Source organism: Ailuropoda melanoleuca, chromosome 16 (genome assembly GCF_002007445.2).
Source record: "Ailuropoda melanoleuca isolate Jingjing chromosome 16, ASM200744v2, whole genome shotgun sequence".
NCBI lineage: Eukaryota > Metazoa > Chordata > Mammalia > Carnivora > Ursidae > Ailuropoda > Ailuropoda melanoleuca.
This window is the reverse complement of record NC_048233.1, coordinates 8,377,394-8,449,102: the sequence shown is the minus strand read 5'-3', so window position 1 is coordinate 8,449,102 and position 71,709 is coordinate 8,377,394. Positions and strand designations below refer to the sequence as shown.

The window sequence follows — 71,709 nt, the reverse complement described above, 5'->3', positions numbered from 1 at the left end:
AAGTCATCGATGAAACAAGAGTGGCCATGAATAAATTATTTGAATTGGATGACAAATACATTAGGAGAGTTTAGCGTATTGACCAATATGTTAGTGTGGAGTTTTTTATATAAGTTTCTTTTAGGGGAAGAAAAGCATGGTTTTGCTTTTATAGCTGTAACAGGCAAAGCGAGTGGAGAATACACTTTTGTAATTCCATTCGTAATCCCTATGCAGCAGCTTTGATGGTTGTGTGGTTCATCTTGATACGGCAGGTAAACTGAGGGTAATCTATCTCCCAGAGGGGCCAGAAAGATTAAAAGGGACTCTTGTAGGAGAGCTTCAGGCTCACTGAATTTGGTTTAGTGGACTTGAGGCAAAGAGCATTGTTGCTTTTTAAAGATTATTTTGTATAGTACATTGAAATGCAATTTAATATTCAAATGTAAGGAAATGGCTCCTACCCTCTATTTGTTTACAAGGTCCTAGGCCTCATTTAAACTGTTCCTTCATCAACAAATAATGATCAAATATCTACTATCTTCCTAGTGTCTTTCTAGACAGTAGTTCTTAAAGGTGTGCTAAACAATCACCTAGAGAACTTTTTTCTTTTTTTTAAGATTTTATTTATTTATTTACTGGGGGGGGGAGGGTAGAAACAGAGGGAGAGGGACAAACAGACTCCACACTCAGTGCGGAGCCAGAACAGGCTCAATCCCACTACCCTGAGATCCTGACCTAGAGCCCACATCAAGAGTCGGACACTCAGCAGACTGAGCCACTCAGGTGCCCCACCTGGAGGACTTTTTAAACAGATCCCCAGTCACCTCCACCGGAAGTTCCTATTCGGTAGATCTGTGGTAAAGGCCACCCATTTGTATCCCAATCAAGCTCACAGGTGATGCTGATCATGGCAGCCTATGGACCACACTCTTCTAGGGCTAGGGACACTACACTGAACAAAATTGGCAAAAATTTAAAAAATTGCCTTCACATAGCGCATATATATATATATATATATATAAAGGTGTTTTTTTTTAAGTTTTTATTATTTAAGTAATCTCTATACCCAACATGGGGCTTGAACTCACAACCACGAGGTCAAGAATCACATGCTCCAATGACTGAGCCATCACATTGCTTATATTTTAACAATTTTTTTAAGTTTATTTATTTATTTTAGTAATCTCTACACCCAACATGGGGCTTGAATCCACAACCCTGAGATCAAGAGTCACACATGCTTCCCACTGAGCCAGCCAGGCACCCGTTAGCTTATATTTTAGTTGTAGGGAAATAGAGGATGATAGATGATAGAAGAGATAGATAGATGATAGATGATAGATAGATAGATAGATAGATAGATAGATAACATATACAAGATGGTGACAAAGTTATGAAGAAAAATCAAGAGGAAAATGATAGGGAGTGGGAGACATTATTAAGAAGGTAGTATTAGAGATGGAAAAGAGGGCGCCTGGGTGGCTCAGTCAGTTAAGTGGCTGCCTTCCGCTCAGGTCATGATCTCAGGGTCCTGGGATCGAGTACCACATCAGGCTCCTTGCTCAGTGGAGAGCCTGCTTCTCCCTCTCCCTCTGCCCCCCCGCCCCCGCCATGCGCTCACGCACTCGCGCTCTCTCTCTCACCCGCTCTCTTTCTCTCTCAAATAAATAAATGAAATCTTAAAAAATAATAAAAATAAAGATGGAAAGGAGGTGAGAGATCAACCTGGATAGATTTCTGGGGAAGGAACAGATCCGCGAGGGACAGGAGTGAGAGCAAAAGCCCTGATTCGGTGGGGCGCCTGGGTGGCACAGCGGTTAAGCGTCTGCCTTCGGCTCAGGGCGTGATCCCGGCGTTATGGGATCGAGCCCCAAATCAGGCTCCTCTGCTATGAGCCTGCTTCTTCCTCTCCCACTCCCCCTGCTTGCGTTCCCTCTCTCGCTGGCTGTCTCTATCTCTGTCAAATAAATTAAAAAAAAAAAAAAAAAAAAAAAAAAAAAAAAAAAGCCCTGATGCGGGAGAGATTTTCTGGCTGGTTCCAGGATTAGCAAGGAGGTTAAGTCCAAGGCCACAAGAGAGTTCAGGTAATCCAGGACTTCACCTTGTTACTCTAGAGATGAGAACACCGAAAGAGGATTTTGAGCAAAGGAATAGCTTGATAGGACGTGTCTTCAGAAAAATTCATGATGGCCAGTATGTTGAGACTAGACTATAGGAAGGCTAGGGTGCAAACAGGGAGACCAGCTGGGAGGCTACTGGAATAATCCAAGAGATAGAAGGTGGTGTGGAGAGAGTGGTAGTCTTGGAGATGTCAGAAAAGGCCCAGTGCAGATCAGGTTGGCACACTTGCCAGAGGTCACAGGTAATTTCAAGCCCCCAGCTCTCCTGTGACGCAGGCAATAACAAAATACATAAATGTTCTTTAAAAGAAATAACCATTTCTTGCTACTCTGTTGGTTCTCCAAGTCCTAGTCCATGGGATCAAAACTCACTCCAAGAACTAAAAAAAGAAACACTGGAGGACACAAAAGATTAAAAGAAAGAAGCAGTTGGGTTCTAGACGTATTTTGAAGGCACAGTCAACCAAAATGGCGCTAAAGTTTTGGCCTGAGCAACTACAAAGATGGAATTGTCATACACGGAGATGGAGAAGACTGCAGGAGGCACCCATCTAATATTTCAACATTAATTTGAAATACTAATCTTGGGCAGCCTTTTAGAAATCCAAATGGGGATGTTAGGTAGGCAGTTGAATATATGAGATTGAGTTTGGGGAATAGGTCTGGGATAAAGACGTAACATTTAAAATTCAAAAGCATATTGTTGGGGGGGGACACCTGGGTGGCTCAGTCAGTTAAGCGCATGAGTTAAGCTCAGGTCATGACCTCAGGGTCCTGTGATCCAGCTGGGGTCAAGTCAGGTCATCAGGTCAGTCTCCACCCCCAGCAGGGAGTCTGCTTCTCCCTCTTCCTCTGTCCCATCCCCCCACTTGTGCTCACTCTGCCTTTCAAATCAATAAATAAAATCTTAAAAAAAAAAAGCATATAGATGGTATTGAAAGTCACAAGAGAGGGTAAAATCACCGATTTAGTGAGTATGGATAGAAAAGAGGTTTGAGGGGTGCCTGGGTGGCTCAGTTGGTTAAGTGTTTGCCTTGGGGATCTCGGGGGTCCTGGGATCCAACCCTGTGTCAGGCTCCCTGCTCAGCGGGGAGTCTACTTCTCCCTCTCCCTCTGCCCCTCCCTCCACTTGCGCACTTTCTAAAATCTTGAAAGGAAAGAAGACAGAAAGAAAAGAAAGAAAAAAAAAGAAAAGGAAGGAAAGAAGGAAGGAAGAAGAAAGAAAGAAGGAAAGAAAGAAAAGAAAAGAAAGAAGAAAGGAAAGGAAAGGAAAAGAAAAGAAAAGAAAAAAGAAAAGAAAGAAAAGAAAAGAAAAGAAACGAAACGAAACGAAACGAAAAGAAAAGAAAAGAAAAGAAAAGAAAAGAAAAGAAAAGAAAAGAAAAGGTTTGAGAACTAAGCTCTGGTACACTCTAACTTTTAGATGTCGGGGATGAGAAGACCAGCAAGGAGACAGAGAGGGAACCATCAGGATAGCAGTTAGAACACTTACAGAGTGTAAACTAAGGAAAGGAGATTTAATTCAAGACGGGCAGGGTTTTTTTTTGTTTTTTGTTTTACTATTTGCGGTCACTTCATACCTTTCAAGTCTCTTGACCCTATTTTCCAATGACCCATTATTTTCTCTAAGAAATTGCCACCGCTTTTCCTAAAAGCATTCATTTTCTGGAATTCGCTTCCCTATACTCTCAAACATTTTTTCCCTCTCGGCTCAGTAGAAGAAAATCCTCCAAGAAGGCTCTCTGATTCCCCTCCCTGGCCACACCTTCCCTTGTTTGTTCTCCCTTAGCATCTACGGCATACCTCGTTTTTTACTTTTTATGTTCAGTACTCATCACACAACATTATTTCTGTCTTTTTGGTCTATTTTGATCTACTCTACTAAACTGCCGGCTCCTCAAAAGTGGAGATGTTGTTGAATTTCTTTTCTCTCCGGCACATGATAGACTGTCATGGGCTGTTAGTCGAATAAGCAATAAACAAATAAATAGTTCCTGGCCAATAAATGTTAAAAACAACTAAGCGTATCTAAAAACACACATATGTTTGTACATACAGGGACAAGAAACAGTTATTTATAGACTGGGTTTACTAGGTAGAGTGAAACAATGTAAAGAGAGAATCAGGAGCAGAAACTTAGAGGAGAAGTAAGTGAAAACAGGTGAAGGCCTCCCAGTTTGGATACACTCAGGTAAACTCAAATGGACAATGGGCGAAGGGTAAAAACAATGGTAAATCAATAATCAACCCGATGATCCTACCAGTGATAAATTAATAATAAATTTGATAATTCCACACTTGATTTGTACACTATGCCTGAAAATTGAGGGGCAGTGACGTCTATATTAATACTCGATGACTGTCGCTTCCTCTTTATCCTGACAGGTTGGCAAAATCTGATGCAAAGTTGGGACACCTGTGATCTGAAAAGATATTTTTCATTTTTATTATTTAGCTCTTTTTTCTTCTCCCTTCTGGAGGATGCTCCCAGGAAAACAAAATCTAAAATCACTTTTGCATTTGCAGCCCTGGACGCTAAGCACCTTGTAACACACCCCTCCTCCACCCACACAGCCCACCCCAACAAATCCAAGGTCTCCACACCTTCCTGAGCATTCTCAACCTTATTCAAATCGCTTTCCTGGGCAAAGAATGTAGTAAGTTTGCCTTCTAGCTACCAGCCCCCTTCCCTTTGGTCTTTCACTCCAGAGGCTCTGACCCTAGATGCAATGAGACGCGGGTGGGGGATGGGGGTGAATTCGGCCCAGCTTTCAGGCAAAGACCCCCGTCAGCAAAGAACAACACTTCTGGTATGGGCAGTTTAGAGAGCTGTGGTCAAACCAAGGCGTTTGGTGGCCTTGACTGCACTCATTTATCAACTGTGCTAATTGAAAGCCAGGAAGTCAAGTTTTCTGCTTTTTTATTTACTTTTTCCCAGTTGTATTGAGACTGCAACCCAATGGATTGATGTTGCAAAAGGATTACCACATTAAGTTTAGTTCATGCCATCCATCACTTGAGTTCCCCCCTTTAAAAGAAATCATACTCTCTCTGTAATGAGACAGAGACTGTCTCTCTGAGCGCAATGTATTCCACCCACCCCTTCCTTGACACTCCTGTTTCTTTTTCCCTTTCAGAATGATGGTCTGAGAAGACAAAGAAAAGGCTACATAGAATCGATCTCCATGCTTTGGTCCCGGCAATCCTCCTGTGCTCACGATTTAGCATCCATGAGTTAAGAACAAAAATCTCTTTCCGTGGGGACCCAAGGAGCAGAGTACATGCGAGCATTAGTCAGGCTTACATCTCCAAAAAATCTCTCATTGGAATTTGCTAAGGCTTTACTTTGAGGAGTGGGAGATTGGAAAAGAGGAGGGAATCTTAGGTTTCTCAAATATTGAATTCGAGAGCAAGGAGGAAAACTGAAAGCTGCAGACTGTTACCTTTGTCTATAAATACGTTCGTGCTGAAACCCAGCCATAAAAACTGGTCCTTTGGAAAACATACCGAAAAAACAACAAAAACAAAAATAAAATTGAGAGTGGGGATGCAGTGGGGTTGCAGGACATGACAGAAATGCCAGGCCAGAGAAAGAAAGGTTAATGTAAAAAAGAGCCAGAGGGGGAAAAGAAAGGCCAGAAGATGTTTGCTTAGGAAGAAGAGAGAGGAGGGCCCAACACAGATTCTAGAAAGAAACTTGTCGCAAATGCTTTGGCAAGACCATTTACGGAGTTATCACTGGCTTAGGGGAGGTTCTTCTTGACCTCCCTCTTTTCAACTGGGTTGGTTGGTCAAGATATTTCATTCTTTTACATCAAGGAATGTCCCAGATAAAATGAGAAGGGGGTGCTCTCAATCTATCATGGTATTCACTGGATTAAAATAATAATCACCCCAAAAAGGTAATTTCAAACTTGGACATTGTGAGTGTGAGATAGAGATAGAATTTCTCGTAACAGCCCCCGTTTGTAGATCACTCGTGTGTCAACTGTTACAAGGATTTAGCTCTTTATTTTCTTTACTTTTTGCAGCAACGCAGAAAGAGGTACCGATGAGGAAACTGAGCCAAGAGTCTATTCTGCAATGTGTATATAAAAACTACTTACAAATTTCCTATGCTGATGGCATATGCATAATTACCTGCAGGGCACAAAGTCAGCAGCAGGTCAGCAGGCCGCAGCTCCTTTCCTCTGGCTTTTGTTAAAAAGGAGACAACAGTCCTGGGGGAAAGACTTGCTTGTCTCCCTGAAAGTTAAAAAACAATAAGAGGGCCTTGAAAACAAATACTATTTTTAATATCAACTGACACCTTAGCAACATACAATATGTGTTTTATTGTGACCTTAGGGGGACTCGAAGAGGAAAACAGAGCTACCTGGTTGAAGTTTCCGCCAGCACCAGCTCGATTTTGAGACCCTAAGGGTCTTAAATCAAAGTAACTGCTCTAGTGGAAGGTTCGATCACCTGAGGAAGCCTCAGGTGCTTCTTTGATTTGAAAAGATGGAAACGTGGTGAACCCAGAAATATTTAGTTGTTGGGTTTACTTTTTCTCGAGGTTCTGTGGCCCCCGTTTTCCCGTTCCCCACCCAGTCTGGACTACCCGGCAGCTACCTTTTACATTACAATGGCCTTGGTGAGACTGGCAGACAGGATTAACTGAGAATTCGCAAGGGTGTGTGTGGGCGTGGGGCTGCCTGGAGGGGCGGGTCTAAGGATGGTCGAGCCTTCCTTATAAATCTAGAGCCTGCAAAATTTTCACCCTTGGCCTCATTGGGCTGGTTGACTCTTCGTATATCCGTGGTGACCCACTTCATCCTGTCTTGCTCATACACCACGTCTGGATATCTTCCTTTTTCTCTCAATTCTTTCACTTAGATCCATAAGCCTGGGCCTTTCTTACCGTCTCGCTCTTCTTTATTTTTCCCTCTACCGTCGACTCAAAAAGATGAGTGTGGATCCGGCTCCGCCCCAATGCCCACCTGGCCCTGAAGCACCCAGTTCTAGGGACTCTAATCCAATGCCTGAGATTTATGGGCCTGAAGAAAATTACGCGTCCCTGCAAATGTCACCTGCTGAGACACTTCACACGGAGACAGGTAAGGGAAAAGTAATCCTCGAAAAGCTGATTTCCTTAAGGGAAGGTGAAAGGAGAGGAGGTTAAGGGTCCTTCGTTTCCTCGTGATCAATTATAGTCCATTAATGAAGCAGGTGTCCTCAGTTAATCCTCTCGGCACCTGTCTCACTTGTAACTTGGTGGCGGGTGCCCTTTCACCTGTTCCAGGTGTCAGTCAAGAGACGAGGGCCCCAGGACTCCGGCATTTCAACTGTTCACTGGATATTTGAGAGCTTACTGCATAGGCACAGTGGAAACGTAAATGTGTTGTGATAAATGAGCTGATGTCTAAATCGTAACGCAGTGCTGAGCACGCAGTAACGGTGTTACTGCTAAGCCAGAAATCCTAGCGTCACTGCGGGAGGTGGGGGATACGGCGAGCATCCCCTTTTTGATTCGTCTTTCACGGAGTGCCAGAAATGGCATGGCTAATTACGAATCTCACGTCAATGAAATGTTTTGCCCTTGTACAAGAGTAGTAATCGGTTTTTCTCCCACTCCTTGGCTCTGTGGGTGGTAACTGGGGCAGTTCTGAGGTTCTGGGAGCCTGCTATGCCCAAGTCTCCTACATCCCAGGGGAAATGTTCATCCCATTTTTAATGGTAGATAATTCCAGAAGGTTTAATCTACTGACAAAGTGGCTAGAGCCCAAATTTGAAACCCAGTTGGGCTTCTAAATGGTTAACCACAGCCGGGGTGGTGGTGGGGGGTGCTCAGGACACTGTAAAGGCAGTACTTTCTTTTAAATCAATTGAGCAGTTGTTAAAAATGAAAATGTAAACTTTTACCATTTTTTAAGATTTGTGGTAAAAATAACATTTTTAAAAAAGATTTATGGTAAAGATAATGACTTTAAAAAAATTACTTACGGTGATGATTACCCCTAAAACTAAGCTGTGGGGCAGGAGTAAGCAAGCAACTGCTAAGTTGGAATGTTAGATTTTAATGTTTCCCTGTTTTCCTAAACTTCATACTGATGTCCTTTCATAATTTCAAATGTTGGAAATATAGCTCTGGGTCATGGAGAAATAGCTTGGGTAGGAGTGGGTAGGAATAAGCAAGTGGGCACGCCCTCCTTAGCAAGCCAAGTGCAGGTTTGTAGAGAGAATTTTTAGGAGATGCCCCACTGTAGTCTTTGGTTCAGCCCCGCTTTCTTTCCTCCTAGGCCTACTTAACAAGAAGCATAAGATAGTGAATTTTTGCCCCGTAAAGGCTGTCTCCTTACTCCCCGACTTAGGAGAGAGCTGAAATTAAGCATGGGAAATAAACACCTCAGTGCGATTAAGAGTTTTAAGTGGCTACCAAATGTAGGCAATGTAGGAAATTAATTTTTAGGTAGAAAGCCAGTATACAGCAGGGGCCTGTGCTAGACTACTCTCTCTGTTACTTCGCTTTCATCAGCGAAGGAACTCGGTGAGGGAGAGAAATGAGTTTGGAAATGCAGTCCCCAGAGCTAGTAAAGAGTGTAGTGAAACAGAAGCCTATCAGAATTCCCAGTTCCTGCCAGTCCTGGTATTTGGAGCTGCACAGTAGTAAACTGTGGATTTTAAACAGTCCCCAGAATCTGATGTAGGTGATGATTAATTTTACAAAAGGGGGTCCAGTGCTCCTTCCCACCTTTCTGAGCAGCCGCAGTGTGGGCTCTTAAGCACCAATTTGCAGTAAAAAGCTTTTGTCAGAGAGGTTCGAGGGGCGCCTGGCCGGCTCAGTCGGTGGAACATGTGACTCTTGATCTCAGTTCTTTTAAGTTCAAGCCCCATGTTGGTTTACTTATAATAAAATCCTTTAAAAAAAAAAAAAAAAGGTTTGCGTCCTACTCTCCTTCCCAGCAGGTAAGCTATTGGCCATATCCTTCGGATGTGAAATGGTGACACTTAGTGGATTGGCGTCGTATATAAAGATTAGCAGAATGTTCAGGGTCACGTGAGAGTTTTTACTTACTACCTAATTCTGAGGTTGTGAGGACTTTAAAAATGCTTTGAAACAATACATTTGCGAATATGATTTAGTATTTGCAAAGTTTGAGGTAAAAGTGTTGTTTTATTCCCAACAGTTTCCCCTCCTCCTTCCTCCATGGATCTGCTTGTTCAGGACAGCCCCGATTCCTCCACCAGCCCCCGGGGAAAACTGCCCCCCACTTCCGTAGAAGAGAGAACCGTGAGGAAGGAAGACACCACCCAGGGCAAGAAACAGAAGATCAGGACCGTGTTCTCTCAGACGCAGCTCTATGTCCTCAATGATCGATTTCAGAGACAGAAATACCTCAGTCTCCAGCAGATGCAAGAACTTTCCAACATTCTGAATCTTAGCTATAAGCAGGTAGGGTGTGTTTTGTTGTCTTGCAGTGAGAAATAAAAAGGCTCATTTGCAGAAGAGCATTAACTAACATCTGTGTGTTCTGTGTGTACCCCTACAAATGATTTTAATATGCAAGTGGGATCTTTGTAACATTTCATGACCATCTTTTTTTTTTTTTTTTATGATTTTTATTTATTTGTCAGGGAGAGGGAGAAGCAGGCTCGATCCCAGGCCCCTGAGATCATGACCTGAGCCGAAGGCAGACACTTGACCAGCTGAGCCACCCACGCGCCCCCACATGACCATCTTTAAATGTTCTCTTTAATATGCCATCATTTATTTAACCTCTACAAAATTATAAAAAATATTCCAGATTTCTCCTTGATAAAGGAGTTCTGTATATTCCCATCTTCCAGGTTATTAGAGTCCTTAACCAGCATTGTTTTTCATTAAGATAAAAAATGGAATCTTTGCTTGTCTGTGTGCATTTGATTAGTAATGAGGTTAATCAGTTTTCATATTCTTGCCCATTACTCAGTTATTTTATGGTTTTCTATTACTGGTGCCGTACTTGGAGAAAGCCCTCCATTTATGGGTGTGTACACCTGTACGTACATACTTCTGGTCCTCCTTAATCTATTTTCTAATTATAATTTATAAGTCGTCAGGAAATTGATGTTTATTGTGTGCTGTTATATAACTTGATAATTTCTAAATAGTTGTTCTAGTGCTATTACCACCATTATCCTAGTAAATGGAAGTTTGTTTATGGGGGGAGGGTTTTTACTGCCAAGTACCTTTTTAACTGACTAGCGGCATGGCTCAACTATGAAAAGGGGGATGGGTAGACATCTGGATGTGAACTTTTCTGGTGAGTAGATATGTAGTGTGTTTTCTGTAACTGGTTAGCTTTATTCAAGCAGCCAGCTGACTTGAGGGGCTTTGACATTAGAAAATAGAACATTGTTTCCAGATTGCAGAAAGGACTCCAGAAGTTTCCACTTTGTCCCTGAGCTTCAGATAGTTGTACTTGTCAGGGGGAAAAAAACGTTTAATATTCTTTGATCCCTAGTATATCTACATTACTGGTATTTTATGTTTTCCTGTCACTTTTTTCGTGTAGGTTAAGACTTGGTTCCAGAACCAGAGAATGAAATGTAAGAGGTGGCAGAAAAACCATTGGCCAAAGGAGAGCAAGAGTGTGACTCAGGTGAAGGGAAGCTTTTATTCTTCTTTCTTTTCACTGACGTCTTCATTTTTTCATGGCTAAACCATACAACCCTAACCACAGACAATTCCGGTCTTCCTCTGAGCTTTTCCGTTAATCTGCCATTTCCTTTCAGAACAGCGCAGCAACCGTGGAATACCCAGGCTTCTATTCCTACCACCAGGGGTACCTGATGAACACTTCCGGAAACCTTCCAATATGGAGCAACCAGACCTGGAACAGCCAGTCTTGGAGCAACCATTCCTGGAACGGCCAGGCTTGGAGCAACCATTCCTGGACCAGTCAGACCTGGTGCCCCCAAGCCTGGAATAGCCAACCCTGTAACAGCCAGCTCCACAGCTGTGGAGAGGAATCCCTGCAGCCCCAGATCCAGTTCCAGCAAAATTCTGTCAGCGATTTGGAGTCCATCTTAGAAACTTCTGGGGAAAGCCATAGTGTAATACAGCAATCGGCTAAGTATTTTAGTACCCAGCAAATAATGGATTTATTCCCAAATTACTCTGTGAACATACAGCCTGAAGATGTGTAACGATGAGTATGTTATTTGATCTCAGTTTGGGCGGTGGCTATGATTTCTCATAGGCTTTGTCTTTTAGGGATCTGTGACTCTGCCTCGATATTGTTTCCCATTATCCTTACTATATCTATTGAGGGGGGGTACAAGGGGATACGATTGGAGTCAGAGGTTTCAGTAGCATTGGCTGCTATGGACAACATGATAGAAGGGGTTTCTGGCTATAGATAACTAGATACAATACTAATTTGGATTTTTTCAGGCTCTAGAACCTAAGCTCAAGAATAGGAAGTAAAGATACAAAGATGTGTGATGAAGGATAATTTGTATTTTCTGAGATTGTGAGGCTTTGCTTGTGAATAACCTCAATTGTTAACGGTGAAGGGTTAAGCTATAACATGCTTCATTGATTTCCTCTGCCCCATGTGATGTTTTCCTAGAACTGTTAATTTGTTCATTATTCTAGTATTTGTAGAAAGATGTTTTGTATTTTAATGTGTCATAATAGTACCAGTTTGGCTGGTTGGTTTATAGGTTTAAGTACAAATAAATACCCACTTTACCCTTTGTTGTCTCTATGCTGATTTCACCAGTAGTTCAGGGCTCAGTGATTCCAGGGGCACCTGGTTGGCACAGCGGTTAAGCATCTGCCTTCGGGCTCAGGGCGTGATCCCGGCGTTATGGGATCGAGCCCCACATCAGGCTCCTCCGCTATGAGCCTGCTTCTTCCTCCCACTCCCCCTGCTTGTGTTCCCTCTCGCTGGCTGTCTCTATCTCTGTCGAATAAATAAAAAATCTTAAAAAAAAAAAAAAAGCTGGACTCAACATGGGTTTTCATAGCCTTCTGGTGTGTGGGGGGGAGACAATAAACTGAAATTTCTTCAGGCATTGGGGAGGCTGCTATCTTAGAAATGAGTAAAGGAAAGGTAACCAAGTATACAATGCTAGGTGACTGATCAAATAAATCTGAATTTATTTCTCTAACGTGTGTAAGAGTATAGAAACAATAAAATTTGCAGTTATTTGCAGTTAAAGGAGAATTGGAGTGATAAATCTCTTACGTTTGTGAGAGTCTTTAATGTAGGGAAGCCAGGGAAGAGGCAAATAAGGGAAGGCAGAGGGAGCTACAGGAGTAGGGAAAAGGTCAGCTAATAATAGCTCACACAGGGAAGGTTATGCATCCACCCTTCTGTACTATTATCTTCTGCCAGAAAGAACTATGTTGAAATAAGCTTATTTTAAGATATTTTTATTTCTAAGGCCTTTTGTAAATGCCAGCTTTCATTTAAAAAAAAGGACCTCGTTAAATTTACAGACCAAAGCACAATTTAATGTGTTCTAAAGCATAAATCTATTAATATATTAATGTTAACACAAACTGGGTCAGAAAATATGTAAGTTCTGAGGCAAGTTTGAAATAGGCTTTTTTGTTCAGGTAAATGATATTCTCACCTTAGAATGGGCTAGGCAGGCATCTGGGAATGATTCTAATACTTTTTTTTTTTTACTGTCTTTTTCCCATCATGGCCCACCCCCAGATGGGTCTGGTTGAGCCACTTCCAGTCAGTGCTGCCTGCCTCCTCCCCAGGAGCCTCCGTTTTCTGAAGCAGCAGAGAGTAACCAACGAGTCAGTTTTCCTGGTCTTTTCCCTCCTGGTTTCCCAATTTTCCAATATTGCGAAACCTTACCCAATCAAATTATCTAGACATCTGACAGAAATCAGGGATGGGATAATTTCTGCCCAGACCTAAGGACAACACAAAATCCTTTTCTACTGTCATATTTTGAGTTTTGTGTCAGGCACTATATTACAAACGGAATAGATAATAAAGCATTGATCCAACAATGAAATGACTTCTAAATCCCCATTTTAATTTTATAATTCAACCAGACTTGAGTATGACATTTTAAAAATGTAGCATGTCACTGTCTGCCACCTGGCTTTTTCATTATGTTTTAAATGTATTGAGTGACAGCAAAATTCTTTTAAGAGATTAGAGGGTTTTTTTTTTTTTTTAATCGTATGTCCCAGGGGTGCTTGGCTACCTCAGTCGGTGGAGCCCTGACCCTTGACTCAAAGAGTTGTAAGTTCACATCCCACATTGGGCTTAGTGCTTGCTTGTAAAAAATTTTTAAAAAGTATGTCACATTTTCACAAAATTCTTTGCACGTAATGAATTGCCAACACATCTGAGGAAATATAAACGATGACCCTGAGCCTAGAAACGGGAAAATAGCTATTATAAAGTGTTAATCTTAGGGAAACTTCAAAGTTAGCTCTCCAATACTGAACCTTCCTGGTAACGGATGTTTTTACACCCTTGATTGCTGCTTGTTTCTGTTTTGGATTAAGTTCAGCTGTAAAACATTGGGAATAAGGAAACGGCTAAGAATTAAAGATTTAGAGCGGCAAAAAAAGAAACCTATTTTTTTTTTTAAAGGCTTTATTTCTTTGAGAGACAGCAAGAGAGCACAAGCTGGGGGAGGGGCAGAGGGAGAGGGAGAAGCAGACTCCCCGTTGAGCAGGGAGCCCAACTCAGGGGCTCCATCCTGGGACTCCAGGATCATAACCTGAGCCAAAGGCAGATGCTTAACTAACTAAGCCACCCAGGTGCCCCAACACCTATTTCAAAACATGCTCGATACTGGAAAGGAAAAGAAGGGAAAAAGATTGAAAGGAAAGAAGATAAAAGGAGAAAGATGATTTCTGGTGGTCTGCCGCCTTTTTCAGAGATAAGCCATTCTGGAATTGCCATTTACGGCCTCTTTTTCCCAACAGGTGAATGTTGGGTAAAGACAAAACCCCAAAGGCAGAGGGCAGTGAAACCCACGATCATCAGGGAACCAGAGAGAGTCTGGATTTATCTTTCCAAAAGATAGGACCTCCTGGGACACCTGTGTGGCTCAGTGGGTTAAACGTCTGTCTTCCACTCAGGTCAGGATCTCAGGGTCATGAGATCAAGCTCCAATATCAGGCTCCCTGCCCAGCGGAGAGCCTGCTTCTCCCTCTGCCTGCTGCTCTACAACCGCCCCCCCCCCCGCACACTCTCTCTCTCATAAATAAATAAAAAATTATAAATAAATAAATAGGGGTGCCTAGGTGGTTCAGTTGGTTAAGCATCTGCCTTCGGTTCAGGTCAGGATCTCAGGGTCCTGGGATGGAGCCCCCATAGGGCTCCCTGCTCAGCCGGGAGCCTGCTACTCCTCCTCCCTTTGCCTCTCCCCTCCCCCTAACTTGTGCTCTCTCTCAAATAAATAAATAAAATCTTTTAAAAATATAAAAAAAGATTGGACCTTTTTTTTCCCTCTGAACCCTCCCCACGCACCATGCAAAAAAGTGTTTTTATGAAATCATGGGGACAGCCCACAGGCAGAAGATGCCTGGACTTCTCTGACTGCAAAATTAAAACTTGCAACTGAGAACAAATTTAAGCAATAGAGAAATGAATCATAAAGTGAATTTAGTAAGCACAGTTTATTTAATTTCTACAGATATTGTATATATAATATGGGTGGTTTCATGTGAATTTTTAGGAATATTGTAATAGGATTATACCATACATTCTCTTCTAAAAGTTTGTTATGTATTTTTTCCACTTAGCATTGTATCTTCGACGTCTTTGTAAATCAGAATTTAGAGGTGTATATCTATTTGAAGAATCTTAAAAATTGATAATTACTTTTTTTTTAGGTTTATTTATTTATTTAGTACATAATCTCTACACCCAACGTGAGGCCAGAACACACAACCCCAAAATCAAGAGTCACATGCTCTTCTGATTAAGCCAGGCAGGCACCCTGATAATAATGTTTTTTAAAAAGATTTCTTATTTTTCTAAGTGTACAGCCAAGGTTGAGACAGTTTCTTTCTTGAATATTCTCTATAAAACATTTTTTTATTTTAATTTTTTTTTATTATATTATGTTAGTCACCATACAGTACATCCCTGTCTATAAAACATTTCTGATATGAAGAATATAAAGGTGAAGTTGAGATAGTTGAACTAAGGGAAAGATTAGGTTTTGGGACTCTTCCTCAGATCTCAGTGTGACTTTGTCATTCCCTTAAAAAAAAAACTACTTGTACAATATTAAAACAAGATTATTACATAAAGTTAAATTTTTTTTTGAAGATTTTATTTATTTATTTATTTGAGAGAGAGACGGAGATAGCAAGAGAGCACAAGTCGGGGAGGAGGGGGAGAAGCAGGTTCCCTGCTGAGCAAGAGAGCCAGACATGGGGGCTCGGTCCTGGGTCATGACCTGAGCCACCCAGGTGCCCCTAAAGTTAACTTTTTTAACATCACTGTTAATTTTGAAATTATCTTCCCAGACATTTCCACGTGTACACATGACACACAACAGAATTTTAACACATTTTTCCTATTGAAATATGGAATTCCATCACGCATTTTGTTCTGCAACCTGCTTTTCTACTAAAGAATATATCAGAAAAAAAATACCTATATGTCATGGGGGGTGCCCAGCTGGCTCAGTCAGGAGAGCATGTGATTCTCGATTTCCGGGGTTGTGAGTTCGAGCCCCATGTAGGGCGCAGGGCTTACTTAAAAATAAACAAGATCAAATGGACGCTGCGCATGAACACAGAAACATGAGTGGGTTTTGTTTTTTGTTGTTGTTGTTGTTTTTTGTTTTTTGGGTTGGTTTGTTTTTTGGGGTTTTTTGTGTGTTTTTTTTAGTAATCTCTACACCCAACGTGGGGCTCAAACCCATTGACCCAGAGATCAAGAATAGCAAGCTCTTCCTACTGAGCCAGCCCGGTGACCGAAAAAATGAGTGTTGTTGTTTTTTTTAATAATATATCATAGAGATCTTCCCACATCAGTAAATTAAGATCTGACTCAACTGTTGTATAATATTAGATATTACAGATGCACTACAATTTATTTAAAATTGCTTCTGTTTTGGTTATTTGCCACTATATGTTGCTATTAACATTTATACATATACACATATATATGTGTATATATGTGTAAAACAAAAATATATATAATATAAACATATTTAAATATATATAAATATATAGAATATATATATAAACAAAAATATATATTAAAAACATATATGTATATGTAATACCTAGGTAGGCATAAGATTGCCGTTTGAGAATAAAGTTAATAAAAGCAAATTCCCTATCTTCATAAGTAAGCCATATAAAAGCTTGAAAAAGTTGCCAGGAAGAATTAGGAGAGGTACAAACTCAATTTAAAGCTGTTCACTGATCCTTTTGGTCACAGACTCACCAAGAATATATACTAGTAAAATAGAGATAAGGCAGAAGGAGAATTAATTATAAATTCACCTGCCAAGCCCTCCATCTTTTCACATCCCTCTCTCTTGAAAATCTTGCTCTCTCCATCTTCCAAGGGGAGGTAGTTGTTGCTTCCGGTACCGTATTTTAGTTACTTTATCATATTTTAGTTTTTAAAACTCACGTTTTCTTCATGTTCGGCTTGCATTTCCCTCTCAGTTTGTACCTGAAAGGAAGACGCACACTGGGTCGATTTGCCTGGCTTTTCTGAATTTCACAGTCTGGATTCAAAGCTCTCAAGTGGGAGGATTAGAAGCCTTGCTTACTGAATTTCAAGCACCCGGTTCTCGGAGTAAAGGACACGTCTCATTCTGTTCTGAATAATCCTACTATTCAGAAAACTTGGTGTCTATAGGGGAAAAACAGGCCACGACTGCAAACCTCAAGCTAAGGGCAGACAACCGCCAGACAGGGGCAGGAAAGTGGGGGAGGAACTTCAGTAAATATTGCAGCCTCCTGGGGCCAAGTGAGCTTTGCCTCAAGCGGGAGATAAAGGGAATTTGTTAAATAAAGAAGCCAGTTGGGGCAGACAAAAGCTTAAGGCACAGGAAGTTAGTTCGACTAAGGCTGCTGAAAGGTGGACATTTGAATAGGTTCCTCTGTGTGAGGTTGGAGTGAAACCCGATTGAAAAGACGAAGCAGCTGGTGGCCAGTCTCTTCTTAAAGGATTCCTGGCTGCTGGACGGTTGGTGGACGACTCTGTGGTCCTAGAATAAAGTGTTCTTGAGGAGTTTAAAAGGTTACGCTAAGAAATGTCTTGAATGCAACGGTAGCCCCACCTCCACGCGCACTCCCAAGCGAGCTCTCAGAAAAGCTCGCGGATCAAATCAAGATGCTAGAATCGTATTACACGCGTCTCACCAAACTCTCACGGCACCAAGTATGGGGAACGAGATGGGTCACGCTCTTGTACTTAGCGCAGGGTGCAAGGGAAGTTCCTATGGTACGTCTCTGGTGCATGACGCGGTTGCGAGGATGGAGGACGCGAACTTGGGAGTGAAGGGCCGGGGTTCTGCAGAAGGAAGGTACCTGGACACAATCCCACAGGCTTGCTCTCGGCAGACACCGCGGCAAGTACTCGGGCCGCGAGAGCAGCTCTCCTTAGCTTGAGGAGCCGCTGTGGAATCTATTTTCACCACCTGAGCGGAATGCAGGTGGGGTTGGAATGGGTGTCAATGATGGCGGCCATGTTAAGTTCAGAGTTCCAGACTGAGTGCTTCAGCGATGTAAGGTTATCTAGTGTTAGGCTAAAGAAGGGTATCACGTGCCTCTCGCTCTTTCCGTTCCTTTCTGTGCTCTCTGCACGTGTACCCTGCCTATCTAAATCTAATATGTCTTACTGGTTGCTAATTTATAATTTTTTTTAAAGATTTTTTTAAGTCATCTCCATACCCAATGCGGGGATCGAACTCACAACCCCGAGATCAAGGGTCACATGCTCCACTGACTGAGCCAGGGAGGCGCCGCTGACTTACCTATAATTAATGTGCCTTCTGTGTTACATAAATTCCAATTGTTTTCCACAGCTGAAGTGAATATTCTCAGACAATATCATAAGTGTGCATTAAACTGGATTAGCCACACGGTTCCTGTCCTTTTTGCAACCCTAGATCTTCCTTGATTCTCAGCCTCCTCTGGATCCCAGATCTCATTTCTTAAATCTCAAATCCTTCCTCAGCTACTTAATCCTATAATCATACTTAACATTCCCGAAACTGTGTAGGCTTTGCAGGTCCCGTGGGTGCTGCCCGATGAACCATTCAGCACGAATATTGCTAATTTCCACTGGTTTCCTGATCAATTCTTATTCATTAGGTCAAGAAAAAAGGGTTCTTTTTATCTATTGAGACTCTGCACTCTGCAGTCTTCATCAGGATGAGAAATATGATCATTATTCTTGACTCCATCAATGGCTCTTAACTGTATCTTTCCTTATGCCACTGCATTTTCCAAAAGAATAGTGAAAGATAAGCCAGTTTTGGGCACCTGGGTGGCTCAGTCAGTTAAGCATCTACCTTCAGCTCAGGTCATGATCACAGGGTCCTGGTATCCAGCCCCCACATCAGGGCTCCCTTCTCCCCTTCCCTCTGCCACTCCCCCTGCTTGTGCTCTGTCTTTCAAGTAAATAAATAAAATCTTAAAAAAGAGAAAGAAGCCAGTTTCAACTTGGAGGAAAATAACTATGAGTACATTTATATAACACTCCTTCTTACATGGGAAAATATTTATAAATTTTATTTCACATGATCCTTAAGCTTCACTCTGAGGTTAACTATCATTTATATGTAAAGAAACTAAAATTCTGGAAATTTAAATTACCCATCCAAAGGTGTATTGCCTTCTCTTCACAGTTTGAGTTGATTATAACCTCTCTCTCTACTGAGAAACTGCCCTATCCCTCTTCAATCCATTATAATTAGGGGCACCTGGGTGGCTCAGTCGGTTAAGCCATACATTTATTTCCATTTCAGAATGCTGGTATCTGGGAGCAAGAATTCTGTTCCCTTCAAGGGTCCTTCTAGCTGGACTAAGAATCAAATTGACATAAGACAGATTAACAGGAGAAAACCAAATTTAATAGCATTTATATGGGGAATCCACCCCAACATGGAAACTCCAGAGGCACTCAAGCAAAATGAGGTTTATATGTCAAACTGAACTAAGGAGCTGGTGATAGGGGACTTTGAAGCTAAGGAATGCAATTCATAGGGCAATAACAGGAGCAGAAGTTTAATAATTAGATGTTTGCCCTGCTGTACAGATAGGGCAATAAAAATAAAATTTATCTCTGCTAATAACCCTTATTCTGGGAAAGACCTCCAATTTAGATTCCTCTGTGTAGGTAAGGGATGGGCAAAATTTTCTCTTGAGCCCACAGGGTTTTCACTGCCTTCTGCTCAGGATAATCTTCGTGCCAAAATGACCCACCTTGGGGCAGTCTGCCCTCAGCGCCTACATTGACAACACCTACACTTTTAGTTCAGATTAATTTCTTTTTTTTTAAGGTTTTTTTTTTTTTTTTTTAAGGATTTTATTTATTTATTTGACAGAGAGCCAGCCAGCGAGAGAGGGAACACAAGCAGGGGGAGTGGCTTTCCGCTGAGTAGGGAGCCCGATGTGGGGCTCTATCCTGGACCGCTGGGATCACGCCCTGAGCCGAAGGCAGACGCTTAACGACTGAGCCGCCCAGGCGCCCCAGTACAGATTAATTTCCAATGGCACTACACCTTTAAAAACAAAACAAAACAATTCTCTATTCTTCAGGCATGTGAATGCCTCTACCACCCGTATTGCCTTGCAGACTTATTATGGGCTGCTCCTCCTCTCCTCACTAAGATATTCCGCAGATTCTGCCACCAGATCTGTTCTATTCTCAGTCCTCATGCTGTAGCCCTGTCTTTTTCACTGCACCTCGGCGCCTCAAGGCTACCTGCGCTCACACCTAGATCTTCAGTTTAAGAGTCCGCAGTACCCAGACCTCGGTATCTGCCCAGTTGGTATCTCCATTTAGACGAACCTAATTCGGACACTCCGTTTCCTCCTCTGTAAAATAAATTGAAGTCATCATTTTCTTACTTTGTGGGGAGGATTGGTGCTCATGTGTGCAAAACCTCCCAGATAGGCACTCAGTAATCACACTTCTCAGGGAAATTTTACAAATCTAATATGTCCAACATCAAATCCATTATCTTTTTCCCACACGCCTCTTTCGGGATTTTCTGTGCTGGTTCATGGCAATATAATCCACCCTGTCAGAGCCAGAAGCCTGGCAGTTATCCTAGGATATTTACTTTCCTACACCTACTATATCCAAATAGTTACGAGTCAAGTCTACCCTTTTACTATATCCCAAACCAACGAACAGGTTCCCGTATTAGCTACTAGTAATGAGCAGCAAGTGCTTAGTAAGCTTTTTAAATACTCTGTTGAATATTCATTTAAAGGAGATATTGTTATTATAACCATTTTTGTTTTATTCTAATAATAATTTTTAATTAATTAATTTTCAAAGATTTTATTTTTAACTGATCTCTACATCCGACATGGGGCTCGAACTCACAGCCCTGAGATCACAAAGTTGTGTGCTCTACCTCAGGACTGAGCCAGCCAGGCACCCCAGTACTATTTTTATATAAGGAAAGAGAAGTCACAGACTTAAACAACGTTGAGCGATACTGACTGTATGCACAAAAATCTATATTCAGCCCGTTAATTGCCTGACCCCCAAAGCCCCAGATATTCTGCTGTTTTCCAGTGGATTCCGATCTAGGCCCATATTGGTAGATCTAATCATTAAAATCTCTATTTCTGGTCTTGCCCACTTCCAGTTCCCTCCCCATAATACAGGGAGAATAATCTAAAATGCAAAACTGTTACTCCTCAAAATCTCTTAATGGCTCACACATGCCTATTCTATTGTGTTTTTTTAGTATTCCATCCTAATTGAAAGGATCTTTGGAGTTTTTTAAAAATGCAGATTCTGGGAAATCACCACAAAAGTACAGAATCAGAATCTATGGGTTCAAGACCCCAAAATATGCATTTTTATTTTTTGTTATTTTTTAAAAGATTAATTTGCTTATTTGTCAGAGAGAGAGAGCACAAGTGGGGGGAGTGGCAGGCAGAGGGAGAAGCGGTCTCCCCACCAAGCAGGAAGCCTGACATGGGGCTCCATCCTAGGACCCTGGGATCATGACCCGAGCGGAAGGCAGACGCTTAACTGCCTGAGCCACCCAGGCGCCCCCCCAATAGTATTTTTTAAAAGGCCATGTCTTGGGGCGCCTGGGTGGCACAGCGGTCAAGCGTCTGCCTTTGGCTCAGGGCGTGATCCTGGCGTTATGGGATCGAGCCCCACATCAGGCTCCTCTGCTATGAGCCTGCTTCTTCCTCTCCCATTCCCCCTGCTTGTGTTCCCTCTCTCGCTGGCTCTATCTCTGTCGAATAAATAAATAAAATCTTTTAAAAAAAGAAAAAAAAATCTTTTAAAAAATTTATGTGATTAAAAAAAGAAGGGGGGCCATTAAAAAAAGAGACAGAGACTGAAGAGAGAATAATTTGGTATGGCCTTCTGAAATGCAGTCAGATAATAGGGCCCAAAGCAGGTTCTCTGAGTTCGAAAACACCCAAATTAAAATCCCAGCCCTACCATTTGTGACCTTGGCAAGTTACTTTGTAATCTTTTGCGTTTCAATCTTCTTGTATGTAATGCTTGAAGCTTTTTCAAAAGGTTCCTGTGAGGATTTAATGTGATTTATTTAGCTCCTAGAATATATGCAATAAATAATGTCAGTTATAGACATGGAAATATAAAATATGAATACCCTTTGATCCACTACTAGGAATTTATGCTAAGTCATTATTCAGCCAACTACACAAAGATACTCATTGCGGTATTATTGGGAACAGCCAAAAAACAAAAAACAAAAAAAGTCTAAATGTCCATCAATAGGACTTTGCTCAAATATGCCCTGATACATCCATATGTTGGAGTATTTATGCAGCCATGGAAAGCAAAAAGAGGCACCTGGCTGGTTCAGTCAGAAGAGCATGCAACTCCTGATCTCAGGGTCTTGAGTTCAAGCCCCATGTTGGGTGTAGAGATTACTTAAATAAATAAAGCTTAAAAAAATATTCTGATATTGGTAAATTATATTTTCTCCCTTTGTTTCTTGGTCTCCCTTTGTTATTGATTAATCAATCATATTAATCTTCAAAGAACTAATTTTTGACATGATTAATTTCTTTCTCTAGCCTTTCTATTACACTGATTTCCACTGTTTTCATTATTATTTTCTTTCTTCTACTAACTTTGGGTTTCTTTTTTTAGCTTTATAAGGAGAAAATGATATTTTGATTTAAAATATTTTTTAAAATAACCATTTATTTACAGGGGCGCCCGGGTGGCTCAGTCGTTAAATGTCTGCCTTCGGCTCAGGGCATGATCCCGGAGTTCTGGGGTCAAGCCCCACATCAGGCTCCTCTGCTGGGAGCCTGCTTCTTCCTCTCCCACTCCCCCTGCTTATGCTCCCTTTCTCTCTGGTTGTCTCTCTCTCTGTCATAGAAATAAATAAAATCTTTAAAAATATATATATAACCATTTACAGCTATAAATTTTTCTCGAAGCACTGATTTAGCTGCATCCCCCCCCTTTTTTTTTTAATTTGAGAAAGCGAGAGGAGGGGGGAAGGAAGGGGAGAGGGAAAAACCTGACATGGGGCTTGATCCCAGGACCTTGGGATCATGACCTGAGCTGAAGGCAGAGGCTTAACTGACTGAGCCACCCACGTGTCCCCCACAAATTTTGATATATTGCACTTTATAATTTACTGAAAAATATTTGCCAATTATCCTTGTGATTTATTTTTTGACTTATGGATTACTTACAAGTTTGCTTTTAATTTCCAAGTATTTTGTGATTTTGTGGTTTTCTAGTCATAATGTTATTGATTTCTTTTGTTTTTCTTTAAGATTTTATTTATTTATTTCACAGAGAGAGAGAGCACAAGCAAGGGAGCAACAGAGGGAGAGTGAGAAGCAGGCTCCTCACTGAGCAGGGAACCCAATGTGGGGCTTGATTCCAGGACCCTGGGATCATGATCTGAGCTGAAGGCAGATGCCCAACGGACTGAGACACCCAGGAGCACCCCCTCTTTTTTTTTTAAGGTTTTTATTTATGTATTTGAGAGAGAGTGCAAGAGTGAGAGAGAGACAGAGAGAGCAAGAGCAGGGTGAAGGGTAGAGGGAGCAGCAGACTCCTCGCTGAGTGGGGAACCTGATGTGGGGCTCTTTTTTTAAATTAGGCTCCACACCCAACATGGGGCTCGAATTCACAACCCTGAGATCAAGAGTCACATACTCCACTGACTGAGCCAGCCAAGTGCCCCTCCAATACTTTTTGTGTACTTCTGTCTTTAGTTCTGTCCATTTTTACTTCATGTGTTCTTAAATAATTTTCGATCCAAGTACATTTGATCCAAGACTAAGGTATTAGGCCTTTCTAATATGTTGATTTATTTTGTTTCTTAAAAATCACTTTATCATCCTATTTTTCTTTTTTTTTAAGATTTTATTTATTTATTTGAGAGAGAGAGAGAGAACGAGAAGTGGGGAAGGGCAGAGGGAGAGTGAGAGAAAAACAGACTCTCTGCTGAGCAGGATGCCTGACATAGGACTTGCTCACCAAGACCCAGAGATCATGACCTGAGCCAAAGGCAGCCAGCTGCTCAACCGACTGAGCCACCAAGGTGCCCCTCTATTATTCTCTTTTAATACTCCCTTTTCTTGAAGTGTATTTCTAAAATCCTTCCATTCTATTTTGAACCCACGACAATAAAATTTTCAACACCATCACTCCACCAAAATCGTTCCTCTCAAGATCATTAATGATCTCCATATTGCTAAACACAATGGCAATTCTCAGTCCTTGTCTTAGCAGACTATATGGAGGAAATCAGCCTTTCCATAATAAAAAATAACTCTAAGTCACGTATTAAGATAAGCATTCAGTTAACGGAAAAGATGGTTAATGCTTAACTCCTTTGGACAAACATCTATAGATATTAAATATACTCTTTGTTATTCTAAATAGTGTTATCCTTTTGTTTTCAAATATGTGTTTTCAGTACCTCTTTCACATGTATGTTATCAGTATACCTTTCCAGCAACCTTTTTGGAGATTGCTAATTTAAGGTAAGGTCCACCTTTTCCTTACCTGCTAAGCGTCAAAAGTCTAATCTTCCATACCAGTGTCATGAAACCCTTCCTTCTCTACTTACCCCCAGGAAAATCTGGTATATTAACATATACAAAGGAGACCCTATAATCCTAATTTTAAAGCCTGGGGTGCTGGTACCTTGGTCCTGTCTAATAAGCATTTTGCTTACTTTCTACACTATCATTCTCATAAATTACAATGTCTTATTTCTAATTTGTTTCTGTGGTCTTTTTCTACAAAAAACTGGCATATTACTCGAAGGATCTGGATTGTAAGAATAGTATAGGAGACTACTATTGTTCCTTCAAAATTGAGGGATGAATAAACCTGCCTTATTTGTCCCAGTTTGGAGAAATTCAAGAAACTTGACCTCCAATTACCTGGGGTGATGTTCTTGCAATTAATCAAAAAAGAAATGTTCAGAGGGCCTAGGTTCTTTGGCCTGACCCCAGTTGGGAACCAAAAGCCATATGCACATGAGTAGGTAAAATAGTCATTGGGTGGAGAAGTGACATTTCTAGGGTCCTTGACATGGCAGCCCCATGCACTGTGGTTCTAAAATGTGTTGGTGAAGTCCTAATGGGGCTACAGTTTGGTTGGGAGGATATAAGAATTCAAGGGATGAAAATGTGGGCAGAAATTGGTACGTTTGAAGAGGCTTTATGTAAAACGGTTGTGTCTCCTTTACCTGAATATATTCATAGGAATGGCTACTGTGTCTGACTGGGAGATGCTCCCCCTACTTCGCATGTAAAACAGAAGGCATACAAATCCACCCTTTCACCCACATTCATTGGATACGCCAGTGGACGAAAATAGTACTTTTTATTTTATTTTATTTTTTTAAAGATTTTATTTATTTATTTGACAGAGAGAGGCAGTGAGAGAGGGAACACAAGCAGGGGGAGTGGGTGAGGGAGAAGCAGGCTTCCTGCTGAGCAGGGAGCCGGAAGCAGGGCTTGATCCCAGAATGCTGGGATCATGACCTGAGCCAAAGGCAGATGTTTAATGATTGAGCCACCCAGGCGCCCCTAAAATAGTACTTTTAAAATAAAGATTTATTAATTTATTTATTTTGGAGAGAGAGAGAGAGAGCATGAGCTGAAAGGACAGAGGAGAGGGGGAGAGAGAGAGACTCTCAATGGAGCCCATTTCAGGACTTGATCTCATGACCCTGAGATCAGGACCCGGGCAGAAACCAAGAGTCCGATGCTCATCTGACAGTTACCCAGGTGCTCCTAAAATAGTGTTTTATTTTTTTATTTTTTTAAATTTATTTATTTAATTTTTTTTGAGAGCGAATGAGAGCACAGAGGGAGAGTGAGGGAGAGAAGCAGACTCCCCACTGAGCAGGGAGCCCGATGCGGGGCTCGATCCCAGGACCCTGAGATCATGACCTGAGCTGAAGGCAGGTGCTTAACTGACTGAGCCACCCAGGTGCCCCTAAAATAGTATTTTAAAGAGTTCTTACATAAAACATTGCTGAGATACTCTTGGAGTGATGGAAATTATTCCAGTGTTTTATTTTCCAGATTCTATTAAACCTATTTTTCAATACTAAAGATGCCATTTGCAATAAGCACCAATAAAATAAATTGATACAAAAGATCTCCTAAGTATTTTATTTGAGAAGTTCTATGAATAAAACTATAAAACTCTTCTGAGGGGGCTGCCTGGGTGGCTCAGTCAGTTAAGTGGCCAGCTCCTGATTTCAGCTCAGATCATCATCTCAGGGTCCTGGGGTCAAGCCCCAAGTCGGGCTCCGCACTCCTTGCTCCATGTAGAGTCGGCTTCAGAGTTTCTCCCTCTTCCTCTGCCCCTCCCCTTGCTCGCACTCTCTCTCTCAAATAAATAAATAAAATCTTAAAAAAAAAAAAAACCAAAAACCAAAACTCTTCTGAGGAATATACAGATAGGAAAACTTAATATTGTAAAAATGTTAGTGCTCCTCAAATGAATTTATATTCAATGTTATCCCAATTAAAATACTAGAAGGATGGGTTTCCTTTTGGAAGCTGAAAAAATTAACCTGGAAAATTCCACAAAAGGAAAACGAGGAGGGAGTAGCCCAGCAGATATTTTTGAAATATGTAAGCTATTTGGTGCTGCAGAAAAAATGGATCAATGGGACAAAGATGGCCCAAAATAGCCCTAAGTACATATGAAAATTTAATATACAGTAAAGTTGGTATTTCAAATCAAAGAAGAAAAGATGGATTGTTGGGTAAATGATATTGAGGAAAAAACTAGGTATTGAGGAAAAAAACACAAAGATGAATCCTTATTTCACAGCATACCCACAAATAAATCCCATAGAAATCAAAGATTTGAACATAAATGAAAGCTATAAAATTACTAGAAGAAACATTGATAAATATTTTTAATATTTAATACTTATGGGAATAAAAAGTCTTTTTTAAAGAAGGAATTAATACACAAAGTTTATAAAGGAAAAGATTGTTAAATTTGATTAATAATTTTTTAATTCCATAGGGTGGGGGAAGAAATCTACATTTGCAAAATATATGACAGACAAAATGATACTTTCTTCCTTGTACAAAGGAGAGTCCATGGTAAAGAATTTGAGTATGCAGGTTTCTTAATCTGCTTAACCTATGGTTAATTGAAATTGACATGTTGAATTCTCCAATTGTTATGGTTGATTTGCTAATTTTATCAGTTTTGCTTTATTATATGTGTGTGTGTGTATAAATTTTAAAGTGTTTATTTATTTGTCAGAGAGAGAGCGCGAGCACAAGCCAGGGGGAGGGGCAGAGGGAGAAGCAGGCTCCCCGCTGAGCAAGGGACCCGATGCGGGACTTAATCCCAGGACGCTGGGATCATGACCTGAGCTGAAGGCAGATGTTTAACTGACTAAGCCACCCAGGCGTCCCGGCTTTATATATTTTGATATCATTTTATTTGGTTTACACATATTTATTTATTTTATTTTATTTTTTAAAGATTTTATTTATTTATTCGACAGAGATAGAGACAGCCAGCGAGACAGGGAACACAAGCAGGGGAGTGGGAGAGGAAGAAGCAGGCTCATAGCGGAGGAGCCTGATGTGGGGCTCGATCCCATAACGCCGGGATCACGCCCTGAGCCAAAGGCAGGCGCTTAACCGCTGTGCCACCCAGGCGCCCCTGGTTTACACATATTTAAAACTGTTATATGTTCATGGTGAATTGGGTCTTTTGTCTTAATGAAGTGATCTTCCTCTAATCTTCATTATGATTTTGGTATTATGGTCTATTTTGGTTATCAAGATAGGTTAAATAACTCCCTCTTTTTTTTTTTTTTTTTTAAAGATTTTAAGTATCTCTGTACCCAGTGCGGGGCTTAACCTCACAACCCCGAGATCAAGAGTCCCATGCTCCACCAACTGAGCCAGCCAGGTGCCCCTAAATAACTCTCTTTTAATTAAAGTTTGCCTGGCATATATTTTTTTTTTTTAAAGATTTTATTTATTTATTCGACAGAGATAGAGACAGTCAGCGAGAGAGGGAACACAAGCAGGGGGAGTGGGAGAGGAAGAAGCAGGCTCACAGCAGAGGAGCCTGACGTGGGGCTCGATCCCATAACGCCGGGATCACGCCCTGAGCCGAAGGCAGACGCTTAACCGCTGTGCCACCCAGGCTGGCATATATTTTTTGATTCTTTTTCTTGTGGGTTTCCAGATCTTTAGACTTGAGGTACATCTCTCATTAAAGCCACATAGCTATTCGCCAACTCTTCCAGCTCCACTGGTGCCAAGCCATAGTCACCTCTACCTGGATAACTGCAGTAGCTTCTAACCATCCCTCTACGTCTATCCTCCCCTAAATTTAGTGCAAAATTTCTTTTAGGTATATGACTAAGGATGGAATTATCAGAACATTAAGCAGTTGTACCTTACCAGTTACCTTTTGCTCATACAGCCCCAAAATTCAGTAGCTTAAAATAACGATTATTTATTATCACTCCTGTACCTGTGAATGGGCTAGGAGGGGTCAGCAGATCTAGGCTGGTTTTGGCTAAGCCTCAAGCTACAGATCCAGCTGAGCGAGGCTTCTCTCTGAGGTTTGGACTGAGATATCTCTACCTGTTTGTTTTGGAAGCCAGTCTAAGGTTGCAGCCCTTACGTTACCTTAAGGGAAGTTCGTTCCTGGCAATGGCAGATATGCAAGAGGGCAAATGGTAATTGGCAGGATCTCTTAAGGCCTGAGCTCCTAACTGACCAGGTACTTCTTCTGCCTTATTTTATTGGCCAAGTCATATTACATGGCTGAATCTAAAGTTAAAGGGAAGCATAAAAAATAAATAAATAAATAAATAAAAAAGGGGTGCCTGGCTGGCTCGGTTGGAGGTACCTGCAACTCTTGATCTTGAGTTCAAGGCCCATATTGGGTGAAGAGAATATAAACAAACAAACAAACAATCAAACCAATAAATAAATGGAAGCATACCCCTCTCTTTCAGTAGAAGGAACTTGTCTTAGTCTGTTTGGGTTGCTATAACAAACATACCATAGTAGGTGACTTATAAACAATAGGAATTCATTTCTCACAGTTCTGGAGGCTGGGAAGTCCAAGATCAAGCCACCAGCAGGTTGAGTGTCTGATGAGGACCCAGCCTCCTGGTTCATGGGCTGCCACCTTTTTGCTGTAATCTCACAGGAAGGCAAGAGTGAGAAAGCTTTGGGGGTGGGAAGCCTCCGTAAGGGTTCTAATCCCATTCATGAGAGCTCTGCTCTCATGATCGAATCATTTCCCAAAGGCCACTGCTCCTGATACCATCACCGTGTGGGTTAGGAGTTCAACATATGAATTTGGGGTAGGGGGAACACAAACATTCAGACTATAACAAAACTACAAAACCACTTGGCAGACAGCAGGGAATTGGGGACGGGGTCGGGTGAATGAAGAACTGGGGCTGTGCACATTGAACATTCTGAGAAAGCCATTGCTTTCTGAAGTGGTGGTACAGTTTTACCCTCTTGCTAGCAGCAAAACCAGTTCCCAAGTTTGCATTCTCACCCACAGCTGATGTTTCCAGATACATAAAGTTTTGCCAGTCTAGTAGGCAACAACAAAACGACAAAAAATAGATGACTTAAACTTCATCAAATTAAAAAAAAAATTAAAACCATCTTAACTGCTATACTGTGTTTGTGTTCCCCCAAATTTATATGTTAAAATCCTAACACCGAAAGTGATGGTATTTGTTGTGGGGTCTTTGGGAGAGGATAAGGTCTTGAGGGCAGAGCCCTCATGAAAGAGATTAACACTCCTATAAAAGGAGTCCAAGAGGGCTCGCCTGTCCCGCCCACCATGTAAGGGAACCTGGAGTCTGCAACCCAGAGGGTGGCCCTCACCAAACCAAACTGGCACATTCATCTCAGACTCCAGCCTCCAGATCAGAACTGCGAGAAACACACTTCTATTGTTTATGAGCTACCTAGTCCATGGTATTTTCTTAAAGCAGCCTGAACAGACTAAGACATTAAGCATTTTTAAATGTACAGATCAAGTAGTATTAAGTATATTCACACTGCTCCGAATCAGATCTATAAATTTTTCTTCTTGCAAATATGAAACGCTACACCCATTAAACTACAACTCCCCTTTTTCTCTTCCCCCCTCCCTGGTAACCAGCATTTTACCTTCTGTTCCTATGAGTCTGACTACTTCCTTTTTTTTTTTTAAGGTTTATTTATTTATCTTGTAGAGAGAGACAGAGACAGAGAAGCAAACTCCCCACTGAATATGCAGGGAGCCTGATGTGGGGCTCGATCCCACAACCCTGAGCTCATGACTGGGCTGAATGTAGATGCCCAAACAACTGAGCCACCCAGGCACCGCTTGACTACTTCATTTTTATTGGCTGATTGATTGAGTTTGACTACTTAATTTTATTATTTTTATTTTTTTTAAGTTAGGCTCCATGCTGGGTATGGAGCCCCAAGGTGGGGCTTAAACTCTTGACCCTGAGATCAAGACCTGAGCTGAGATCAAGAGTCAGATGCTTAAATGACTGAGCCACCCGTGCCCTGAATTCACCTCTTTAGATACCTCATACAAGTAGAATAATACAGTATTTGTCTTTTTGTGACTCGCTTATGTCACTTAGCATAATGTCCTCACAGTTCCTCCATGATGTAGGATATGACAGGATTCCCTTCCTTTTCAAGGCTGTATAATATTCCTATATATATATATATATATATATACCACAGTCTGATTATCTACTGATCTATTGATGATATTTGGGTTACTTCCACTTATTGGCTTTTGTGAATAATGCTGCTATGAACATGGGTATGTAAAAATCTCTTCAAGAACCTGTTTTCAATTCTTTTGGATATATATCCATAACTGGGATTGCCAGATCGTATAGTGTATTTTAAAGTTTTTGAGGAACCTCCATACTATTTTACACAGTGGTTATGCTGTTTTACAAGCCCACCAACAAAATTAGAAACTTTTGTGCTTCAAAGCACATTATCAAGAAGGTGAAAAAACCACCGACAGAATGGGATTTCCAAATCATGTATCTGATAAGACATTCACATCTGGACTGTTTAAAGAACTCTTACAATGCAATAAAGGTGATAAAAAAAATTAAAACTCAAATGATCCAATTAAAACACAGGCAAAGACTTCATTAAACATTTCACCAAAGAAGATACACAAATGGCCAATAAGCACATAAAAAGATACTGAGCATCATTAATCATTAGGGAAATACAAATAAAATATCTACCTATTCAATTGTGTTGGATATCTGCCTAATAATCCATCAAGGATGTTTCAAATTTATTTAATTTTTTATTTTATTTTATTCTATTTTATTTATTTTTTTTAAAGATTTTATTTATTTATTCGACAGAGATAGAGACAGTCAGCGAGAGAGGGAACACAAGCAGGGGGAGTGGGAGAGGAAGAAGCAGGCTCATAGCGGAGGAGCCTGATGTGGGGCTTGATCCCATAACGCTGGGATCATGCCCTGAGCCAAAGGTAGATGCTTAACCGCTGTGCNGCTAGATCTCATGACCGTGAGATCGTGATCAGAGCCCAACTCAAGAGTCTGACTGAGCCACCCACGTGCCCCTCATTTTCTTTTTATTATTTATTATTCTTAAAGCCGGTTTCTTAAAACATAATTTATATGTTGTAAAGTTCACCCATTGAAAGGGTACAATTCAATGATTTTCACAGGCTTGTGCAACCACTACTGAAATCACACCAGAAAGAAATTTATACCCATTAGAAGTCATTCCCTATCCGTTTGTCCCCACTCTGTTTGTTTTTCCTCCTCTTAGTTCTAGGCTACCACTTATGTACCTTTTTCTTTATAGATTTGCCTATTTTTAAAATTTCATATAAATTGAATCATATATGTGATCTTTTGAGACTGGCTTCATACACTTAGAATGTTTTTCAGATTCATCCATTTTATAGCATTTATTAGGACCTGACTCCTTTTTTAGGGCCAAATATTGCATGGTGTGGACATACCACATTTTGTTTATCCATTCAGCTGTCTGGCTATATGGGTTGTTTCCAATTTGGGATTATTGTGAATAATGCTGCTTATGAACATTTGTGAACAAATGTTTTTGTGTGAACATAGATTTACGTTTTTCTTGGGTAATATATCTAGGAGTGGACTTGCTGCGTCGTATGGTAACTATTTTACTTATAAACTCTACTTTCTATTTATTTTGTCTTGTTTCTTCGTCAAAACATGTTCTTTTCAAAATATTTTTCCTCGGATACATACAAATGGTTCACAGACAAGGAAATGCAAATAGCTTCTAACTATGCAAAAAAAGGCTCAATGTCATAATAAAATGTAAACTTAAAAGTATAGGATCCCTTTCTCACTTCAGATTGTTAAAGATTAGATACTTGCTGGGGTGCCTGAGTGGCTAAGTTGGTCAAGGGTCTGCCTTTAGCCCAGGTCATGATCACAGGGTCCTAGGGTGGTGCAGCCTTGGGCAACCCCCCACCCCAAGCAGAAGCCTGCTTGTCCTTCTCCCTCTGCCCCTCCCCCTGCCCATGCTCTCTCATAAATAAAATCTTAGAAAAAAAGATTAAACATTTTAATAAAATATTTTGGTAAATATATGTAGAAACTGGCACGCTTACACCTTATTGGCTAACTTTATTCCAGTCCTTGAGCATTTAGTCAGGAGACAGAGGTACCATGCCAGCTCCAGTTTTGCCAATTCATTAATTGGTCTCAATTTACTCATTAAAAAAAAAATGAAGTTTGGATTTAATTTCTGAAATCTATCTAACCTAACTCACATGATTCAGGCTTATCAATCAAGTCACTAAGCCTAGAGCAATCCAGGAAGGGTAGTTAAATTCACTTCAAAATAAGACAGGTGAGAAACACCTGCATTGGAAGGTTTGCTGGGTTATGACCTGGACTAGAACCAGAAAACCGTTTTAAGGATCTTGAACCAAACAGAATACGGCTTTGTGGCTGACTACGCCTGCGCAATCAGGGCGCGGCCGAAGCCCCGCCTCCCGCAGGGTCTGTGGTTTCCCCCGCGCCAGGCGGGCCTCCAGCCACGCTGCGGGGGAGGGCGGGGGAAGGGCGGAGGAAGTGGGCGGGGGCGGCGGCGGNGGCCACGCCTGGGGCTGGGGAGGCTCGGGCCGGAAACCTGCGAGCTCCAAGCTCACTGCGGGCAGCGGCTCGAAAGAGGAAGGTGGACGCCTGGCGCGACGCTGTGCCGCCGCAACCAGGGCCCGGATCCAGGACACAGATGTGACACTAGGGGTGATTCGTTGGGGTCACTTTGGGAGTCGACACCCAAGGAGTTCTCCATGGTGATAGGATGGCGGAGGGAAGCCCCGGAACGTAGAGCCAGAGCTGGAGGACTGGGGCTCACCTGCGGCCTGGTCCCCAGCATCTCGCAGCGCCGGGCTCCAGGCCCAGGGGCTCTCCTTCCTCTCCCCTCCAACCTTTCCCAACCCTGGGTGGGGGCCACCAGCCCAACTTCAGCTGCAGCCATCCTGTTGGAACCGTGGCCAAAGGTTCTGCAGCAAACACTTTAGGCTCAAAAAAAAAAAAAAAAAAAAAAGTGGTACGTTTCAACTTGAATTTTATCAAAAGCACAGGTGGGCTTTGGGAGGTGTGGAAAGAGTAAATTCTCTCGACCCAGGACCACTCCAACCAGCCAGCCATCTAACATTTAGTGTGCCAGTTACTGATTTTTTGCCTCTCGGCTCCAAATTCATCCTTCAGTACCTTTTGGTAATGGATGGAATTCCTTTAAGTCATTTCTTCTTGAGAAACGAAGCACAATGAAGTATTTTCGGTAGATGGTGCTGTTAGGACACTGTAGGAAGAAGGGGGCTTTTCCTGCGTGTCCAGGGGCCACACCATATATAACATTTGGTAGCACCCTGCCCCAGTCATGCAGCCAGAATGCAAGCTCCATCAGTCACCTCACAGCCCCAACCCTTGTCTGGCATTCACTTCCCCAAGGGCCCCCCTCCCCAATATTGGTGCCCTGACTCACATGGCTGGCCACGAGCTGTGGCTCACCTACCGTTGTCCCCAGCTTCCCAGGCCACACCAGTTCTGGCCTGTGCAATCCAGCAATTTCTCTGCTATCCTATGGATTGCAACTATGCCTTTTCCAGTAAAATCTGAGCCTCAGGGGCGCCTGGGTGGTTCAGTCAGTAAAGCCTCTGCCTTTGGCTGGGGTCATGATCCCAGGGTCCCAGGGTCAAGCCCTGTGTTGGGCTCCCTGCTCAGGGAGAGCCTGCTTCTCCCTCCCCTTCAGTTGCTCCCCACAACTTGCTATTTCTCCCTCTCTCAAATAAATAAATAAAATGTTATAAACATTTTTTTCAAAGTAGGCTCCATGCCAATGTAGGGCTCGAAATCACAACCCCAAGATCAAGAGTCACTTGTTCCACTGAGCCAGCCAGCTGCCCCTCCTATTAGTTTTTATCTACTCTTATTATAGCTTGATTTTTTTAAAAAGTAATCTCTACATCCAATGTGGGGCTCAAACTCACAACCCTGGGATCAAGAGTCACAAGCTCTTCTGAGCCAGCCAGGCACCCCAGCTTGACATTCTTTATATTCCACTTTCTCTGTTTAAACCATTGTGTAGTTTCTGTCTTCTGATAGGAGCCAGCCAGATTGATAACACTTAATCAGTTGTAGTCTAGCAGTGTTCGAGACAGACAAGGTACTTGCTTCTGAGCTTGTATTCTAGAGGTTGTTAACTAAGACCTAACTCACAAGATGGACTGAGCCATACAAGATTTTGAGGCAAAATGGTCTAAGCACACGGGGACAAATGCACAGAACCTATTGATAATGAACCTGATATATTTCAGAAGTAGGAGCCCAATGGGGGTGCGCTTCTGTGAGCAAGAGTAACAACAGGCAAAGTTGAAGAAGCAAACCTTTTAGGTAGAGTAACCGTATTTTTAGGAGGTGTTTTTGTTTTTTTTTTTAAAGATTTTATTTATTTGACAGAGATAGAGAGGGAACACAGGCAGGGGGAGTGGGAGAGAAGAAGCAGGCTCCTAGCAGAGGAGCCTGATGTGGGGAGGAGCCTGATGTGGGGCTTGACCCCATAGCGCTGGGATCACACTGAGCCGAAGGCAGACGCTTAACAACTGTGCCACCCAAGCGCCCCTTTAGAAGGATTTTGATAACGAAGACAGTATATTCTAAGTTACACCAGGGTGACAGAAGCAAGCTGAGATGTATGGTCACTGAATTTATAGGCACAATAAAGGAGTCTGGACGCTATAAAGTGCGACAAGATGTAATTGGAAGGCTTTAAAGCAGAGGAGTGACACGATCTGTTTTGACTGCTCTGGTTATCAGAGAATGGATTAAAAGCAAAGATGGAAAAAGGGATCTAAGATCCCCACGATTATGGAGAATATGGTGCAGTCACCAAGCTTTCAGGACATTCAGGGTTCCATTCTCATTCCTTCTGACATACGGAGTGGCAGTGTGAGGATTATGTTTGTCCGTAAGAAGGCTGTATGGAGCTCATGCCTGGGCTAAATGCAAATAAAAAGCAGCTATTCTAATAGCTTTAGTAAGGATAGGGAAACGTAGGGAAAGGAACTCAGAAGTCCATAAATGAAGGCGTGAAGGTGTTAGTGATTACATGGGTGTGTTTTCTTGTATAAATGGGAGCTAAGAAATGATAAGCTAAAAAGGTAACAGGGACCTTGTCCTGGGGTGGGTGTGTCTGTGTGTCTATGATCGGTAGGGGGCTTACATTTTATTTCCTGTAGTTGACTAGAAGCTGCTGAAGGATCTTAAGTACGGTGGTGATATAAACATAATATGGGGGCATCTGGCTGGCTGAGTTGGTGGGATACGCAACTCTTCATCTTGGGGTTGTAGGTTCCAGCTCCATGTTGGGTGTAGAGATTACTCAAAAATAAAATCTTAAATACGTGTAGTACGGATATCCTGACATCAGCATAGAACGGATTTCAAGAAAGCGAAGACTAGAGGGGAAAGGAAGTAAGAAAACAGAAGAGAGAAAAGAAATCTCATTGGGGAAAGAAAGCAACAATAATTTATTTAAGTGTGCAAAGCAACGCTCCAAGGCTCTTCATCTCTGTCATAAGACAAGTACCGCTATGTCCCTGTGTATTAAAGTCTTAGACAGCTACTCAAGGTTAACAGGTACTGAGTGGCCAAACCAGGATTTAAAGCTGATTTTGCCATTACAGGAAGGACAAAAAAAAAAGAAAACAAAACCAAGCTTGTGATGTCATATGTACATTCAGAATTTTTATTTCAAAACAAAGAACCACAGTAACATTAATAATAGAAAATCCATTTGGAAATATTCACAATCTGGTCACTGAGAAATGGGAAAACTCCCACACGGCATTACTGCCAACCCACCGTTTGTGAGGTGCAGTTTGAGGAAGTGAGCTGTTCACCCAAGCCCCATCCACATGAATCTCTGAGTTTTTTTCCACAGGCTCAATGACCAGGGGGAACAGTAAGAACTGGTGACTAAAATACTGTCACAGGCAAGGGTTTGGCCAAAGGGTCTGAAGTATGTAAGCACCAAGGAGAGAGAGGGTGATCAAGCAACATACGAAAGAGGGAAGACATAGTAGGGGTCATGGGGCCCAATCTCCATTCATAAAAATACCGGGAAACTAGATGATTTGTAGAGGGGCCCATAAGCCGGGGCCAGCATACACGCCTCCACCTCCTCTGACTTTCTAAAACGCTCCAGAGTTAGAAGTCTTCGGTTTGATTCGGTTTGATTCTTATCGTTAGAAGTCTTCGGTTTGATTCTTATCGCCTGAAAACAAAGGCTCCCTCCCCCTAGGACTCCCCTCCCAGAGGCCACAGGTTCTGATCTCACACTTTCCTTTCCTACTGCCATTGTCTGGGTGCGGAGGGAGGTGGAGTCCTCCACCCTCAGTCTGAAGATTTGAGGAGTTCTCCCCCAACTGTCCAACCAGGAAAGGTAGCCGGATGAGCCTGAACTCTAAAGTCTGGAAGAAAACCGTAGGTGCAAATCCCACCCAGCAGTGGCAGTGTTACTTATATACGTAGAGGTGAGTCTGAACACATTCTATTCAAAGGGGGGCTGTAGGAACAGAGGAGACAAGTTACCAGCCATCTACTTCCACCCAGAGCAAAGTGACAGTGCACATACATTCATACTCTCTCAAGTGTGGGCTACACTGCACATTTACTCCTACTACCCCAAATGTATGGTCCACTAAGGGCACTTGACATCATACTATGCAAATATGGGAACAGAACAAGCACGCGAAGACCCTTAACAATATACTTCAACTAGGCAATAATCGTTCAGGAAAAATCCTCCCCCAGAGCTGAGGTTACAAATTCCAAGTTAGTTTATGACCATTCTCCTCTGAATTCTTTTAAAGCTATGGCTTAAAACCAAATAATAACTAACAACTAAAATCTCCTAAAGAACAAAATGGAGAAATACAGAACCTCTATCAAGAACCACTATTTTGGGTTGCTCATTTGGAAGGTTCTCCCACCAGGCGGGTCTTAGGAATACTTTAAAAACACCCTCCCACCCCCCAAAATGAGTCCACTACAAGGGGAAGAAGTTGTTTTATCCAGTGAGGGGAGAAAGGATTTCTAAAAATAACCTTCCCTGCTCTGGACTCCAACCAAAATTAGAACCCGTCAACCACCATTAACTATAATGCCCATCTTACTAATAACCCTAGATTTCAAGTAATACTACATTTAATTTTAAACAAAGAAAAAAGTTCCAAAGGTAACCAGTAGCTTCTTAATACAGGCACATGACTTTTCTGAGAAATTAGGCTTGAGAGTTTCCACCTGAAGGTTAAGAGGCAACATGCAAACTTCACACACGCCATCACGTACCCTCTGAGAACACGTCACACTTCTCCCTGAATCTCCCCTTATTGCACCTCAGCCTCTCCAGTATCAAATTGTCTACCCTATAACCTCTCTTCAAGCGCCTCCCTCAATTTCCTTATGTTTTTCATTATTTGGTAAAATTATCTTACACTTAAAAAAATAAATATTTACGCAATAAAACCAGAAGATAAAATAAATAAAACTCAAGTTAATTTGCTCTGCAGAGCTGTATGGAAGCGAGGAAGGTGCTCTTATTTAATCCCTCTCTTCCCTCCACACTCATGTAGATCTGCTTCCTGGGAAGTCTGGGGTCCGGGAAACTGCACCTCACTCTTACTCCCCTATCAGCCCTCGTGAGGCCTTATGAGAACCCAAGGGAAGAAGAGCTGGCAATGTTGTCATATGGCAAGTGGCCAGTTCCTCCTGAAATGAAGGCAGGTTCACTTGGTCTCTCCTCAACAGAAGAGAATGTCCACGAACTGAAATGTTTCGAAAGCCATTGAAGATACAACTAACTCCAGCACTGGGTTCCTCTGAGGGCTCATGGAGTGTGTGGGAAGAGGAAGGAATCAAGTAGCAGCATTCAGAAACAGTCCTGGGTTACAACCTGGTGAGGTCTCTCCCTCATCCGGGGAGAGGTTGCTTTTCCATGTTGGGAGGGAGGCGGGAGGGAGGCATGGCTTAGACAGTGGCGGTGGCAGTGGCAGTGGCAGTGGCGGTCTCCTTCACCGGCTGGATGCTGTTCATTTTCATGACGGGGCCTTTCTCAGCTCTGTTAGCCTCCCGAGCCTGCCCTTCGAAGGCTCGTGTGATTTCCTCAAAAGTCCTACCACGGGTCTCAGGGACTTTGAAAAAGGTGAAGACCAGGAAAACAATGAGGAAGGCGGTGAAGATGATAAAAACGTAGGCACCTAAATAGAACTAGTGAAAAGATACAGAACAAGGAGTGTCAGTGTAAATCCTGGTCACGCCAAACCCCCTTCCCTCCCACCCATCTCTAGTAGGCTTCGGGACACAACCCTTCCACATCTAACGGGAACATGAAGCCTTCCTCGGGTATGTATGATACCACTGCTCACTTACTACATCTCTGCAATTCTGGGTCACTCCTTTTCCTCTTCGTTAAAGATCCCTGCTTCCAAATACCTACTGAGATTTTAGCACTATTTTTTTAAAAAGATTTTATTTATTTGTCAGAGAGACCGAGCACAAGCCAGGGCAGTGAGAGAGGGAGCAGCAGGCTTCCCCCTGAGCAGGGAGCCCAACATGGGGCTTTGATCCCAGGACCCTGGGATCATAACCCAAGCCGAAGGCAGATGCTTAACTGACTGAGCCACCCAGGCACCCCTAGGACTTTTGATGATTATTTTTAAAATCCAGGTTTCTGAAAGACTCACAGAACTAGGAAATGCATTCTAGAAGTCCACTGCAAGTGCCTTTATTTAAGGAACCAGCTTCCATGTCATTTTGTAATAGGACCTACCTCATTCATTCACTAACATCCTGTGACTATTAGTGAGTCTTCAAGGTCATGAAGTCATTAATGCCAGCTAATTCAAACTGTGGATTTTAAGTGTTGGTCTGGAATCCTTTGAAACTTCTCACAATCATTTTGTCTAGGCAGAACTATGCCTATAATCACCTCAGACCAGTGGTCTTTTAAAAGTTTCCAGTTTTGGGGCACCCAGCTGGTTCGGTCAGTAGAACATGTGACTCTTGATCTCCAGGTCTCGAGTTTGAGCCCCACTCTGGGGGTGGAGTTTACTTTAAAAAAATAAAGGTTCCCACTTTTGCCCTCCTGCTTCAATTTTTTTTCCGCTACCATTCCTTTGTCTTCTACGTGCCATTGAAAATGAGAAAGAAAATCTGGTTTAAAACACTTGGTATCTGGGGTGCCTGGGTGGCTTAGGTGGTTTAGCGTCTGACTCTTGGTTTCGGCTCAGGTCCTAGTCTCAGGATCGGGAGATTAAGCCCTGGGTCAGGCTCCATGCTTAACGCAGTGTCTGCTTGAGATTCTCTCCCCTCTTCCTCTACTCCTCCCCCCCCACATTCAATCTTATTCTCTCTAAAATAAACAAACTCTTAAAAAACAAAAGATGAAACACTTGATATCTAATCCTCTGTGGTGTCAGTTACCAGATTTCTTTTTTTTTTTTAAGATTTTATTTATTTATTTGACAGAGAGAGACAGCCAGCGAGAGAGGGAACACAAGCAGGGGGAGTGGGAGAGGAAGCAGCAGACTCCTAGCGGAGAAGCCTGATGTGGGGCTTGATCCCACAATGCTGGGATCACACCCTGAGCTGAAGGCAGACGCTTAACGACTGTGCCACCCAGGTGCCCCCAGTTAACAGATTTTAAACCTGCTGGCTTAAGTGAGCTGGTTCCAAGATGGGCTCGGTGAGTTTTGTTTTAATTTACTTACTGCAGCTGAAGGGAAGAGCAGCCCAACCAGAAAGTTGGAGGTCCAGTTGGAACACCCAGCGACTGCCATTGCAGCTGGGCGGGGTCCTTGGCTGAAGAGTTCGGCCACAATAAACCAGGGAATGGGGCCCGGGCCAATCTCAAAGAAGGCCACAAAGACCAAGATAGCCCCGATACAAACAAAACTCATCCAGTTATAGTCATCCTAAACGAGGAAGGAACAGAGGGAAGTTAGTAGTAAAGACAGCTCGACCTGGAGAGGATCTAGCCTCCCGGAGATGAGGACTGACTGAGAATGAAAAGCTTCTCTGTCTTGGGGTACAATGGAGTTATTTAACTTAAGAGTCAAAAGCCCTGGGTTTTTGACTCCTATAGCCTTGTGCTCACACGTGTCATTTTACACTAAGATCATTTCATCACCCATAAAATAGGAATAATTACCCGAAGATTACTTGAAGAATTAAATTACATAAGGCATTATACAATCTGTATGTTACAGATACAGGAATTATTGCAGTTTAATTATCTTTGATGATTCACTTTTCTTGAAACTCTGGGCATGTGACTTCATGATCTCCAACCTCACAGAGGTTCCGTGTCACAGAGTCACCTGTAACCTCTCCTCTTCCCCCCTCCCTTTCACTCGAAGAGCACTCACCTTTAGTAACAACGAGATGGTCATAAAGATGGAACAAAAAGCCATCCCTCCAAGGCCAATCATATGCAGAGTCCTCCTCCCTGCCCTTTCCACCAGAAACAGCTGAAAGAAGAAAAATATAACATAAAATTTCTGTTTTCCCTTTCAGGAAAGCACCGTATGAACTGCTGAATCTGCCTTACCTGTAGCAGGATACTTGTCATGGTCACACTTCCCCTTTTAGTTCTGAGTTTAAAGCATCCCACAGAACAGAATCCCTTTTATACCTCCCTCTTTCTCACCCAGTTCATACTTGCTGGGAGAGAGTGAAGACTACTTATACCCATCATTCAATAGCTCTTCCTCCCCAAAGAAGAACGAAACAATGCAAAGGTTTAAATGATGGGAGGGAGGGAGGTGAAGGACACGAAACCCTGCCTTGAGCACATGCAGTAAGACTGCCCCTCCCCTCTGCCCCCCAACTATCACACCATCCAACTTACAGAGACGACAGTGAAGATGGTATTAACCACACCCGCGCCAATGGTGGCATAGATCGGCTCCTGAACACCTGCATCTTTGAAGATTCCTGTTGAATAATAGAACACCTGATAGGAAACAAAAAGAGGATGCAACTCTGAAACAGCAGCTGTGCACAGCAGTTCAAGAGAACTCTCAGAAAAATACACTGCAAATCCCAGGAGGTTAAGGAGTCCTTTCCGGGATTTTTAGCTCAATCAGTGTCTTTTCTGCAACGAAATCATCCTCTGTATCTTACCTCTATTCTCTTTTTAATTCTCAATTCTAGCTACACGTTTCCATTTTTTCTTCAATGCTTATTCCTTCTGTTCATTGAAGTCTCCTCCTTACATCTATTTTATTAACTTAGATATTTTTTGAGTAATCTCTACACACCCAATATGGGGCTCGAACTCACGACCCTGAGATTAAGAGTCGCCTGCTCTTCCAACAAAGCCAGCCAGCAGCAAGCTCCTCAATTAGGCTTCTTCAATGGGACAACTCCTCTAACCCTTAAAACAGTGATAGGCACACACTGATATCCTAATTTGACAGGGAAGCAATTGAGGAGTAACCTCAGCCTGCTCATGTAATTAGAAACAGAACGTGGGCTGGAATACGTAGCCCCAGGTCCTTTCCAACTGTTTTTTTAGGAAATGACACCAGCTATCATTTTAATTTGACATATATTATTAAATAAGCTCCTGTTTGCTACATACTATTTTGTATTATATGCTGGTCAGTGTGCTGAAATGTAGGGTTGCTACAGCTACCAGTTAAAGAGACGTCAAAATACTGAACTCAGACCACAAGGTAACAAGGGAACAGGGTCTAGAGCAGCCAGGTTCAGTTGCTCAGGTTTGGGTCAGGAGTTTATTATTTATTTCATCCAGAGTGTTTGCCTCTATAGCCATATTCATCACACTTTTTGATGAATATATGCGTCAACACTGGGATTTACCTTCTCAAGAAACAACTCTTCAAATACCTACAACCTCGGATAGAAACTATGTATATTTCTATTACTAATAAGGCTGTGTTGTTTTTTTTTTTTCCCCTCTTAAGATTCTTTATTCTTGGAGTGCCTGGGTTGCTCAGTGGGTTAAGCATCTGCCTTTGGCTCAGATCATGATCCCAGGGTCCTGGGATTAAGCCCCACGTCGGGCTTCCCTGCTCAATGAGGAGTCTGCTGCTCCCTCTCCCTCTGCCCCTCCCCCTCCACCACTCCTGTTCTGTCTCAAATGAATAATAATAAAAAAAAACCTTCAGTTTTTTATTTTTAAGTAATCCCTACACCCAATGTGGGGCTCAAACTCACAACCCCAAGATCAAGAGTCGCACGCTCTATGGAATGAGCCAGCCAGGTGCCCCCCGCAGTGATTTTTAAAATGACAAAATTTGAAACTAGGATCTATCAAAATCACCTCAGTTTTTTTTAAAACTATTTTTCCCCCCAATTTCTGAAATAACAGCCTCTAACCCTTCATGAAAAGCTCTGCTGTTTCAAATACAAGTAAACTTCTCGTGTATTAGGGAGAAGAGGCCAAGGACCAACTTACTATTTTGAGCATCAAGTAAGTTGTGTTTTGCCAAATGCTCTGCTACAGAATGATCTAAACATATCGATCAAAGATGGATGAGAAACCCTTTGGGCATGAATCAGAACAAGGGTGTGCTTCATATCCAAAACTCGGATCTGCAAATGGATAGAAGGTATAGGAGTACCCTCTCACCACCACTGGGACCCAAGAGCTGGAAGGTGGTATCCGCACAGAATACAGGCTACCTGCCCAATGCTAGCTGCCATCTTGCTCTCCGCTTTAAACTATCAGAGTGACTATTCCAGTTGTGAACAGAAAGACAAAATAGTAAGGCCAGATCAATCTGAAATTCCCAGTGTGCCCCCCGACCTCTTGAATTCATTTCCTACTTATTCCCCAGGGCTTTACAGTGAATTTTTAAAAAAGATTTTATTTATTTGAGAGAGAGGGAGAGCACAAGCAGGGGGAACAATAGAGGGAGGGGGAGAAGCAGGCTCCCCGCCGAGCAGGGAGCCCATTGCGGGGCTCAATCCCAGGACCCTGAGATCATGACCCGAGCCGAAGGCAGATGCTTAACCATCTGAGCCACCCAGGCATCCCAACGATGATTTTTTTTTAGACTGTAAGGTCCTGGAAAGAAGCCACGGCATGTAAATTCTTGGATCTACTGTACTTGTATGACCTGCCTTATTGATGACATCAGGTAAGACTGATCAGAGAAAAAGACAACTGGAAGTTAAAAAATGAGTGGTCAGAAAGAGGATTTGTGAAAAGCAGGTAAGTGTGTAATGTCCTATATACTGGAAAAAGTTTGAAAGAGGACAGTGTTAACCACAAGTTCTAAGACTTAAGGTGATGAATTTTTCGTTTTATATTTTCCTATTTTCCCACATGGAAAACATGTACTGCAGATAGAATTTTAAAGAAATAAAAACAGGGGCGCAGGGCTAGCTCAGTTGGAAGAGCATGTGACTCTTGAGCTCTGGGCTGTGAGTTCCAGCCCCAGGTTGGCGACATTATGTAAATGAACTTAAAAAAAAAACCAAAAAACAAAAAACCCAAGTCAAAACCAGGATAAATCAGTGTTTTTGGTGCAGCTGCTGTGTGGCGAGCATCATGGGGGCTCTGTAAGTCTAAGGAGGTGAGCAGTGCCCTCGCTCCACCCCTCGGGCTGGTGTGGGACCAGCTGGGACACAGGGTAGCTACTCACAGCATTGATTCCGGAGAGCTGCTGGGACAGCTGCAGCATGATGGAAATGAGAATGGGCTGCCGGTAGCTGCGTGACCTGAAGAGCTCCAGCACCGTGGCTTGCTTCTCCTGTGCCATCCTCGCACTCTCATCCTTCATCTCCTGGATGTCCTGGCTCACGTCCTGGGTGCCCCACAATCGCTGGAGGACTGGTCAAACAAGCAAAGGTAAAGATAAGGTGCTGTCCCAACTTCATTTTCCCTGTAACACAGCTGGGAAGAAGCCACACTGAAATGAGCCCCGGATATGGTGAATCAACTAGCATCTGTGCCTTAACCTGCTTCTCACTTCACTCTTCAGGGGTAGAAAGTTTCTGACTCCACATCAATCAGGAAAGTCTCCACTTGGGTCCGGAGGGGTGAGGAAAGGAGCGGACAAAACACAGATCCAAATGCCCTCATCCTGAAACCAACCACGACCCCAAAACTCCTACAGCGAAGGTGTAGGAAGGATACTCACTCTCCTTAGCGTTCTCCTCTTCCTTTTTGTTGATGAGCAAAAATCTAGGACTCTCAGGGCAAAACGGAAGAGCAGCGCTTTGCAGGGCAGCTGGAATGATGGTGAAGCCCAAAAGCAGGGGCCAAAGCTCTTCGGTCCCCATGATGACTTTCAGACCAAAGATCTAGAAACCAAATAAAGACGATAGTTTATAAAGCTCATACTTTATATAAGCCACAAGGCAATTAAAAAAAAAAATTCAGGGCGCCTGGGTGGCTCCGCCCATTACTCATCTGCCGATGGCTCAGGTCATGATCCCAGGGTCCTGGGATTGAGTCCCGCACACTGGGCTCTCTGCTCAGTAGGGAGTTTGCTTCTCCCTCCTCCCTTAGCCCTCCTCCCCTGCTTGTGCTTGCATGCTGATGGGCACGTACTCTCTCTCACAAAAATAAATAAAATCTTTTAAAAAATAATTTTAAAAAAATTCAGAAAAAATTTTCAGAAAATCATCCATTCTTTTACTACAGGAAAAGATAAATTATTTCTTCTCCTTTCTCTACCCTACCTGCTTCTTTAGCTGTCTGTGAACTATAGTAATAATACCTAAAACTTACATTTAGTTGAATATATATGCCAGTTTTCCTGAGAGCTTTATCTATGTTAACCCATTTACTGAGCCAAGAAGCTAATACACATTAAGTTTGAGTTCTAGAGTACCTGAGCCACCAGGATCCCAATGACGATGCCCAACTGGTTGAGAGTGCCGAAGGCCCCCCGTAGGGCAGTGGGGGAGACCTCTCCAATGTACATGGGCACAAAACCTGTGCAGAGGCCGCAGAAGAGGCCAATAATCAACCTTCCCACGATCAGCATTTCAACAGACTCGGCTATTTTGCAGAATCCCATAAGGCAGCCACCAACAACAGCCAAGAGGTTGACAATAAGCATTGAATTGCGCCTGAAAGGTTAAAGGAAGAAAGAGAAGTTAGCAGAATCGGCCAGGCCATATCTTCCCTCTTTCCTTATCTCTCCACCCTTCTGCGGGTATTATCTACTCTAACCCATTAAGTTTTCCTCTTTCTGTTATCAGAACATTTCTAGTTGGGATAAGATCAATGGTTCTTACAGCTCCCTACGTGTGAAACTCACCTAGAGGACTCATTTAAGATTCTTTTAATACCCAGCAGGAGCCAGGATTGTATACAGCAAGTACAAAGGCCAGTAGTTCTCAAAGTTGTCCACGATCTAACAGCATCAGCTAGAAGTCTACAAGATATTAAACTTGTCCTGCCCCACCCCAATTTACTAAATCGTTAGGTCTGACTCTGGGATGGAGCCCAGCAATCTGTTCCCAAAAGCCGTCCCATCTGGGTGATAGGATTCTAGCTAAGATCTGAGAACCACTGCTCCCGGCAATTCTGATACAGCTGGTCCACGCACACACTGAAGAGAAAGTTCAGGACCAGTGCTGATCTTTTTATGCTTCTTACTGCATTTTGTTATCATATAGTTGCTTAGATGCCACCAACATACTAATGAAGACAGATTTCAGACAAGTTTTTCTATGCGCAAAAAAGTAGCCAGCTTCAGCTCTCTTGGCTCTCAGCTAGTCTGTGGTGAGGCCATTTACAGTAAGTACTGATAGCCAGTATAAAATAATAGATTACTGCATCTATGTGTTATACGTGGGAGGCAAAGCCACGGAACAACTAGAAGACGATGGAAGAAAGATATTAACACTGAAAAATTACTGCAGATGTCTGGAAGAAACTTCAGGGACTCTGCCCTTGGGTGGCCTGCTGGAATTACCCACTGTGAAATGCTGGTACTTTTAAAAGCTCCCTGGGAAACCCTAAATGTGCAGCCAAAGGAGAGAACCTGCTGTTAAGAGAAAAATTTCATCCCTCATTCTCACTTTCATCTTTCTCTGCATTTCTTTCCTGGTTTCCCTACTTCCTCTATTAGGTTCTTTTGCTAATCAAATGAAGACAGGAACAAAGTCACCGAGTTACTGGACGGCCACATTAAAATTTCAGTGACTTTAGTAGACACAAGGTGGCCTCAAAAATGCAAACATGACAAACACCAAACATTATCAAATAAAGTGGGTTGCTTTAATTTTTTTTAGAAGTTGAATTCCATTTGTGTTTCCAGAACGTTTGATTAGCAAATGAAATGGTTTCTTCACCAGTCATTACTGAAAGTATTCTGCTAAGACATATTATTAAGTCAGCATAGAAATGAGAAGATTCAATTTTCTTTTGCGGGGGGGGGGAATGTCAGTTATTTGGCCATTATCCACATTTGCCACGGGCCGGCCAAGGATTATAAAATGTTTCTTCCCAATCCTGCTTTGTAAACACCTGCATGAAATCCCAAATTTTTTAAGAAAAGCAAACTTCTGACCTTGTAAATCAAGTAGGTTTCTGGGAAATTCCACAGTGCACTTTATTAGAGAGTATTGAATTAGCTTCAGCTGGACTGCAAAGGCTAATCTCTTGATGGGCAGCAGAGCTCCAAGCAGTCCTATTCAGTGCCAGTTGGCCTAAATTTGCCTCGATGGGAATTTGGGATGCTCTCATTCAAATGCATCATCACCTCCCCATCCTAATTCTCAATACCGTTCTCAATGCAACCAATACAGCCCCCTCCCTCACCCAGTTTCCGGTCAATACCTGCCGAAGCGGTTGACAAAGAGTCCAACGGAGAAGGAGCCAATCATGCCGCCAACAGAGAAGATGGCCACAGACAAGGACCAGAGGGAAGTGAGTAACACCTCAGTGGGAGGGTCTTTCAACCTCTCCTCCAAGGTGTAATTGATAAAGTCCTTTATGATCTGCCAATTAAAATGATTGGTGGGCACTGTTAGAGCTAAATGAGAAGAGGCAAACATTGGGGATCTTCCCCTCCCTGAGAAAAGAGCATTACAATTACTGGTAGAGAATCAAGGAAATGAATGGATGGGGATGGAAGAGAGACAGAACATACTGGAGGTTCACGGTGGCTCTGGAAACAATTCTGATCTGTCCTGGAAATCCCAGTAGGTAGTAGCCCAGATGCTCAGTGACTACTCCAGTCCTCCCCTAAGACCCTCCCAGGCTCCTTGTAACTAACCCCTGAGGGATAATAAAGAGAATGTATCCCAATAGGGTGAGAGGAAGAATGGATATAGTCCAGTCAGGAGTATGGGGAACAACTGAACTTTTTGCTTTGATTATAATAATTCAGTTAGACTTCCCCACCAATATCACTCTGCCTCTTCAGCCTTCACCAAGCTGTGTATCAAGACTGTCTGAAATTCTTCATTCTTGAAACCCTACTTAGAGGAATAATTTCCCTATTTCAAATTCTAACTCTGGTCACCTGGCACTCACCATTTCAGGCGCATTGATGACTCCAGTGTTGTAGCCGAACTGGAAAGAGCCTATTGTAGCAATGGAGATGGCAAAGATCAGAGGCGCTGTGACCTGGGGTGGGGCGGAGGGGAGAAAGGAAGAAACAGTCCTTAAAGCTCTCAACTGATAATGGTCCCTTATTAAGGAACTATATTAGGACCACTTGGCCTATGAGTGGTGTGCAAAGAACAAAAACTTAACAAAATTTAGGTAACAAATGGGGGAACATAAAAGAACAGGTTATACTGAAGAACTTCTCCGGAGATATACAGACCACCACACAAACTTGGAAAAAGTGGCAAGAAAATTCGGGAAGAAAAGTTAAGAGGACTGGGTTAATTGGTTTCAAACTATTAAAGAAAAATTGCCCCATGTAAAAAGCAAGCACAGAACTGCAGGAAGAGAGCCTTGGGGAGTCCTAAAAATGGATTCTTTTGGAAACATATAAATCTGTGCGGGTCTCCTCCTGTACCCAGATCCCACTGAAGCCCAGACTGGTGGTGGTGGTGGTATCTTCACCACTGGGCTGTTCTTATTACTCTGGATAATGTAATCTACAAAATCTACCCACAGTATCCTGGTCCCATTTGAAATTGTTCCTGTTTACTTCGTTTTGTACCACTACCCCCACCCAGCAGGGGGAGAGCATAAACTCACTCCCAACCTAAGAGACCGGAGATGTGGTGGGAAGGAGGGAGTCATCTCTCACCTTGCGGGGAGTAACTCAAGTGTGTATGTTTATATTAGATTTCCAGCTCAAGGTAAGCTCAATTTTCATGGCTGAGGACATCATCTGCAGCGTATCCCCCAATCCTTCCTTACCCTAAACTCCCTCCCCCCCTTTAGGTCAGACAGAGTGGCCAGCCACAAGTTTCAGTTCTCCAAGGTGACCCTGCACCCCAGACAACCAGGCATTAAGTACCCGAGGTGCCCCCACCCGGACACAGCTCTTTCTGTTTAATCCTTTTCTCATCAGTAATGACCTCTTCCTTTCTGCCTTGCCTCATCATTTACTATCCTTCCGGGCCTTTTCCTCTTCCTCCCTGTTTTTTCATCTCTTATCTTTTCTTTTACCTTGGTGACAATGATTTTCTCCTGGCAAAAATACTGCATATGTAACACACAATAACGCATTAATGTATCATGTACTCATCATCACAACCACAACAAGGACAACTGGGATTCTCTCTCTTTAATAGGCAAGGACTCCTAGAGGTTATAGAAGAGATGGCTGGACACTGACCCATGCCTTCGAACAAATCCCAGGTCCTTTGTAGGTTCAATGCTTCCAGAGAAATCGTCCTGCTGGCTCAAGAGACCCACACTTATAATCAACACAGCCCAGCAGCCTCCAACGCTCAACCATCTCATCCCCACATCCTCAGTAGCACGTGATTATTTAAAAAACAAACAAAAAACCACCCTGAGAAACACACACAACTCCTCCAGGTGACTTTCCCTATGACAGGAAGGTGAATGGGACTGGGGTAAGTCCTTTAGACGCTGTGACATCCAAAGAGAACTGGCGGAACGACGGCATCACAGGATGGAGAAATGAAAAGGCCTGCACATGGCTAGATGACTTGGAATAAAACAGAGCACAGCAATCTCCGTTACAGCCGGCCTTTCTGAGTGTACCCCAAAGCAAAAATAACTGACAATTGTATTAGTCTTACCTTCTGTGTCCCCATGGCCCTGATTTAATTCTTTCCCAATATTCAACAAAGATCTAGGAGTGGGATCCCAGAGACAGCTCTTCCAGTCAACAAAACCTCCAAAATGTCCTTCACGGCAGCAAGTTTTCTTCCTGATGCCCAGCACGGATGCACATCTCACGCTCACTCACCGTTAGAGCGCGCCAGGCACGTATTTATAATCTCTGCAAAGGGTGGAGCCTGCAAGGGAGACAAGCCCCCCCCAGCCCCACCCCACTCCGGGCTCAAAGGATCCCGTGACCTCTCGGAATTTTGTGACCTCAAACTCTGCCCCCGCCCTAGGCAACAAACTCGGTCCCTCCCGCTCCCCACCCCCACCCCGCTCTAAAACCACATCCTAAACCCTCCCCACTCCAGTTTTTTCTTTCTTTCTTTTTTTTTTTTTAAAGCTCACCCTCCTTCCCTCTTCTAATAGCCCGGATAGCCTCTTAGTTTCACAGACAAAATGCAACCAGAAAAGCCTCGAGGGAGGGCAAATTCACTTCAATTTTTGCTCTCGCATCTGCTGGGAATTAAGTCAATCTATAAAGAGATGAGACTAAATGCTGTTTATATAATTAGGAAAGTCGACTGGATGCTACTATCTGAGAGTTACGGTTGTTTGAAGGAGTATAAGCAGAAGATTAACAATTCTATGAATTTATCAGCTGCTTTTTGATTATAGGCTGGGTCTACAATCTTGAAGGGGAAGGAAGGGCAGTTTGGAGAAGAAAAGCTAGCACGGGACGAATTGGGCCAGTTTTTGGCTCTCCTTGTCCTCTGATTAGCACAATCTCTCCTGGGAGGAAGAAAACCTGAGTATCTGGGAGCCAGGCCAACTCTCCTGGGCTGCAGGAAGGAGAAAGAATCAACTGCTTATGGGATACAATTAAAACTCCTTAATATGGCATTCACCATTTGACCTATTCTGAATCCTACCCATTCTGCGATGTTTTGCCTCTCGTCTCAGGTTCATAGCACCTAGAGATGGAACAATGACCAAATCCAGTTAAACAGGTGTTGGCTGCATGCACACAACGTCAGGTACTCTCCAAGAAGTTGGGGATTCATCAGTATATAGGACAAAACATGCCCTGGCTTTTAAGGAATTTATAGCATCTCCCTTCTTATTCTGTTAGGAGTTAGTTGGACAGTTAGGTAGTCAGGGTCAGGGTCCCCAACAAGAAAATATGGAGTCAGGGCAGCTAAAATAAAACAGCACTGACATCCTGTTCTGCTGCTTAGACAGGACCACACTAGCTTTCTGCCTTGCAGCCTTTGCAGAAATGACTTCTGCAAAACATCCCAAAGTAAGACAATTAACCAGGAGTGAATAGGGACAAAAGTATCTGTCCCTATCACGGCCCAGGGATAGTTAAGACATAAGCCCCCAGACATCAGCAAAAAAGACCAAAAGCACAGAGACATTAACCTATTAGGCAGACAGATACGTGACCAAAGCCCGGATTGGAACGACTCAGCACACCCTGATTGCTTAAGAAAGTTCTGCAAAAGAGCTCATAAAAACCCCTAAACTTAGAAACTCCAGGGGCAACCCACTCAGGCCCCCCTCCCTCTCCAGCATCTTTATACTCTCGCTCAATAAACTTTGCTTTGCTGTGCACTAGTCTTCCTTCGTCTTCCAAGCCGCGTGACCAAGGCCCGCAGGCACTAAGGAGACAAAAGTCCTGTAACGCTTCCACTTAGAAAATAAAAAAGGGACAAGCCCAACTGATTCTTACACAACTGGAGAGAATGATCAATAGCCTATTAATTACGGACTGTGAATTTCTTGAAAAAAAGTGTGAGATAAGTATTTAATTACTCAGCCATACAAGAAAATTGAGCAAGATGAGTAGGAAAAACAGATAAGAAAAATGTGAACAGAGGAAGATGAAGGATAACGAAAGGAGAGAGAGAGAGAAAGGAAGCCCCATGGTGAGAGTAAACGAAGAAAACAATTTAGTTCTGATTAAAGATTTGGGTAAGTGAGAGATAGTATCAAGGCTTTGCTGGCAGGGGAGGGAGGATAGGGAATATCAATGGTCAATTTCCTAATACCCGTTAATTTGTAGCCTAGCAACTCCTTCACTATGGGGGAAGAGGGTTAGCAGTGACAGAGCACAGTAATTGGACCCAATTTTCTTAGTTGGTAAACTGCTGGAAGTGCATCTGTCTTTTGGGTTTTGGTTGACGGCCTAGAATTCAAACTGAGCTACTGGACCTGAAATAAACCAGATTCCGTTATCTCTCTCTCTCTCTCTTTTTTAAATGAAGATATTTTCTAAATCTGATTGTTAGCTGAGAGAACCAAGTATGAGTGAAACGCTGACATCCAAGAAAACCTTCCCTGAGGTCACACCTCCCGTCCCCCACCTCATTCCTGTCCTTCCAGGAAACACTGAGCCTAGAGGCCCCTTTAGTTACCACAGCAACTGAAATTTAGCAGCAAAAGGACAAAGAATATCCTGTATGGCAGGGAGGTCCCATAGAAACATAATCCAAGCTATTTATGTAATATAAAATTTGCCCGTAGCCACACTAAAAATTTTAAAAGAAACAGGAACAATTAATTTAAATAATTGTTTTATTTGGCCCACTATAGCCCAAATAATATCATTTCAGTATGACATCAATATAACAATTATTACTAAGGTAGTTTACCTTTTTCCCCTACTGAGTCTTTGAAATTAAGAGTCTATTTCACCCTTATATCTCCATTTTAGACTCTAAGTTTTCTACAGTTAAATATGGCATCTATCAAAACAACAAAGTTGTGTTTGGTGGGAAAATATTTTAAACTGCTCTGATTTTTAAATTAATAAAAATCAACAATTCAGTTTCTCAGTTGTACTAGCCACATGTAAGTACTCAACAGCCACAGAAGGCTTTTGGCTGGACCTTGCAGCTTAGAGTAAGAAGACCACAATACTCTGTTTTCCTCCGGTCTTTTCTACATTCTTTCATATCTTTGCTTTTATTTATCAGTTGTCTCACAGTGTCATTCTTGGCTCTAAATCACTTTTTCTTCCTCCCTCTTCCTAGGCTTAGTATTATTAGTCTTTCATGTTTTGCAAGAGCAAATTGCACGAGTAAAAGTACAAAGTAGGTCTGTATTTACCCCCTTCATTTACTCAGAGCAGGCTACAATGTAATTCCAGAAAACAGTATTTGCCCCAGTAATTATTTGCCCAATGGTTAATGAAAGAATAAATGTAATTGTGAAGGGGCAGAATTTATGTGTCCCAAATTAATTTGTGTAAAACAGCTATGGAGAAAGACAACACTGAAGGTTAGGTTTTAGACGTGAGTTCTGTAGAGTATCTTCTTCTTGGTGAAAAAGGAGGGAGGGTGAAAGGGAGACAGATCTGAAATATGTTTTGTCTGGCTAACTCAGTCTGAGAAAATTACCTTAAAAAAGTTAATAGGGACAGAGAGCATTTTACTTCTAAATCAACTAAATCTCAACTAAATTCAACTAAATCTCAAGAATCTAAAAGCGTGTGCTTAACGTATTGAGATAAATGCTTCTTGAGTAAGAGGGATTTAATAAACTGCTGACCAGAAACCAGTCAGTGCTGGGCTGATCCCCAGAGTGAGAGACGCCCAAGTTAAGCAATCCTCACCTTGGGCAATAGATAACAGTTGCTCAATACAACTGTGTGTTTTGGGGAGATCGGTTGGTTGATTGGGGTCTTTGATGCACTTTGAGAGTAGGTCCCACAGAAACCCAGCTCCAGTCAGTCCGGAGATACAGCTCTGGTGATTGATCTGGTGATTACGCTAGGATAAGGCCAGCAAGGTAAATGTCCTAAAACACGTATCCTGTATTTTGATTCCTTTGAGGTGTTCTTCCATCTTTACTTAAAAAAAACAAAAGAAGAAATGTGGTGGATCCATTTAAAAATGGACTAGATTGGGAAGAAATGTTATGAAATTCCCACGTAATAGTTTAATGTAGGTCTGCTAAGAAGAAAAGTAATTAATGAAGAATAATCAGAAATCTCTTAGGTCCAAACACAGCTAGCTTCTTGTTGGTCTGTGGGAGGATGTTTGCTATTGTGATACCTGAGTAGGGAAACAAACAAACCAAAAAACCCTGAAATTAAGGAATACGGGACTTTAAACACGGAGAGTTAAAGACAGAGAAAACTGCCTCTCTCACAGAACAGTGTCATGGCATTTCAAAGTACATAAAAAAAAGCTAATGCCTACTCTAAAGATTGCCTGATTTAATTCTACTCTTTGCTTGCATTGTAATGTTTCTCATAAAGAACAACTTCTGTTGCATGTTATTTACTAATTTTCCTCTACTAGGTTAGGTAGTCAAAATTCACTTTGACTGTGAAAACACCGGGGTAAAGAAAGAAAAAATTTGAGAAATGTTGATTCTCCTGTTTAAACTGGGTTTCAACCATTCATCACTCCAGTTGATCTTGAAGCACGTAGTCCCAGCTCTAAGACCCTTATCACTTTCTAAGGGGATCTCGCCTCCTCCAATTTCCTTCAAAAATCAATCTATCATGTACCAGTGCTAGATGAATTACACTAAATCAAAATCGTTATCGTATCATTCTCCTACTCAAATATCTTCAGTGATTATTGAATAAAGTCTAGACCAGTGCTGTCCAACAGAAACATAATGTAAACCACATAAGAAATGTAAAAATTTCCAGGGCTCCTGGGTGGCTCAGTCGTTAAGCGTCTGCCTTTGCCTCAGGGTGTGATCCCAGCGTTATGGGATCGAGCCCCACATCAGGCTCTTCCACTATGAGCCTGCTTCTTCCTCTCCCACTCCCCCTGCTTGTGTTCCCTCTCTCGCTGGCAGTCTCTATTTCTGTCGAATAAATAAATAAAATCTTAAAAAAAAAAAAGAAAAGAAATTTAAAAATTTCCGGTAGTCACATTGAAAAAGAGTGAAAAGAAATGAGTTCATTTCAATGTGATATTTTATTTAACCTAATATATACCAAATATTGTGATTTCAATCTATAAATAATATAAAAGTTATTAATGAGATATTTCTCTCTCTCTCTCTTCTTTTTTTTGGTGCTAGATCTTAAAAATCCAATCTGTATTTTATACTTACAGCACATCTTAATTGGGACACTACATTTTCAACAATTAAGATGAAATGTAGTCTGAATAAAATAATGAAGTTGTGTTGAACAAAAACACTTTATCGTACTTCTAATTGTTTTACACTGCTTCACTTTTTTTTTAATTGCTTCTGTCATTTTCTTTCTCTTTCCTTCTCCCTCCCTCCCTTCCTTCCTTTTCTTTCTTTCTTTCTTTCTCTTTCTTTCTTTCTTTCTTTCTTTCTTTCTTTCTTTCTTTCTTCCTTCCTTCCTTCCTCCCTCCCTCTATCCTCTATCCCTCCCTTCCTTCTTTCCTTCCTTCCTCTCTCTCTCCCTCTCTCTTCCTTCCTTCCTTTTATTCTTTTGTTCTTTCTTTCTTCTTTTTTATGTAATCTCAATGTCCAACATGGGACTCAAATTTCCAAGATCAAGAATTGCATGCCCTACCGACTGAGCCACCCAGGTGCCCCAACACTGCTTCAATTTTTAAATACAAACTAAATGAATTAAAATGGGTTGAAATCAATAATTAAACTCCTCAGTCACACTCGTCACATTTTAGGTATATCTCGCCTTTGCTCAAGCGAAACTGAACCAATTGTCAGTGTTCAAACGCAGTGCTGAAACAGCCCTCTGTACCTCTTCACCTGTATCCTTTATTATATCATTTATAATAAACTCATAAATGTGAGTAAATGATTCTTTGAGTTCTATCAGCTGCTCCAGCAAATTAATCAAACCCCAGGAGGGAGTTGTTGGAACCTCTAATCTCCAGCAGTTGATAACCTGGGCTTGCCACTGGCGTCTCAAGTGGAGGGAGAGGCAGGCAGTCTTACGGGGCTGGGCGCTATCTCAGAGTAGATAGAATTGAGTTGAATTGGGAAGGTATTCCGTTATCATCAGCTGAGAATTGAGGAATTGCTTGGTGGTGTGAAAAAACACACAATGAAGGCTGCCATAACAATACACCACAGACTGGATTGCTTAAACAACAGGAATTCATTTTCTTAACAATTCTGGAGTCTGGGCATCCCAAGATCAAGGTGTTGGCAGGTTTGGTTTCTCCTAAGGATTTTCTCCTTGACTTGTAGATGGTCTTCTCTGTGTGCATGCATCCCTGGTGTCTTTTGAATGTCTACATTTCCTGTTCTTATAAGGACATCAATAGGATTGGATTAGGGCCCACCTAAAGGCCTCATTTTAACTTAATCACTTCTTTAAAGGCCCGGTTCTCCTAATACAATCACATTCTGAGAAATTGGGTGGGGATTATGCCTTCCATACGAATTTTGGGGGAACACAAGTCAGCCCATAATACCATGTTATTAAAGACTCACTCAATCTTGAATATCCTTCCCAACTGACTAACTCCTAGTCATACATACAATAACCAGTATCTCTTCCCCTTTGTGAAACGTTCCCAGACAAACCTAAGAAGCTATGGTTTACTTTGGGCCACAGTCTATTCCAAACATATCTATATTATAGTACTTACTAAATCCCATAGTAATTATTTGTAAACATATTTGCTTACTTTCCAAAATACTGAGTACTTTGAAGGCAGAGAGTTTCTTGTATCCACAGTGCCCAAGAAATAGGTGAACAAAAAATGTTTGTTAAATTAGCTGAAAAAAACATGTCCAAAGCATATCCTTAGGACCGTTGAATAAACAATCTATAACCTAATTAGTAATTTTTAAAAATTTTCTTATTTTTTTAAAGTAATCTCTACATCCACCATGGGGCTCAAACTGACAACGCTGAGATCAAGAATTGCATGTTCTGGGGCGCCTGGGTGGCACAGCGGTTAAGCATCTGCCTTCAGCTTAGGGCGTGATCCCGGCATTATGGGATCGAGCCCCACGTCAGGCTCTTCCGCTATGAGCCTGCTTCTTCCTCTCCCACTCCCCCTGCTTGTGTTCCCTCTCTCACTGGCTGTCTCTATCTCTGTCGAATAAAATAAATAAAATATTAAAAAAAAAAAAGAATTGCATGTTCTACCAACTGAGCCAGCCAGGAGCCTTCCTAATTAGTAAACTGTATAACATGATTATAGAAATGATTTGTTAATAAAGGTAGTGATTCATAGATGTCTGAAAAAAGGTCCCTTAGAAAATAAACTTCTTTTAGGGATGTTCAGTTCTATTTGAACTAGCATTCGTGAAGCTTTCTTTTTCATTGGTAAAACATAAAACCAATTTAAAGAAATGTACCATCAGTCTTGTGTTTGTTTTATTGGCACTGCCCATCTCTGAAGCTCTGTCTAATCAGTCAGCTAAGCCCTCTGTATGACATTAAAACAAAACAAAACAAAAGAACCTCTAGTAATAGTCTAGGCTATTATCAGTTAATTTGTAAACATATACTTTTGAGGACTTGTTATCCTTACTCTTTAATGCTACAAGCTATACTCCTAATCTAAATAGGTATCTTGAAATGGTCAATATCTTACCTGTTAGAACATCTAATTTTATGTTTAGGTCTGTTGCCAGTTTCAAAGTGGATACTTTCTAAATGTACTTAGCATAGACGAATCTATTATCATGCCATATTATTGTGTATATTACTTAAAAAATGCTTTGCTATTGCTAGTTTACAAATTTATTCCCCCAAACACACTGTGAGCTTCCTGAAAACAGTGCCTACACCTTATTTGCCTAAATATTCTGAATATCTGATATACTGTAAGTTATAAATAAATGTTTGTTGAGAGAACTGAAGAAATGGTGATCAAAGAGTAATTTCTCAGGATTCAAATAGAACTGAACATCGTCTTCTTTTTTTTAAAGACTTTATTTTTAAGTAATCTCTACATCGAACATGGGACTCAAACTCACAACCTTGAGATGAAGAGTCACATGCTCTACTGACTGAGCCAGCCAGGCACCTCTGAATGTAGTTTTAATTGTATCTATATCCTGGCGGTCTCTAAAAAGAATTTTTTTTATGGGGGGGGTCCCGTGGGAGAGGGAGAGAGAGAATCTGAAGCAGGCTCTCTGCCCAGTGTGGAGCTCGATGCTCAGAATCCTGAGATTGTGACCTGAGTTGAAATCAAGAGTCTGACCCTTAACATACTGAGCCACCCAGGTGCCACTCTAAAATGAATGTGTTAGCAAACAAAAGAATAGTGACCTGTATTTCCTTTCCTTTCCTTTTCCTTTTCCCTTTCCTTTTTTTTTTTTTTAAGTAGGCTGCCCAATGGAGCCCAATGTGGGGTTTGAACTCACAATGCTGAGGTAAGACCTGAGCTGATATCAAAAGTCAGAGCTAATATCAAAAATCAGAGTTAATATCAAGAGCTTAATTGACTAAGCCACTCAGGTGCCCCACTGGTCTGTATTTCTTTTTTTTCCTCCTTCTTTCAAAATTTTTTAAAATTTATTCATCTATCCTAGAGGGAGAGAGAGAGTGCATGAGCATGGGGAGGGGGAAAGGGAAGGGGGAAGAGAGCAGGGAGAGGAACAAGCAGACTCCACACTGAGTGTGGAGCTCAACAGGGGCTACCCAAGTGGAAACCAAGAGTCAGATGCTCAACTGACCGAGCCACACAGGTGCCCCAGTGGTCTGTATTTCTTAAACAGAAATACTCGTTTGATGGTTAAAATTTGATACTATCCACCATTAGGATGACTAATTCCCTCTTAACTCACTCTGTAAGTGCAATATTACCCTAATATCAAAACCAGACAAAGATATTACAAGACAACTATAGACCAATATCTCTCATGAACATTGATACAAAAGTCCTTAAGAACATAGTAGCAAATATAATACAACAATGAATAAAAAGAATTATTATACATCATGACCAATTGGGATTTACTGCAGATATGTAAGGCCTGTTCAATATTTGAAAATCAGTTCATGTAATCCATCATATTAGCAGGTTAGAAAGAAAACTCATATGGTTGTGTTAATAAACGCAGAAAAGTTTGACTAAATCCAACACTTTTTCATGATTAAAAACTCTCAGTAAACTAGGAACATAGGGGAACTTCCTTGACAAAGAAAAAAATCTACAATTAAAAACACTGAAATGGTGAAAAATAAAGTTTTCCCACTAAGATCAGGAACAAAGAAGAGGGCACCTGGGTGGCTCAGTTGGTTAAGTGTCTGCCTTCGGCACGGGTCATAACCCCGGGGTCCTGGGATCGAGTCCCATATCGGGCTCCCTGCTCAGCAGGGAGCCTGCTTCTCTCTCTCCCTCTGCCTGCCGCTTCCCCTGATTGTGCTCTCTCTCTCTATGTCAAATAAATAAATTAAGTCTTTTTAAAAAAAGGAACAAGGTAGAAATGTTCCCTCACTACTCCTTTTCAACATTAGCTAGAAGTACTAGCTTATGTAATAAGACAAGAAAAGGAAATAAAAGGCATACAGATTAGGAAAGAAGAAATAAAACTGAACATGACAGGATTGTCTATGAAAATAAAATCCAAAAGAATTGACAAAAAATTCCTATAACTAATAAATTATTATAACAAGGTTGTAAGATACAAGGTTAATATATAAAAGTTAATCACAGTTCTATAGACCAGCAGAAAAAAAACATAGAACTTGAAATTAAAAACACAGTACCACTTATATTGGCATCCAAAAAGGGAAATGTTTAGATATAAACCTAACAAAATATGTACAAGAGCTACATGAGGAAAACTACGAAACTCTGATGAATGAAATCAGAACTAAATAAATGGAGAGGTAGTCCATGTTTATGGATAGGAAGACTCAATATTGTTGTTAGTCTTCCCAACTTGAACTATAGATTCAATGCAATCCCAATCAATGTCCCAGTAAGTTACTTTGTGGATATCAAAAAACTGATTCTAAAGTTTATATGAAGCAGCATAAGACCCAGAATAGCCAACACAATATTGAAGGAGAACAACATAGTTGTAGAACTGATATTATCTACCTGACTTTGAGACTTACTATAAAGTCTCAGTAATTAAGACATTGTGATATTGGTGAAAACAATAAACAAATAGATCAATGGAACAGAATAGAAAGCCTAGAAAGACCTACATGAATACAGCTGACTGCTTTTTTTTTTTTTTTTAAAGAAACAAAGGCAACACAGTGGACCAGATAGTCTCCTTCTCAACAAATGGTGCTGGAACAACAAGATGTCTAGATGCAGGGGGGGGGAAAAAAAAACAGAAAAGAAGAAAAGAAAAGAGAAAGAATCCAGTAACAGATCTTACACCTTTCACAAAAATTAACTCGAAATGGATCACAGATCTAAATGTAAGACACACAGCTAATAAACTTCCTAGAAGATAACATCAAAGAAAAACTAGACGACCTTGGGTATGGCAATGACTTTTTCGATAGAACACCAAAGGCACCATCCATGAAAACAAGATATGGTAAGTTTATTAAAATTAAAACTTCTGCTCTGCAAAAGACACTTTCAAGAGAATAAGAGGACAAGCCACAGACTGGAAGAAAATAATTTGCAAAAGGACACAACTGATAAAGGACCATTATCCAAAATACACAAAGAACAGTTAAAATTCAACAACAAAAAAACTAACCTGATTAAAAAGTAGGCCAAGGACCTCAGAAGAAACACTGTCCCGAACAAGATATGCAGATGGCAAATAAGCATATGAAAAGGTGCTCCACATCCTATGTCATAAGAGACATGTAAGTTAAAACAACCTGCGTGGCTCAGTCAGGTAAGCGTCTGCCTTCAGCTCAGGTCATGATCCCACATCGGGCTCCCTGCTCAGCTGGGAGTCTGCTTCTCCCTCTCCCTCTGCCCCTCACCCCAGTTGTGCTCTCTCTCTCTCAGAATCTTTTTTTTCTTTTTTAAAGATTTTATTTATTTGACAGAGAGAGAGAGACAGCCAGCGAGAGAGGGAACACAAGCAGGGAGAGTGGGAGAGGAAGAAGCAGGCTCCCAGCAGGGAGCCTGATGTGGGACTCGATCCCAGAACCCTGGGATCACACCCTGAGCCGAAGGCAGACACTTAATGACTGACCCACCCAGGCGCCCCTCTCTCTCAGAATCTTAAACAAACAAACAACAAGATACCAGTTCACACCTATTAGAATGGCCAAAATCTGGAACACTGACAACACCAAATGTTGAGGATGTGGTGCAACAAGAAATCTCATACATTGTTAGTGGGATTGCAAAATGGTACAGCTACTTTGGAAGACAGTTTGGTGGTTTTCTTACAAAACTAAACAAACACCTATCATACAATCCAGCAATCCTGCTCTTTGGTATTTACTTAAAGGAATTGAAAATTTATGTCCACACAAAAACTTGCATACAGATGTTTACAGGTTTATTCATAATTGCCCAAACTTGGAAGTAACCAAGAGTCCTTGAATAAGGGAATGTATAAACGAACCATGGTACATTCAAACAATGGAATATTATTCCGTGCTAAAAAGAAACGAGCTACTGAGCTATGAAAAGACATGGAGGACTCTTACATGCATATTATTAAGTGACAGAAGCCAATCTGAAAAGACTACATACTGTATGGTTCCAACTATGTGACATTCTGCAAAAGGCAAAACTATGGAGAAAGTACAAAGATCACTGGTTGCCAGGGACTTGGGGTGGGGAAGCGAGGAGAGATACATAGGTAGAGCACACAGGATTATTAGGGCTATGAAACTATTCCATATGATGCTGAAATGATGGGGATACATGTCCTTACAACATGTGTCCAAATTCATAGAATGTACAAAGCCAAGAATGAATCCTAATGCAAAAGTATGGACTTTGGGTGATTATGATGTGTCACGTACCTTCATCAATTGTAACAAGTGTGCCCCTCTGGTGAGAGATGTTTATAATGGGGAATGCTATGCATGTGTGGGGGCAACAGGTATATGGGAAATCTCTGTACCTTCCTCTTAATTTTGCTGTGAACCAAAACTGTTCTAAAAAAAATAAAATCTAAAAAAAGAAAAAGATGACCAATTTCCTATACAATCTTATCCAATCTTAAAAGTAGAGGCTGTGCTCATTTCATTTCTGTGTCTCTTCCTCCAACATCATTTCCATCACCCTCTCAATACTTGGTACAATAGACATTTGATAAGTATTTGGAGGGAATTAAATAGTTTCATTTTGGAAGCACATGGTTCTCTATGGGAGAGAATATATTGACTGGACGTAAACTCTTCACTCGTACTGGAGACCAGAATGCCAATTAAAATTTTATAATCTATCTCTTTTCAGTTTCACTAGCACAACTTGCCTTTAAGCCCTGCCTAACCAGTCAGCTAGGCTTGTTCCTTGTTACCTCTGTAATGAAATCAAATGATTAATTTCTTTTTTTTCAAGATTAAAAAAAAATTATTTATTTATTTTAGAGAGAGCACACGGTGGGGGTGGGGGGAGGGAGAGAGTCTTAATCAGCCTGCATGCTGAGCATGGAGCCTGACTCGGGGCTCGATCTCACCATCCTGAGATCATGACCTGAAGTGAAACCAAGAGGCAGAGGCTCAACGGACTGGCCACCCCGGGCCACTCAGGCGCCCCTCAAATGATTAATTTCTTAATTATTAATTAATTTACAATTAATCGGTTTGTAAGAATGTCCCATGAAAAGAACAGTGAATGGCGTACCTCTAAACTTCTTTGAATATATGCTTTTATTTGGTACTCATTTCCTTACAAACATCACTTCATGCTTTTAAGTCTGCTTGCCAATACCAAATAATTATTATTTTTTTGAATCAAGTATTTTTAATTTTTATTTTATTTATTTTTTTAAGATTATTTATTTATTTATTTGACAGAGAGAGAGACAGCCAGTGAGAGAGGGAACACAAACAGGGGGAGTGGGAGAGGAAGAAGGAGGCTCCTAGCGGAGGAGCCTGATGTGGGACTCGATCCCAGAACACTGGGATCCTGATGTGGGACTCGATCCCAGAACACTGGGATCACGCCCTGAGCCGAAGGCAGACGCTTAACGACTGTGCCACCCAGGCGCCCCTGAATCAAGTAGTCTTTAATACTTGGCAGAGATTAAATTGATTTTGCCGTGCCAAAACATCATGTATATGATACTTATTGTTAATAATAAATAATAATATTGACATAATATGCTCAAAACATTATCTAGATAGATAAGTAGGTCACTATAGTTGACAAAGGAAGATCTGAAGAAAAAGGAAGAACCAGGCTACTAAGAAAAGGAAGTATCTATGTCACAATTCAAACTAAAAAATACCACTACCTTATACAATAGCTGCCCACAATTAGCCTCATACTCTCCCCTCCCCCCATGCCAACGTAATTCTGAAAGATAAGCAACACAGAAAAAAATATCTGGGTTTATATTTATAGTCTCTACTGTTTTCTTAACTGGTCTTTCAGGATTAGAGAAGCAAGTGACACTCTTTCCTTGCAGAGCATCTTAGTGCTTCCCTGAAATGATCATCTCCCACTAAAGCTGAAACTCCATTTCCCACACCTCCCCTTACTGATTACAGCTGCCTTGGGTGGGGCACACATACCATCCTAACCCATCATATATGCTTCTTTTTTTTTTTTTTTTTAAAGATTTTATTATTTATTCGACAGAGATAGAGACAGCCAGCAAGAGAGGGAACACAAGCAGGGGGAGTGGGAGAGGAAGAAGCAGGCTCATAGCCGAGGAGCCTGACGTGGGGCTCGATCCCATAACGCCGGGATCACGCCCTGAGCCGAAGGCAGACGCTTAACCGCTGTGCCACCCAGGCGCCCCCCATCATATATGCTTCTTAACACCCAGCAGAGACTTGGCCATTATTACATTATCTACTTCCTCTTATTATCAACACTAGGAAGAACAGGTAGGAGAGAGAGAATTACAGTTTAGTGTAATTGACTAACCAGAGGATGGGAAGGTCAAAAGAACAGAATCTGAATCAAGTTCCAGAATCTGGAACATGAACTAGAATTTAGACATATGAACAGGTCACTTAACTTTCCTATGTCTCAACTTCAGGATTTTAGTTGGAGGCCGCAATATGCAGTTCATGGAATTATTGGGAGAAATGAGATAATAAAAAAAAAGAAAGAAAAAAAAGAAAAAAGAAAAAACCTAATAAACTCTGAAGGCCTGGCAATTATATACATTTGTTCATTTAGCCAGTCAATTTGTTACCACTACATGCTAAGTAATACAAATGTCACTAAAACAAGTGATGCTCATAGTCCATACCCCAACCTTAAATTTTAATATGGAAGGCATATGTGATGGGTTTTTTTTCTAAGATTTTGTTTTTAAGTAATCTCTATACCCAACATGGGGCTCAAACTCACAACCCTGAGATCAAGAGTTGCATGCTCTACTGAATGAGCGAGCCACGTCCCTCTGTGATGGTTAATTTTATATGTCAACTTGGCTGGGCCACAGTGCCTAGATAGTTGGTCAAATATTATTCTAGATGTTTCTGTGTGGGTGTTTTCAAGTGAGATTTACATTTAAATTGAGGGAATTTGAATCAAGCAGATTGCCCTCCATAATGTTGGTGGACCGTGTTCAATCAGTTGAAGGCCTGAATAGAACTAACACTAACCTCCACTGCCCTGCCTCCAAGCAAGAAAGAATTCTGCAGAGATGGCCTTTAGAGTTTCTAGCCTGCTGGCCCACCCTGCGTGGACCTGCCAGCCTCCATAATTATGTGAGCAAATTCCTTAAAACAAAAATCTTTCTCCATATACACACATCCTATTGGTTCTGTTTCTCTGGAGAGCCCTGACAAATTTTGGTACCAAGAAGTAGGTGCTGCTATAACAGAAACCTAAAAATGTGGAAGTGCCTTTGGAACTGAGTAATGGATAGAGGCTGGAAGAATTTTGAGGTACATGCTAGAAAAAGCCTAGACTGCCTTGAAGAAATTGCTGTTAGAAATATGAATGTGAAAGGTGATTCTGGGGGCATCTGGGTGGCTCAATTGGTTAAGCATCTGCCTTCGGCTCAGGTCATGATCCTGGGGTTCTGGGATCAAGCCCCACATCAGGCTCTTTGCTTGGTGAGGAATCTGCTTCTCCCTCTCCCTCTGCCCCTTCCCCTGCTTGTGCTCTCTCCCTCTCTTGCTCACTCACTCTCTCAAATAAATAAATAAAAATGTAAAAAAAAAAAAAAAAAGAAAGGTGATTCTGGTGAAATCTCAATTAGAAACTGGAGGAAAGCTGATCCTTCTTATAAAGTGATAAAGAACTTGGTGGAATTGTGTTCTAGTGTTTTGTGGAAATTAGAACTTGTTTGTAATGAAATAGAATGTTTAGCTGAGGAGATTTCTAAGCACAGTGTTAGAGGTATGACTTGGTTTCTCCTTGCTGCTTATAGTAACACCTGAAAGGAGTGAAATAAATTGAAAGAGGAATTGTCAAGCAAAAAAGAACCAGAAGGTGAAGATTTGGAAAATTCTTCACCTATCTATATTACAAAAACAAGAATGCTTTCTCTGAAGACACCAAGGGTGTGACTGGAAAATCATTTGATAAAGAGATCATGAACACAACTCATGGGTTTCATCAGACATCTCAGCAGAATCTAGGAATGGAGATGGCGTTATGCCAGCAGACACACTGCCAGCTAGGACTAAGGGCACAGAGAGAAGACAAGATGAAGGAAGGCTAAGTCTGCTAGGATTCCACAGGATGGGACAATAGAGCTATCAAAATTTCCTATCTTTCAATAAAAGGTAAGTATGTCACTGAAGTTGATTCTGAGATCAGCAGAGTTGCTACCCCCACCACAGGCCCAGAGCGCAAGGGCCCTCAAGGCAAGGCTATCTACTCTTCAGTTTCAGTGGGCTGAATTGGCCCCCACAACTGAAGGGACAAGTCACCTCAGTGGGGCTTGAGGGCAGAGCAGTAAGCCGCTGAGGGTTATCTTGAGACTTAACTCTAATGAAACATAGATTTCTTGGATTTGACACCAAAAGCACAGGCAACAAAAGCAAACATAGACAAATGACACTACATTAACCTTACAAACTTTTGTTTATCGAAGGATACAGTCAACAAGGTGAAAAGGCAACCTATGAAATGGAAGAAAATTTTGCAAATCATGTATCCGATAAGGGGCTATATCCAGAATATATAAAGAGCTCAACAACACAGTAACTCAAATAACCTGATAAAAAATGGGCAAAGGGGGGTCCTGGGTGGCTCAGTCATTAAGCATCTGCCTTCAGCTCAGGGCGTGATCCCAGGGTCCTGGGATTGAGCCCCGCATTGGGCTCTCTGCTCCGCTGGGAGCCTGCTTCTTCCTCTCCCACTCCCCCTGCATGTGTTCCCTCTCTCACTGGCTGTCTCTCTCTCTCTGTCAAATAAATAAAATCTTTTAAAAAATAAAATAAAAATAAAAATGGGCAAAGGATTTGAACAGACATTTCTCCAAATATGATACACAAATGGCCAACAGCATATGAGCATATGAAAAGATGCTCAACATCATTGATCATTAAGAAATTCAAATCGAAACTACAATGAGAAATCTCTTCACACTTCTTGTAATGGTCACTATGAAAAACAACAACAGAAAATAACAAGTGTTGGTGAGGATGTGGGGTATACTCTTGTATACTGTTGGTAGGAGTGTAAAGTAGTGCAGTTGCCACGGAGAACAGTATGGTAGTTCCTCAAAAAACTAAAACTAGAACCACCCTGTGATCCAGCAATCTCCCTTCTAGGTGTAGATCCAAAAGAACTGAAAATAAGGTCTTTTTTTTTTAATTAAAGATTTTATTTATTCATTTGAGAGAGTGAGAGAGAGAGCACAAGTTGGGGGAGGGGCAGAGGGAGAAGCAGACTCCCTGCTGAGCAAGGAGCCCGATGTGGGACTTGACCCAGGACTCTGGGATCATGACCTGAGATGAAGGCAGACACTTAACGACCGGGCCACCCAGCCGCCCTGAAAGCAAGGTCTTAACAGAAATATCTGCCGGCTCACGAAGCACACCTAGTACTCTTCACAATAGCCAAAGGTGGATGCAATCGAGGTGGCCATAAAGAGATGAATAGATAAATATCCAAGGGAATATGATTCAGCCTTAAAAAAGGAAGGAAATCCTGTCACATCTTACAACATGGATTGACCTTGAGGCCATTATGCTAAATGAAATAAGCAAGTTATAAAGAGATAAATACTGTATGATTCCACTTACAGGAGGTATCTACAGGAGCCACATTCATAGAAACAAACACTAGATTAGTAACCTGGAAGGCAGAAAAGGGGAGTTGCTCTTTAATGGGTATACAGTTTCAGTTTCGCAAGACGAAAAAGTTCTGGATATCTGGTTCATAACAATATGAATATACCTAACATGACTGAACTGTTCACGTAAAAATAGTTAAGATGGGGCACTTGGGTGGCTCAGTCTGTTAAGCAACTGCCTTCAGCTCAGGTCATGATCCCAGAGTCCCAGGATCGAGTCCCGCATCAGGCTCCTTGCTCAGGGGGCAGTCTGCTTCTTCCTCTGACCCTCCCCCCTCTCGTGCTCTCTCTCTCTCTCTCTCTCTCTCTGATGAATAAATAAAATATTTAAAAAAATGGTTAAGATAGTAAATTTTATGTTATGTGCTTTAAACCACAATAAGAAAGGAAGAAAAAAACTAATGGGATTTACCTTGCTACATTTTAGACTTGTTTGGTACTTGTCATCCCTTTCTTCTTTCTAATTTCTCCCTTTTGGAAAGAGAACGTCTGTCTTATGCCTGTCCCACTATTATATTTTGGAAGCACATAACTTATTTGGTTTCAGGGGCTCATATTTGGAGAGAAATCCTGCCTTAGGATGAATATATTTATGTTTTCAAAAAAGTATTTGCTGTTGAATAGAGAAGATGCTGGTGGAGAGCAAGAGTAGAAACCCATTAGGAAGCTCCTGGGCCAGGTAAGAAATGATGAGGACTCGAAGTTGGCAGGACTTGAAAGAGGGTAGGAGTAGGAATAGTAGGAAGAGGAGGAGGAGTAGAAGCAGTAAGTTGTTGGATTTGAAAGATATTTTTAAGATAGAGCCAACAAGGCGGTGCCTGGGTCGCTCAGTTGGTTAAGCATATGACTTTGCCTCAGGTCATGATCTCAGGGTTTTGGAATCAATCCTGGTGTCAGAGCCCAGCATTGGGCTCTGCGCTCGGTGGGGAGTCTGCTTGTCTCTCTGCCCCCACCCCACTCATGTTCTCTCTCTTTTTCTCTCTCCCTCACTCAAATAAATCTTAAAAAAAAAAAAAAAGCTAGAACCAACAGGGTTAACTGACAGTCCACGTGTTGGGTATGAGTGAAGGAAAAAAAGGAGTAAAAAACGATCTTCAGGGTTTTGGCCTGATCCGCTGGAGAGTTGGGGTTGCCATTTATTCAATCAGGAAGGCAGAGAGAGGAGCATATTTGAGAAGTCAAATCAAGAGTTTTGTTTTAGACATGTGAAGTCTGAGATATTGTGTGGGTTTTTTTTTTTTAAGATTTTATTTATTTGTCAGAGAGAGAGAGCACATGCAGGAGTATCGGTAGGCAGAGGGAGAAGCATGGTCCCCGATGAGCAGGGAGCCCGATGTGGGGCTTGATTCCAGAACCTCCGGATCACAACATGAGCCAAAGGCAGACGCCTAACCAACTGAGCCACCCAGGCATCCCTAAAGTCTGAGATATTGTTAACAATATCTAACAATAGGGGATGCCTGGGTGGCTCAGTCGTTAAGCATCTGCCTTTGGCTCAGGGCGTGATCCCAGGGTCCTGGGATCAAGCCGCACATAGGGCTCCCTGCTCGGCTGGGAGCCTGCTTGCCTGCTTCTTCCTCTCCCACTCCCCCTGCTTGTGTTCCCTCTCTCGCTGGTTGTCTCTCACTCTGTCAAATAAATAAATAAAATCTAAAACAAAAACAAAACCAAAAACAAACCAATATCTAACAATAGGCCTAACAATAGGACACTCTTCTCGCATCCTAAAATTCTGAAACAAAAGATACGGTTTCTCTCTTTAAGGTCCCATGGAAGCGGATGGAGAAACGTATAAACCAATGTTTTGTGTTTTGATTATTAATGTTATTATTAATAGGCTTTATTTTAGGGAGAGCAATTTTAAATTTACAGATAAACAGTGAAGAAAGTACATACAGGGGCACCTGGTGGCTCAGCTGGTTAAGTGTCTGCCTTCAGCTCAGGTCATGATCCCAGGGTCCTGGGATGGAGCCCTGCATCAGGCTCCCTGCTCAGCGAGGAGCCTGCTTCTCCTTCTCCCTCTGTCCCTCCCCCCTGCTCATGCTCTCTGTCTTTGTCTTTCTCTCTCAAATAAATAACTAAATTAAATATTTGAGGAGGGGAAAAAAAAAGTACATAGAGTTCCCATATACCATCTCAGCTTTCCTATTATTAACATCTTGCTTGAGTGTAGTACATTTGTACAACAGAGTCACCCAAAGTCCACACTTTACATCAGGGTTCACTCGTGGCACTGTAAATTTTATGGGATTGGACAAATGTATAATGACATGTATCCATCATTACAGTATCATAATGAATAATTTCGCTGTCCTAAAAAACCTGTGTTCTGCCTATTCATCCATCCTCCACTCGACACTCCAACCCCTAGCAACCAGTGTTTTTATTGTTTCCATAGTTTTGCCTCTTGCAGAATGCCATATATAGGCATACCCTGGTGATACTGCAGGTTTGGTTCCAGACCACTGCAATAAAGCAAATATCATAACAAATCAACTCAAACGAATTTTTTTTGGTACTCATAAAGTTATGTGTACACTATACTGTAGTCTATTAAATGTTCAATAGGGGCGCCTGGGTGGCTTGGTCCGTTAAGCATTGGACTCTTTTTTTTTTTTTTAAGATTTTATTTATTTGACAGAGATAGAGACAGCCAGCGAGAGAGGGAACACAAGGGGGGAGTGGGAGAGGAAGAAGCAGGCTCCCAGCAGAGGAGCCTGATGTGGGGCTCGATCCCAGAACGCCGAGATCACACCCTGAGCCAAAGGCAGATGCTTAATGACTGAGCCACCCAGGCGCCCCTAAGCATTGGCCTCTTGATTTTGGCTCTGGTCCTGATTTCAGAGTCCTGGGATCAAGTCCCCTGTCCGGCTCCAGGCTCAGCACAGAGTCTACTTGCGATTCTCCCCCTCTCCCTCTTTCTCCCTCACTGCCCCTCCTTCCGCTCACAGTCTCTCTCTAAAATAAATAAATAAATAAATCTTTAAATGTGCAATAACACTATGTCTAAAAAACAATGTACATCCCTTAATTTAAAAAATATTGCTTAGAAATGCAAACCATTATTTGAGCTTTCAGTGAGTGGTAATCTTTTTGCTGGGGGAGGGTCTTGCCTTGATGTTGATGGCTGATGACTGATTAGGGTGGTGGTTGCTAAAGACTGGGGTGGTTGTGACAATTTCCCTTTCTTTCTTTCTTTCTTTCTTTCTTTCTTTCTTTCTTTCTTTCTTTCGTAAGCTCTAGGCCCAATGTGGGGCTTGAACCCAAGACCCCAGATCTAGAGTCACATGCCCTACCAACCATGCCAGCCAGGCGCCCCATTGCAATTTCTTAAAAACAAGAAAACAGTGAAGTCTTCCCCACCCCTTGATTGACTCTTCCTTTCACAAATGATTTCTCTGTAGTGTGAGATGCTATTCGTTAGCATTTCACTCATAGAACTTCTTTCAAAATGGGAGTCAATCCTCTCAAACCCTGATGCTACCTTATTGGCTAAGATTATGTAATATTCTCAATCCCTTGTTTTCATTCCAACAATCTTCATAGCATCTTCAACAGGAGTAGATTCCATCTCAAGAAACCACTTTCTTGGGGCTCCTGGGTGGCACAGCAGTTAAGCGTCTGCCTTCGGCTCAGGGCGTGATCCCGGCATTATGGGATCGAGCCCCACATCAGGCTCCTCCGCTATGAGCCTGCTTCTTCCTCTCCCACTCCCCCTGCTTGTGTTCCCTCTCTCACTGGCTGTCTCTATCTCTGTCGAATAAATAAATAAAATCTTAAAAAAAAAACCCCACTTTCTTTGCTCTTCCATAAGAAGCAAGTCCTCATCTGCTCAAGTTTGATTATGGGATTGGAGCAAATCAGTCCCATCTTCAGGCTCCACTTCTGACTGTAGTTCTCTTGCTGTTTCCACCCCATCAGCAGTTCTTTCTCCACTGACATTGTGAACTTCTCAAAGTCATCAATAAGAATCGGAATCACCTTCAACACTCCTGTTCATGTTGAACCTGTGACCTCTTCCCATGAACCACAAATGTTCTTAATGGCATCTAAAATGGTGAATCCCTTCCAGAAGGTTTTTGATTTACTTTGCCCAGATCCCTCAGAGAAATCACTATCTATGTTAGCTATAGCCTCACAAAATGTATTTCTTAAATAGTAAAACTTGAAGTAGACTTATTCTTTGATCTGTGGGCTATGGAATGGATGTTACATTAGCAGGCATGAAAACAGCGTGAATCTCATTAGACATCTCCATCAGAGTCTTGGGTGACCAGGCGTATCATCAATGAGCAGCCATATTTGGAAAGGAATCTTCTCTTCTGGGCAGTAGGTCTCAAAATACTCAGTAAACCATGTTGTAAACAGGTATGTTGTCATCCGGGCTTTGCTGTTCCATTTAGAGTAGACTTAGCATAACTCTTGAGGGCCCTTGGATTTTCAGATGGTGAATGAGCATTGGCTTCAGCGTACTCACCAGCTGCATTAGCCCTTACAAGAAGGTCAGTCTATCCTCTGAAAGTTTGAAGCCAGGCGCTGACTACTTTCTAACTATGAAAGTCCTAGATGACACCTTCTTTCAGCAGAAGGCTGTCTGTCTCCATTGAACATCTGTTGCTTAGTGTGGCCGCCTTCATGAATGATCTGAGCTCGATCTTCCGGAGCACTTGCTGCAGCTTCTCCATCAGCACCTGCTGCTTCACCTTGCACTTTTATGTTATAAAGATGGCTTCTTTCCTTGAACCCCACGAATCAACATCCATTAGCTTCAAGCTTTTCTTCTGCAGCCTTCTTGCCTCTCAGCCTCCATAGAATTAAGGAGAGTTATGGTCTTGTTCTGGATGAGGCTTTGGATCAAGGGAATGTAGTAGC

The 71,709-nt window shown here is 41.9% G+C and overlaps 2 protein-coding genes across 3 annotated transcripts; one reads left to right on the top strand and one right to left on the bottom strand.

Moving 5' to 3' along the window:
• The first annotated feature begins 7,047 nt into the window (after positions 1-7,047).
• On the top strand, positions 7,048-11,270 carry NANOG (Nanog homeobox). Of its 2 annotated transcripts, none has more exons than XM_034645115.1 (4): positions 7,048-7,198; positions 9,269-9,534; positions 10,637-10,723; positions 10,905-11,270. In XM_034645115.1, exons 1-4 carry the CDS (start codon positions 7,048-7,050, stop codon positions 11,268-11,270), a joined length of 870 nt encoding a protein of 289 aa, XP_034501006.1. The 2 variants fall into 2 exon arrangements, with proteins under 2 accessions (XP_034501006.1, XP_034501005.1); XM_034645114.1 differs by having other exon boundaries at positions 10,857-11,270.
• A 24,782-nt stretch (positions 11,271-36,052) lies between these two features.
• On the bottom strand, positions 36,053-49,741 carry SLC2A3 (solute carrier family 2 member 3). Its single transcript, XM_002929153.4, has 10 exons — positions 49,560-49,741; positions 47,863-47,955; positions 47,164-47,324; positions 45,206-45,446; positions 44,510-44,672; positions 44,012-44,199; positions 41,245-41,349; positions 40,763-40,864; positions 40,106-40,309; positions 36,053-38,603 (listed from the first exon to the last, which is right to left on the bottom strand). The coding sequence occupies exons 1-10, from the start codon at positions 49,572-49,574 to the stop codon at positions 38,364-38,366; spliced, it is 1,512 nt and encodes a 503-aa protein (XP_002929199.1). The 5' UTR covers positions 49,575-49,741; the 3' UTR covers positions 36,053-38,363.
• Between the last annotated feature and the right edge of the window lie 21,968 nt (positions 49,742-71,709).

What these genes read in the sequence shown, in the direction of transcription:
- NANOG (XM_034645114.1), top strand. Translation starts at nt 7,048, where the DNA reads ATGAGTGTGGATCCGGCTCCGCCCCAATGCCCACCTGGCCCTGAAGCA. An exon ending in GACACTTCACACGGAGACAG is followed by an intron (nt 7,199 to 9,268) that starts GTAAGGGAAAAG and finishes TATTCCCAACAG; the next exon opens with TTTCCCCTCCTCCTTCCTCC. An exon ending in TGAATCTTAGCTATAAGCAG is followed by an intron (nt 9,535 to 10,636) that starts GTAGGGTGTGTT and finishes TTTTTCGTGTAG; the next exon opens with GTTAAGACTTGGTTCCAGAA.
- SLC2A3 (XM_002929153.4), bottom strand. An exon ending in AGAGGAGAACGCTAAGGAGA is followed by an intron (nt 44,200 to 44,509) that starts GTGAGTATCCTT and finishes TTGTTTGACCAG; the next exon opens with TCCTCCAGCGATTGTGGGGC. An exon ending in CCATCTCGTTGTTACTAAAG is followed by an intron (nt 40,310 to 40,762) that starts GTGAGTGCTCTT and finishes TTCCTCGTTTAG; the next exon opens with GATGACTATAACTGGATGAG.